This window comes from Pseudoliparis swirei, chromosome 11 (assembly GCF_029220125.1).
Source record: "Pseudoliparis swirei isolate HS2019 ecotype Mariana Trench chromosome 11, NWPU_hadal_v1, whole genome shotgun sequence".
Taxonomy (NCBI): Eukaryota; Metazoa; Chordata; class Actinopteri; order Perciformes; family Liparidae; genus Pseudoliparis; species Pseudoliparis swirei.
This window is the reverse complement of record NC_079398.1, coordinates 23409358-23470305: the sequence shown is the minus strand read 5'-3', so window position 1 is coordinate 23470305 and position 60948 is coordinate 23409358. Positions and strand designations below refer to the sequence as shown.

The 60948-nt window shown below is 48.8% G+C and overlaps 1 protein-coding gene and 1 long non-coding RNA gene across 2 annotated transcripts; one reads left to right on the top strand and one right to left on the bottom strand.

Annotated features, from left to right (window-relative positions):
* Positions 1–4510: 4510 nt before the first annotated feature.
* LOC130202025 (uncharacterized protein C14orf132) lies at positions 4511–38742 on the bottom strand. The gene is made up of 2 exons (XM_056427303.1): positions 38534–38742; positions 4511–4865 (listed from the first exon to the last, which is right to left on the bottom strand). Exons 1-2 carry the CDS (start codon positions 38558–38560, stop codon positions 4629–4631), a joined length of 264 nt encoding a protein of 87 aa, XP_056283278.1. The 5' UTR covers positions 38561–38742; the 3' UTR covers positions 4511–4628.
* On the top strand, positions 30950–31246 carry LOC130202026 (uncharacterized). Its single transcript, XR_008833278.1, has 2 exons — positions 30950–31078; positions 31211–31246. It is a non-coding gene; the product is annotated as an uncharacterized LOC130202026 (long non-coding RNA).
* Positions 38743–60948: the final 22206 nt, after the last annotated feature.

The following is a 60948-nucleotide window of genomic DNA, read 5'->3' as shown; positions in this document are numbered from 1 at the left end:
TCCCCTCTCCTCCTCCTCCTGTTTCCTCTCCTCCTGTTTCCTCTCCTCCTCCTCCTGTTCCCCTCTCCTCCTCCTCCTGTTTCCTCTCCTCCTCCTCCTGTTCCCCTCTCCTCCTCCTCCTGTTCCTCCTCCTCCTCCTGCTCCTCCTCCTCCTCCTCCTGTTCTCCCTCCTGCTCCTCCTCCTCCTCCTGTTCTCCCTCCTCCTCCTCCTCCTCCTCCTGTTCTCCCTCCTGCTCCTCCTCCTCCTCCTCCTCCTCCTCCTGTTCCCCTCTCCTCCTCCTCCTGTTTCCTCTCCTCCTCCTGTTCCCCTCTCCTCCTCCTCCTGTTTCCTCTCCTCCTCCTCCTGTTCCTCCTCTCCTCCTCCTGTTTCCTTTCCTCCTCCTCCTGTTTCCTCCTCCTCCTCCTCCTCCTCCTCTCCTCCTCCTCCTGTTCCTCCTGCTCCTCCTCTCCTCCTCCTGTTCCTCCTCCTCCTCCTCCTGTCATCCTCTCCTCCTCCTCCTGTCATCCTCTCCTCTCCTCCTCTCCTCCTCCTCCTGTCATCCTCTCCTCCTCCTCCTGTCATCCTCTCCTCCTCCTCCTGTTCCCATCTCCTCCTCCTCCTGTTTCCTCTCCTCCTCCTCCTGTTTCCCCTCCTCCTCCTCCTGCTGTCCTCCTCCTCCTCCTCCTGTTTCCTCTCCTCCTCCTCCTGTTTCCTCTCCTCCTCCTCCTGTTTCACCTCTCCTCCTCCTCCTGTTTCCTCTCCTCCTCCTCCTGTTCCCCTCTCCTCCTCCTCCTGTTTCCTCTCCTCCTCCTCCTGTTTCCTCTCCTCCTCCTCCTCCTGTTCCCCTCTCCTCCTCCTCCTGTTTCCTCTCCTCCTCCTCCTGTTCCCCTCTCCTCCTCCTCCTGTTTCCTCTCCTCCTCCTCCTCCTGTTTCCTCTCCTCCTCCTCCTGTTCCCCTCTCCTCCTCCTCCTCCTGTTTCCTCTCCTCCTCCTCCTGTTCCCCTCTCCTCCTCCTCCTGTTTCCTCTCCTCCTCCTCCTGTTCCCCTCTCCTCCTCCTCCTGTTTCCTCTCCTCCTCCTCCTGTTTCCTCTCCTCCTCCTCCTGTTTCCTCTCCTCCTCCTCCTGTTTCCTCTCCTCCTCCTGTTCCCCTCTCTCCTCCTCCTCCTGTTTCCTCTCCTCCTCCTCCTGTTTCCCTCCTCCTCCTTCCTCCTCCTCCTCCTGTTTCCTCTCCTCCTCCTCCTCCTGTTCCCCTCTCCTCCTCCTCCTGTTTCCTCTCCTCCTCCTCCTGTTTCCTCTCCTCCTCCTCCTGTTTCCTCTCCTCCTCCTCCTGTTCCCCTCTCCTCCTCCTCCTGTTTCCTCTCCTCCTCCTCCTGTTTCCTCTCCTCCTCCTGTTTCCTCTCCTCCTCCTCCTGTTCCCCTCTCCTCCTCCTCCTGTTCCCCTCTCCTCCTCCTCCTGTTTCCCTTCTCCTCCTCCTCCTGTTTCCCTCCTCCTCCTCCTCCTCCTCCTCCTCCTCCTCCTCCTCCTCCAGTCTCTTCTTGCAGACCATGTACATTAAGTCTTGGCCTCTGTGGATCGTCACAAACAATCCCCTGAAAGCCGAATGATTACGATGCATTGTCATAGATAAAAGTACAGAGGTCATCCATTTGATCCATCTTGGTTTAGGGATTGTTTGTGACCTCTCGGAGATGCCGGCTGTGGCGACGCACTGACTCTTTGTTTCCTACCACAATTGAGTCGCTTGATGGGATGAAGAGGAAAAGCACAACAAACAAGGGAAGCAATGCGACGTCCAGCTCCATCTCCCCCGCTGAGCGGCCGTGGAGAATATGAAGGAAGCGGGTCGATGTATTATGAAAGCTGCTTTTTCATCATCAACAGCGTTAATCCAGACTGTAAGGTGGTATGAAGGAAGAGCAGTCTCATGGAGTTATGTGATCTCTAAATACCTTTGACATCACTTCTCCCCAGGCTGACAGGGATTTGCAACCACTAACGTCTGTGAGGAAGCCACTCAGGAGGGACATGTTACTCATCTGTGATGCTGTGGATTTCAATAAAGTTGTAGAGTAATGATAGAAAAGTTAGATTTCTTTATCATTCGTCCAGTCATTTTGGATTGCAGTGGATCTCATACTTACTGGACTAATGTTCCATAACTTGTGCCTGTGTGAACATGACAGACGGTGCCATAAGTTCAGCATCAAGCTGATGACTCATCGTGGCTTCCACCAGAGGCAGAGAAGAGGTGGAGGTGCAACACCTCCTCTCATGGCGACGCACTGACAACGACGCCAAAGGGTTGGCATCTGTCAACAGAGGAAAACTCAAACGCATTATTCCAGAAGTTTTATTAGCAGCATCTGTCTTTACAAAAGGAGCATTGTGTGTGTGGTTTACAACATGTCTAAATACAGTATTTCTACACCAACCATTTAATAAAAGTAACCGGCTTGAAAAGTCCTTCTTTGAACATTGCAGAAGTCATAATAAGACGACATCGGTACAGTTGTACATAAGTATTGTAATACGCAGTGTGTGGACATTTGAACTTGGACAGTGTTGTGTTTACAAGACAAGTTCGTATCTATTAACCTAAAGCAAAAGGATTGATGAACTCATGAATCCCAGAAGAAATACATTTGCGCTCCTTCAATTTCTCTCTCTGTCTAAATATATAGATCAGTCAGTTTTTCAATAAAAAATACAATTATTCACCGACTTTACATCCAGAAAAACAAAATTAGTATCTTATATTATAAATAATTCTCCTATAGTAGCTTGCATTCATAAAACAAAATGTAAATAAAACAGTGTTAGCAAAGCACAATTGATTAACAAAGTAAGAAAACAACAACACTGGTTTCCAGATGTCATATTTGTGTAAATGCAGTCAAAAGTTTGCTGTGATTTTCTTTGTGCAAGCAATTAGTAAATGCTCAGAACAAAGAGCCCACGTTGCGTTGGTGGCTGCAGGTTGATTCTTGAGCTGCAGAGTAAAGTTGTTGCATCCAATTAGGACAAGGATGAGTTGCCATGGAGACAGCTGCCTCCAGAATTCCCCAGTAACACAAAGCAAATGTACGAAACAGTGACACATTGAGACAGCTTGGTATATGACGACATTTCATTTCAAAACGAGGCCTCCTCCCCCTCCTCACATTGCTATACATTTACCACAAAGTTAATTACATATCTAGTCAGTGTTAAAATACATTTAACAATCTGCCCTGTTGTTGTTGTTGTTAATTCTGGGTGATAATAAATACTTTTACAAGCTGTACTTTGAGCAAACCAACAGGTGCAGTCAGTAAAGTAAGCTACATCATATTGTGATTTAATTTGTGCTTTTAATTGTGTTCTGTTAACATCTGTGATACATTAACATGACTCAACAGACGAACGATGCAATTCAATTTCTCTAATATCTCTGGTGAATATTACCGTAAGTATTTGACAATGAGAACCTCCATTTCAAAGGGGCTGACTGAGCTCGACACCAGTTATCTAATCATAAAGTCATTCACTGCGTATAATTAAGTTAGCATTGCAGAAAGCATTTTTAGGAGACGTTAGTTGTTGGTTTCCTCTCAGTAAAAGAGTTTCGGTGCCACACACTGACGACGTGCCTCCACACCGTGTTGCTCCTCCAATGAGCCCAACGTTCAGCTCTGGGCTGCCGGCTTGAACACGACCCGCCACGAAATGTTCCACAGCCGCCTTCCGTCTCTGTTTGGCCACAGCAGCTATCTGGAGGATGTGTGAGATGGCCTCCTGCATCGACCTGGATCCTAACCCCATTCAACTCCATTCTCCTCCTTGCGTTCTAAGGAAGGTTTTTGCCTCCGGAGAAACATGGAAACAAACTTAGCCGAAAAGACAATAAACATGTTCCCTTGATTCTTGGTTGAGAGCGCCGGTCTGATGTCTCTGTTTTTAACTAAAGAGCTGTCGGAAACAAACAATACTTTTCAAACTGCGAGTTGAAGTATCCAAAAAAACACTTTGTGCTGACAAATGCAGCCACGCCTCGGTCCTCCTCTCTGATGAAGAAATATAGCAGTCTATATGTCATTGTCTAGTGCGACAACTTCCATAACCTTAGGGGCTCAAACTGATTCAAAAGCCAAGTGCAAGAGAGAGAGAGAGAGAGAGAGAGAGAGAGAGAGAGAGAGAGAGAGAGACAGAGAGAGAGAGAGAGAGACAGAGAGAGAGACAGAGAGAGAGAGAGAGACAGAGAGAGAGAGACAGAGAGAGAGAGAGAGAGAGAGAGAGACAGAGAGAGAGAGAGACAGAGAGAGAGAGAGAGAGAGAGAGACAGAGAGAGAGAGAGAGAGAGAGACAGAGAGAGAGAGACAGAGAGAGAGAGAGACAGAGAGACAGAGAGAGAGAGACAGAGAGAGAGAGAGAGAGAGAGAGAGAGAGAGAGAGACAGAGAGAGAGAGAGAGACAGAGAGAGAGAGAGACAGAGAGAGAGAGAGAGAGAGAGAGAGAGAGAGAGAGAGAGAGAGAGAGAGAGAGACAGAGAGAGAGAGAGAGAGACAGAGAGAGAGACAGAGAGAGAGAGAGAGAGAGAGAGAGACACTGCCTGTCTCCAGAGCGTTTCCCCGCTCAGGCCTCCAGAGGGCGTGTCTGTGTCGTCTGTCCCTCAGAACGTGAAGGCGTAGACGATCCCGACCACCACGATGTTCCCGATGGTGGCGATGATGGCGATCCACAGCCAGATGCCGTCGCTCGACATGGACTGCGACTCATCCTGCTGGCCGCTCTCCGAGGCGACGCAGGCAGCGGCTTGGACGCTGGCCGAGGAGTTGAAGAGCGAGTGCTCGCCGTTGTAGTCGTTGTTGGGCGAGGAGTCCATGAAGGCGCCCGTCATGACTGGGATCTACGAGGACAGGGAGTCCAGAGAAAGGTTCACATTTAGTCATCGGTTTGTTATGGTTCCAGGTTTTGTGTCTATGCAGGGAGGGGGGGTAACATTCCTCAGTTAAACATGTCACGTGGTGGCACATATTACAGTTTTTGCCTATTGCTTACACATGTTTTGCTAAATTTGGCTCATTGTGTCAAAACTCTACACACAAGCAAAGAAGACACCACACTGGGAAATAAACCATTCACATCTATGTCAAATTGAAACTCTGCTATCAAAACCTAACAATCCTTTGTCAAAATGTCACTCTGATGACAAAATGATGCCCACTTGCATCATATGAATACACTTTCAGATCAGCAGCAACACACTAGTCAACTTTATATAAAAAACTGCAGTCTTTTGTTTTCAATGTTTTTATTCAGTTCCATAGAGGGCATATTTTCACAACAACCAAAAAAATGAAATACTGAATTCAAAATCATTACATTAGTATATTTTACAGTACAGTACATTTAGTTAAATCAAAAATAAAACAAACAATACACTACTGTAAACACAGAAAAACACAATTGTGCGCAAGTGGGTTTATGGATCCTGCCGTCTGTTGGGGTCTGGCCACCGGATCTCATCAACATCACAAGCAATGTCTTCTCTCGCTAAGCATCGGGGGAAACATCCCCTTGTGTGGCGAATCCATCCCTGGATTGACCTCACCTCCATGTCTCCAGGCCTGTTCCATTGCCTGCAGAAGAGGCATACGGGCATGTGGTTGGCGGTCATATACGCCCATCTCCAAACGGAAAATAATTCCTCTATAGGATTTAGAAATGGCGAGTAAGGGGCAAGTACCATTATCAGACAAACAACAACAAACCCATCCATCCATCCTGGCTGCATCAATACAACATCTATAATATGTGATGATGTAAATGATGGGAGGGGTTTGGCATGGCATGATGGTAAGCGAAGAGAGATGGCATGGCACACACAATGATGTTTCCCCGCTGTGTGGACGTGCACCACCCTTTGGCTATATATATTTTTTATCGTCTGTTTTTTTTTTTTTGTTTTGAAACCAGCCTCGTCAATGTAAACACATTCATGCGCTGGGGCAGCATGTCCAATTCTCTCTTAAAAAATTTTGTTGTGGCTGATTGGATTGGTGTTTTTGTAAGAAAGTGTTTTCAGGTGTGTGTCTATGTCTTTTCAATGAACCAATGTGTGTTGTATTTTGAATAGAGGTGTTTTCCCAATGGTACCCTGAGATTTCATTTTTGAAGTAAGTGTCTTATGTATGAAATAGTGTGTAGTGTCTAGGAGCAAGTGTGTTGCAGAATTGCAACTAAAGTGCAAAGCAGCGCTTTTGTTTAAGGTATGGTTACACTTTGTTTAAGGTCTAGTAACAACAACTTCAAGTTATGTTACTTTGGTTTAAGCATGTGTCGATAGTGTTCAAGCAACGGACAAAAACTGTAATGATCCTAATTCTCGCACTTTGAGACGATATTAAAATGTGACGACTTTCAGGCGGACGACATCAAAGAATCAGCGTTTCTCTTCGGGATGTTGCTCCTCTCGGCCCACGGAGAGTCAGATCCAGTTCTCATGTTCCCAGGACTTTAACTGGCTCATGAACAATAAGTACAAAATAAATATCCCAATGTGGGAACACGGTAAACATGATACCTGCTAAACATCAGTGTGCTAGCATTGTATTAGCATGCTGAAGTTAGCATTTAGCAAGAAATCATCATAAAACTGCTAACATTGCAATAATGTTTTCAATGAATTTTCTTTTTCTTTTCACTCGCTCAAAAAAGAGAAACCATTTAAATATAAATACAAAGAAACACGACAATCCTAGAGAGTAAAGATCTTTCGTGATCACAGCGCGGCAGATTGTTGCTGCAGCAGGAGAACGTCTCAAAGAGAAGAGAGGCGCCATCCATGGTGACTGTGTGTGTGTGTGTGTGTGTGTGTGTGGGTGTGTGTGTGTGTGTGTGTGTGTGGGTGTGTGTGTGTGTGTGTAGCAGGCAGCAGTGCTTGATTAACGTGGAATTAATATTTCAGATGTGGCAAGTGAAAATTATTTATTGCTTGGGACATTTGGCAGCCTGTTAGCCAGTCAAGCAACGATGCTTCTGTGTCGAGTCAGAGTAGTTCACGTGTGTGTTGTGTGAGAATATGTTATGTGTGTGTGTGTTGTGTGAGAATATGTTATGTGTGTGTGTGTGTGTGAGAATATGTTATGTGTGTGTGTGAGAATATGTTATGTGTGTGTGTGTGTGTGTGTGATTAAGAGACCCGCACCACTCTCACACTGGAAAACAAGATGTTGGATAACAATGCTAAAAATACCTCGGTGGAAAATGAGCACTCGAATTCTCTCTTGCCTGCTCACTTGCCCCCCTCCACCCCCTCCTCCTCCTCCCCCACCGCCCCCCTCATAGCTTATGACGGCTGCACAGTAACTGAGATAGCAGATCACAAGTGGCCGATCACCTCCCAGAGGCTCCTGGCTCAGGCCTCTTGGCATCATAGAGCCGTCTGTACAGGTGGAATTATCTGCATAATCCTGGGTACATGTACATTATGATGGAAAATCTCAGAAAACCATAATCCTTTGGTCTATTTTACCAATGTCTGCCTGTATCGAGTTAAATAATGAGTTCATGGACATCTGGGTATTAGCAGCATTGTCTCGCTGTCCAACACAATGTTTGAAAAGTGAAAAGAAAGAAGGGAAAGTTAAAAGTTAAGACACAATTAAAGGTTCGTGAAGTTCTTTTTACATTGTTTGCTGCTAGTTCAGAGAGTTTTGGTTGTAGAGTGATCGTATACTCTGTGGAGTCGTACAATGACACGTGTTAGTGTGCTCTCACACGATGGACTGACTGAGTGCTTTGTGTTGGAATCCTGTTAGTTCAGTTCAAAATGGTGTTGATGAGCTTCAGGCCTCTTCCAGCGATGTGGGTATGCAGGATGAATATCATGCTCTATGTTTAATGTCCTTATTTAGTGTTTGATGTGCTGGCTGCCCCAGACAGCGCTCGAGCTCACGGCGTTTAACCTAAAAAGTGTTGACATTAATTAATTTAGTTTCATCGAAGTGAACGATTAATTCAATGTTCTGTCATTTAAATGTTGTCTTAGAAGGTGATTTAGAGTCTAAGGAACTCATCCGACCATTATTATTACAGTTTTTCTCGATTGCTTAAACACATTTTTTGAAAGCATGCCTCGTTTTCTCAAAACTCTAAACACAAATCCCAAAACCACTCACACAAAATGCAAAACCCTTTATATCTCCTGCAAAATGCAACTTTGCTTTCAAAACAGTGTTATGTCACCTCAAAAGGGTATTTTGTTTTCAAATGACAAACACAGCCCATTATTTGAGTAGACATTATAAGCATCGATTTACAGTTTTTTTCATTTGCTAAACGACAGCGGGCACAACTGGAGTCACATGTGCAAAACTCTAACTACAGTCTGCACAGCAGCAGTTCATGTGGACCAAACTCTAGTTTGTTTTTCATTGCTTGAACACAGTTTTCAAAACTCTAACACTTATCCCATGACTTTAACCACAACCTGCACAACACTGAGGATCGACAACACTTTGTTCAAATGCTAACACACTGCTGTCAAAACTGTGAACCACACATTCAAAACGGAATAGATTTCAGCCTTGTGCCTTTCAAACACTGCTGATTGCAATTTCAGCTGAAAGGCTAAGCAGGTGTCTTGTTTTAGACTTGTTAGTGAACACACACACATATATATATATAGATATATATTACAGTATATATAGGTAGAGCTCAGAAAGACTCATTTTGGAAATGGAACAAGGAAGACGGGTTCGTGGAGGGAGAAGGGAGGCAGGGAGAGGGCGGATGCGTGGAGGAAGACAAAGAGCTGTTATTTCAGATGAAATAAGGGCTCCACTTATAGAGCATGTCATGAACCATGGTCTCATTGAGAGAGGCAGGTTGAGGGTTGAGGCTGCAACAAAAGTGTTTGGTCACCACCCACATGACCAAATGTCTCTTTTGGAAGCCATGCGTGCCGGATGTGAGGACACGAGTCCAGAGGACTGCCAGGGATGGATAAGGCACTCCAGAAGGTTCTTCCCCAGGTGGCAAGAGAGAACATTAGATGTGATGTTGATGACAACATGTGGCCTGATGCTAGAGAGAGGCAGGATTAGCCCCTCAATTATTTGTTTGAATTATGTACTTTTAGTTTCTACCTTTTTTTTCTCATTACTGTAATTCCGTAAATTACTACAGACTATTGAAGCAAACTGCTAATTTTCATTTACCTTAATGAATTGTTATGTTCTAAAAAATTTAATGAATCATGTGAAAGAATGTCACTCTTTTCTTTGACGAAAATATTACTTTGTTTGAAGTCACTGAAATTGTTCAAACTGTAAAGATGAAAAGTTCGTATTTTCTGTATTGGTGTTTGATGCTAGTGTTTTTACTCTCAGTGTGTTCTGAGTGACAGTGTGTGTTACCTCAGTGTGTTCTGAGTGACAGTGTGTGTTACCTCAGTGTGTTCTGAGTGACAGTGTGTGTTACCTCAGTGTGTTCTGAGTGACAGTGTGTGTTACCTCAGTATGTTCTGAGTGACAGTGTGTGTTACCTCAGTGAGGGCTGTGCATGTTGTTTGGCTGCACTGAGCGTGTTTTGAACCATGTGTTAAGAGTTGTGTTGCTTGGAATGAGTTTTGCAGGTGATGTGAAGTGTTTAGCTCAGGTGACTGTTGGTAGTGCAGACTGTAGTTAGAGTTTTGCACATGTGACTCCAGTTGTGCCCGCTGTCATTTAGCAATCGGAAAAAACTGTAACACTGATGTGCTCAATGGAAAACACTACGATGAAATGGGAAAACACCAGCATGAAGGCCTCATCAGGAGCATTATGCCTTTTCATGTCCAGTGGTACTGTACGCTTTCTCCTGTTGTAAAATATTGTAAATGTATAATGTTTTAACTCAAAATATAAAACAACACACAAATATACAACAAAAATGTTTCTTTCTTTTTTCAATTTTTTTCACAGAACAAACAATAGAAAATAGACCACTACAGTCAACAAAAAAAGAAAGAAAAGTGAAAATAAAAAAGGACAACAAACATACTCCTCTGCCTCTCTGGTCTCCTCAAACTTCCATGTTTTCATCCATTCTTCTTCAAATCAGGAGGTCACCTGTGGCCCTTATATTGCCAAAGCCTTGATTCCAAATTGCACAACAGCCGTAGAAATGTAAGTTTTGTCAATTGAACAGCAGTGTGTTCTGTCTGGACACGAGGAGGTTTTGGCATTGATGAAGTGTGCAAAGTAGAGAGGATGGTGTTTAGTGTTTTGAAGAAAGTGTGGTTAACAATTGAAATCTGTGTCTAAAGCAGATAATTGTGCTTATAGTTTAGCAGAATTGGTTTAGGGAGTTGGCACATGAGTTACAGGTTGTGGTCATTGTGTTATAAGTTCCAGTTTTTGTGTGTAATCAATTGAGAAAAACTGTAAAATCACAGCATACTGCGATCTGGAAACACCACAATGTTGACAACCTTATCCTGCATTCACCGCTGCTTCTATCTTCATCTCACATTCACTCAGACAATCACTGAAGCTCTCAGCCCCGTCTGCATTCTTTATATTTAAATGTCTTATTATAAGTAATTCATTGTCCACAGGAGCTGTTTTCATAAATGGGGAAGCGTACCATACAACATGAAGTGGATACTGGGAGTGTGTTCAAACATATTCCAGTAGTAAGACTGGATCTAAAAATTTGATTTCATCCTATTTTTGGCCCAGATGGTGTTAGATGACATGTCAGTAGGATATCATCATTTTTCAATGGACTTCATCCAAGCTCACATCTCCCATGTGGATCCCGCGGAGCAAGCGGTGAAGTGTTCATGGAGAGGAGGTGGAGTAGAGACCTTGTGAGGAGCGTCCCAAAGCATCGGAGGACTCGTGCATTCCATGAAGGTCATCCCCCCCAAGCCTTACAGGGAACTCATGCTCGCTGACGTACAACAAATACTTCAGTCATACATTATTCTCCTGACCAAAGTTTCTTGGAAAGCGTCCACACATTTCATCCTCGCGGTCAACTGTCTGACCGCCGCATGCTGAACAGAGATGGGGGATTATAAAACATTTAGAAAGTGACGGGATTATGTTCAAGCCAGTGGGCGGCTGTGGCTCCGTAGTGAGCAGGGTCCTTCAATCAGAGGACCGGGGGTTCAACCCCGAGCTCTGCTCCTAGAGCAAGGCACTGAAACCAAACGCCTCCCGGATCTGTGCCTACGCTGAATGAATGTCATTTAGTCCTCATGGGCAGGTGGCACCTCTGCAGGCTCCGCCCTCATTGTTTTCACCTGTGTGATTGCAGGCTCCGCCCTCATTGTTTTCACCTGTGTGATTGCAGGCTCCGCCCTCATTGTTTTCACCTGTGTGATTGCAGGCTCCGCCCTCATTGTTTCCTCCTGTGTGATTGCAGGCCCCGCCCTCATTGTTTCCACCTGTGTGATTGTAGGCTCCGCCCTCATTGTTTTCACCTGTGTGATTGCAGGCCCCGCCCTCATTGTTTTCACCTGTGTGATTGCAGACCCCGCCCTCATTGTTCCTCCTGTGTGATTGCAGGCTCCTCCCTCATTGTTCCTCCTGTGTGATAGCAGGCCCGCCCTCATTGTTTCCACCTGTGTGATTGCAGGCCCCGCCCTCATTGTTCCTCCTGTGTGATTGCAGGCTCCGCCCTCATTGTTCCTCCTGTGTGATAGCAGGCCCGCCCTCATTGTTTCCACCTGTGTGATTGCAGGCTCCACCCTCATTGTTTCCACCTGTGTGATTGCAGGCCCCGCCCTCATTGTTCCTCCTGTGTGATTGCAGGCTCCGCCCTCATTGTTTCCACCTGTGTGATTGCAGGCCCCGCCCTCATTGTTCCTCCTGTGTGATAGCAGGCCCCGCCCTCATTGTTTCCACCTGTGTGATTGCAGGCCCCGCCCTCATTGTTCCTCCTGTGTGATTGCAGGCTCCGCCCTCATTGTTTCCACCTGTGTGATTGCAGGCCCCGCCCTCATTGTTCCTCCTGTGTGATAGCAGGCTCCGCCCTCATTGTTCCTCCTGTGTGATAGCAGGCTCCGCCCTCATTGTTTCCACCTGTGTGATTGCAGGCCCCGCCCTCATTGTTCCTCCTGTGTGATAGCAGGCCCCGCCCTCATTGTTTCCACCTGTGTGATTGCAGGCTCCGCCCTCATTGTTCCTCCTGTGTGATAGCAGGCTCCGCCCTCATTGTTTCCACCTGTGTGATTGCAGGCCCCGCCCTCATTGTTCCTCCTGTGTGATAGCAGGCTCCGCCCTCATTGTTCCACCTGTGTGATTGCAGGCTCCGCCCTCATTGTTCCTCCTGTGTGATAGCAGGCTCCGCCCTCATTGTTTTCACCTGTGTGATTGCAGGCTCCGCCCTCATTGTTCCTCCTGTGTGATAGCAGGCTCCGCCCTCATTGTTCCTCCTGTGTGATAGCAGGCTCCACCCTCATTGTTTCCACCTGTGCGATAGCAGGCTCCGCCCTCATTGTTTCCTCCTGTGTGATTGCAGGCCCCGCCCTCATTGTTTCCTCCTGTGTGATAGCAGGCTCCGCCCTCATTGTTTACACCTGTGTGATAGCAGGCTCCGCCCTCATTGTTCCTCCTGTGCTTCGCCCCCCTGTGTGTTTAGTCTCTGTCGACCTCTCGTCTGTGTCGGTTCGTCACTGAATGTTTGCCGAGTAAAGACCTTTTTCTTTTGAAGCCATTCCTTAACAACTAGTGATGGAGAGCATTGAGCAATCGGAAGATGAGAAAAGAGCCATACAAGTGTAGTCCGTTCACCACATGGGGCCTTGCATCACTTCACTGTGAAGGAAGAAGGTACCATTGGCACAAATACTGTTTTTTAAAAATCTTCAAGAAACGACTTTTTCCGGCAAAGAAATTCGTTCACATTAAAGCTTTTGAGCGAGAGCGTTTTTGTTGTCTGATCCTTTAAAACTACAATCTGAGTTCATGTTTTGTATTTGATATTGTAGTGAAATGAATGCGATTACAAATGAAAAAAGTGTCATTCAATTGTGCGTAGCATATGGAAAATGTCTATATTGCATTAACTAACACCCGATGTCCACCTCCTTGGCTCTGAGTGAGGCCCCTGTGAGGCCCCTGTGAGGCCCCATCTATGGAAGACGATGCAGTGAAGCTCAGTTTAATGTACGATTCCACCTGCTCTGCTCTCGCAGCTCTGATTTATTCGTCCCAGCTGTGGAGGCTGTTATTTCCGTCGAGCTGTGCCACACGGGTGATCACGGTAATTGTGAAATAGAATGGACTGTAATTGCCTCCTGTGGGATATCGCATCCAGTAAGTGCTCAGCGAAATGGCTTTGGAACAAACAAGCAACGCCCAGATAAATGTCTTTGTGTCGCGGGGAAACCAAAACGTATACCTCCCCACAAGAGCACTCAAGCGTCAGCTGTTGAGACTCAAAGGAACAACTTGTTTTTCTGCACTCAGAGATAATATCGAATCACAAAATCGATACTTGTGTCCTTGTGGAGAAGAACACCTTGGACCGGAGGGGCGGAGCCTCGCGATGCAGAGAGGTGGTGTGTGACATCATTCCTACAATCAGGGAAAACACAGCTGTTGATTTTCTATCGACTATGAGGGGAGTTATTGTGGGCGTTGTCTCAATATGATGTCATTTTTAGTTTTTATGGATTTTATTCTAATTTTGGTTTTGAAATCACACAGATGTGAAAACTGGATTTATTTATGGTTTTGAAATAAGCCACAGCTGTTATATAAAATAGTTTGCTGTAAATCAAATGAAGACCGATCCTGTTCAGGGAGGAGTTCATCGTAGTGCTGTCTCTCGTATCGGTCCGGGGACATCAGTGGGTTCACATGTACGATCACTGCTGCAGTGGACAGACGTACGTATGAACTACGACTGTAAGTGTTTACATCCAGTCAGGTCCATAAATATGTGGACATCGACACCATGTCCTCATGTTGTCTCTGGAACCACCCCAGTGGATTTTGATGAAACCATCATGATGTCTTAAAGAGACGTTCATCTTTAATTTGAGGGTCTTTTAATCAGGTGAACGGTGGAGAAGTTACAACACATTTTATACGTGGCCCTCCTTTAAGGACCAAAAGTAAAGGACAAACTAACAGCTTTCTTCCCTTTTTCCCCCTTGAAGGGTTGTTTGGGAGTTGTTCCTGATCCGATGTGAGGTCAAAGGTCAGGGATGTCTATATGTACAGATTGTAAAGCACTCAGACTAATTTGTGAAAATGGGCTCTACAAATAAACTGAATTGAACATCATCATCAATGTAATTGTACATTTTAATACTTGGTTGAAAGTCCTTTGCGGTCACTGACATGAAGTCTGGAACCAGAGACTCTCCAGACCTGGTTTCCTCCCTGAAGACGCTCTGAGGCCTCGGCTGTCTTCCCCTCCTGGTGCTTCTGGGACATCGTCCCTTCAGTTTGGTCTTCAGCAGGTGAAATGCAGCTCCATTGGTTCAGGTCAGGTTTTATTTACACACATCTTCATGTGCATGCATGTGTTGAGTTCAGATCTGTTTTGGTCATATATTGTAATGGCATGGCTCTCCTTGTATAATGACTTTTTTACAACCTTGTTGACGCCGTATCACCTCTGTCCTGACAATATTCATAGAAATAATGTTGCAAACAAAGCACATTTGACAATCGCACTCATGTGCAAATGAAAAAGCAATGAGACTAAGGTACACTGAGGAGCCTTGACAATATTGTATTAATCACATCACCCTCAACATGAATTGCCTGTTCCACAGCAGACATGTTGAGCTGTCATGGTGGGAACAGCAACAATGGCTCAGCTTCATGCAAGAGCCTCGACATGCGACACCGAGCCAGCCTGCACAGTAACAGGGCCTTGAAAATAAAGCAGTTAAATGGAATTCAGTTATTAATGTTATTATTATTATACCTGTGCTCTTCCAACATGTCAAAATGTTCTCTGTAAAAAATAAAAAAAAGAAGATCCATCCTGTCCAAACAAGGCCTTTGTCAGTCAGCTTAAGAGCAGAGCCCAGAGGCTCACCCAGACACAGCTACACACACACACACACACACACACACACACACACACACACACACACACACACACACACACACACACACACACACACACACACACACACACGTAATTGACTTGTTGGTCTGATGTGCTTCTCACTGCCTCAACTCACCACCCTGCTATGGTGTGTGTCCCCATTTAGATTCAACCGTCACATAAAATCTGCTGTATTAATGCACATTGGAAATTATTTACTGCATGATAATACCGACAATCTAATTTCGGTACAATCACAATAATGATTTCTAATGATATTGAGGTCTAAGACAATAACCTAAATAAAACAAGTGTTTCCAGACGGGCCAGGTCGGTAGGTAAATGTCACTGCAGGGAGAACCTCGACTATATTTGAAACCCCTGCTGTTCAGGCGGTGGTATCACCGTGCTGCTCTAAGAGAATCACTGAACACAATATCTCATGTTTAATTCATGTGTGGACGGAGTTCAGAAATCACTGCTTTTTGAAAAATTGATGCCGACTGGTTGATGCTTCTCTGGTGTTTCCTCTACTGCCCGACATAATCCCAAAGACCAAGGAGATAAGGAACATTTCATTAGAAAAAAATCAGATTAATCCCATATGTGGTAAATTAATGGTTTGAAGAAAATAAAGTATACAATAGCGGTGACTTGCGAAAAAACCAATAGATTCGGTCTGTTCCATATGAGACACGTAGCGTTGCCATCAATCTGGTGGAAGATTTACAAATGTTTTAAGGTGACTTGTTTACCCACAGTGTGAGCTCTAGTCTAAGGCCCGGTCTGTCTGCAGGATTTACAGCTGTGCTTTCATGGATTCTCCCTGTTTCAGCAGCATTCTTCAATACAACTCATAACTTTATTATTTATTGGAGGAGATATTTTAGATATGCATCCACTGGATTATGTGCAGCAGCATGTGTTCTATGGTCCAACAGTTTACACCAAAGAACACGTCATGCTAGAGCAAAGAGATGTATTGCTGTGCAATGTCACACACACTTCAACATCTGCATGCAGAGCAATGTCCATCAAAAGACCCCCAGTAGAGTGTTAGAGCTCGCATGGTAAGAAAACTGATTTTATTAATGGAATAATCAGGTTTTTGATTAGAAACTCACAACATAACTGCAGTTTTATACAATATTAATCTGTGCCATAGATAATAATATGGTAATAAGAGAGGAGAGTCTGTAGTATTTCAGCGATATACTATTTAAGTGACTTGTTTCTTAAATCCAGTCACATGTGAGGCTGAACATCTTTGTTAAATTGGTGAAATATTGTCATTATTTCCAGAATTCCAAAACATTTGAATAATATCCTGAAACAGAATATCAATGAACCAAGATGCTAATTATTATTAGACTAAAAACACACAAAATGTGGATGCAATTCAGTCAATTGTTCCATCAATTGTCCGTGTGGAGCCTGCGGTGGAGTTGCTGTTCCTCGTGGAGACTCACCTGATGACGCCAGGTGAGCTGGGAGTCTCCTGGCTACTTCACACCCTTTGGCTCCGACTTCTCCGGTTGTCTTTGGTTTATTCTCTGGATTAAAATGCACATGGGCTCTGTGTTCAGCCGTCGGCTGGCTTCAGAGGTTAGTGGGGATGGTTTGTCATCTTTAAGCTCCAGAGACAAAATCAAACATTATCACTGACGCTGTAACAAATCCGTCACAAAGACAGAAGTCAGAAGATCATCTGAGAGCTCGGAAACAACCGAGGTTTCTGGTGTTCTGCTGGTTGCAGTGTTCTTGACTTCATGGTCAGGTGGAGGAACACGTGGAGCACGTTGCTCTGCACTGAAACAACGAGGGCAGAGTTGATGCAAATAAGTCTCTCTAGAAAATATTAAACGAGACAAAAAGGCCGTTAAAAAGAGATCTCACTACGCATCTCTTGATTGCAAGCGATTTGTCCTCTAATAAAACCAGTGAGATGATTCATGTTGAAACCTGAGGGGGAGAGAGCATCTCTCTGTAGCGTCTCTGGAGCGTCTCTGGAGCGTCTCTCTGGAGCGCCTCTGAGCGTCTCTCTGGAGCGCCTCTCTGGAGCGCCTCTGGAGCGTCTCTCTGGAGCGCCTCTCTGGAGCGTCTCTGGAGCGCCTCTCTGGAGCGTCTCTGGAGCGTCTCTGGAGCGTCTCTCTGGAGCGCCTCTCTGGAGCGTCTCTGGAGCGTCTCTCTGGAGCGCCTCTCTGGAGCGCCTCTCTGGAGCCTCTCTGGAGCGCCTCTCTGGAGCGCCTCTCTGGAGCGTCTCTGAGCGCCTCTGAGCGCCTCTGGAGCCTCTGAGCCTCTCTGAGCGCCTCTGAGCTGCCTCTCTGGAGCGTCTCTCTGGAGCGCCTCTCTGGAGCGTCTCTCTGTAGCCTCTCTGGAGCGTCTCTCTGGAGCGCCTCTCTGGAGCCTCTCTGGAGCGCCTCTCTGGAGCGTCTCTGGAGCCTCTCTGGAGCGCCTCTCTGGAGCGTCTCTCTGGAGCGTCTCTGGAGCGTCTCTCTGGAGCCTCTCTGGAGCGCCTCTCTGGAGCCTCTCTGGAGCGTCTCTGGAGCCTCTGAGCGCCTCTCTGAGCCTCTCTGAGCCTCTGAGCCTCTGGAGCCTCTCTGGAGCGCCTCTCTGGAGCGTCTCTCTGGAGCCTCTCTGGAGCCTCTCTGGAGCGCCTCTCTGGAGCGCCTCTCTGGAGCGCCTCTCTGGAGCGTCTCTGGAGCCTCTCTGGAGCGCCTCTCTGGAGCGTCTCTGGAGCCTCTCTGGAGCCTCTGGAGCGCCTCTCTGATGGCGCCTCTGTGTTGATGTGCTCGATGGCGGCTCCTCACCACCGACCATACTGCCGTGTTTTGTCGCGCTCTGATTGGACAGAGCCGGCCTGGAGACCGGCGAGCGCTGACATCAACTCCTCCTCACGGCTGCTGGTCTTGCCAGGGAGAGAAGTGGGATTCTTCTTATCAGTTTATGCCTTGTTTCTTTTTTGTACGGCTGAATATGGATCATTTCTGCCTGCCCGTAGCGCCCTCTATGGGATATTGTGTGTATGTATATATATACATACATACAGTATGTATAGGTCACACAATAGTTACAAGTATCATCGCGACTTCTTATGGCATGCATGGAATATATATGAATACAGTGTTAAATGTACTGTAATCACACTCTGTGAAAGCATCTTACAAAGCCTCATTCTTTTTTGTCCTTTTTTTATTGAGCCATTTGAATACTTTACATCTTTATGTAGCTCTCTCCTTAATCTGCTGACTGGTGAGTCTCTGTTGCAGAGCTGAAGTTATCTGCATGACCCCACAAACCATTAAATATTTACATTTACATTCATAGTATTTGGCAAATGCTCTTATCCTCAGCGACTTGACTGCAGTGTCTTCCTGAACCTCCACAGGGAGATGAGGCTGGAAGGGGAAGGGATCCACCAACTGAAGCCAGATGGAAGGCATTTCTCTCACTCCATCTTGCACATACATCATGCGTTGACAACATGCACACACCCTGTTCTCTCGAGACCTCATGATGCGCTCTGAGTTTGACTCGGTTCAGTGCGTATTATTGTGAAACCGAGTCAGCAAAGGGGCAACACTCAAACCGTCTGCACTAACTTCTCTTTAATCCGGTTTGTGTGGGTGGAATAAATCACCACAATAAATGTGCTGTTTGTTTTTATTAATGAAAACCAACAACCTTTGTGACCAGCCAGTCGAACACAGTGCAGTCGTTGTTGTTGTTGTTCGTCAAACTTCAACTATTGCTGCAGAACCCTCAGAAACGTCACTCTTCCTGTCCAATAGAAATGAAGGAGAACACTTTCACTTCCCGCGGGGCCTTTAGTGCTGGATTGTTGTTGTTGTTTCACTCTTGTACCTTCAGGCCCCGCACCATGATGTCCCCCTTGTAATACATAGCAGCTGCCACAACCGAGCATCTCATGGAGAAACACGATGCTCTATCCCTTCTGTTGAAGCATATCCACTCCCATACTAAGCAGCTTGTGACTATAAATTTCTCTTCACAACAAAAAAAAGACAACTAATTGAGAATACTCAACGTTACTATGCATACGACACAGTTGAGGCAGGATGACATCACTTGTCACTGCATGTCGATTCTCATGGCGGTTCATGAAAGTCACGATGTATTCTATTAGTTTGTGTGCATGGGCACGGATCTGACCATTTCACCAGATAGTTGGGTAGAAATGTCACAAACTCGTCACTCCACAACAACAACAACAACAACAACACGATAAACACAAATGTCTCGATCAGAGATCTGGTAGAAAGTCGTGCGTCGGTCGACCGGTCCAACGTCGTCTCACCGTTTAATAACTGCCACGACGCGGTCCTTGAGCGTCCTCGTGGACCCGGCCCGGTGCTGTGGTGCCGACTCAGAGTCTGAACACATGAAAGGACTCCGCCCTGTGACGCACTAACAGGTCGTGACCTTTCTGTATTTCTGTGAGTCATGTTGACTCTTATGCTTCAGGTGTCAGACGCCAGTGTAAGTTTTTATTTACTGGTCATTGGTCTCAGCCTATCTGGTAACCTCCATTAGTCTAAATACTCTTTAACTGCACCCTGTACACACATCAGGCATTTGGGAGAATGTGTGGCATTCACCACTTGTTTGATGAACACTTGTTATATGTGGTCGTATTTGTCATGAGCAGGGAACATTGTTTTAATGTAAGTTTAAATATTATAAAGAAATTAAATAAGATCTAGGACAAACTTAATATTCTTCTTCTTACCATAAACTTGTACATTTCAGTATTTGTGGAAACAGTTGTCCCATTCTGACAGCTGCCTCAGGGTCTTTACAGGTCGCTGTCCAATATCATCACGACTGCACTTTATAGGGAAGAGATATACACACACACACACGCAAACGCACACACTCACACACACAAATGCACACACTCACACAAACGCACACACTCACACACACTCAGTGTAACATAACCTACGTTAGACTCTGGCGTTCTCTTCTCACCGTGACCTCCTCTCATGCTGTGTAATTCATGCTCGGCTTTTCTTTGGAAGCTTATTATTTAGCAGTTGTCTGCTGTTATAAACTGAAACTGGAGCTCTGCATGTTCATTTCTTATTGGCTTTGCTCTTTGGGAACAGGCAGCGCTGTAAGACACTTGTTGGGCCACATCTCCCCACAGTGCCTCTGCTCATTAGCAGGTGACATTTAGTTTGTCAAGTGAAGATAGTTTCCTGAATCTGACGAAGAACATCTGAAGCAAAACTCAGATAAAAAATAAGAGATGTTCAGGATACGAAGAAAAGAATATCCCTGCATCGTTTTTGTTGATGCCAAAATCGTCACTTGTTTTCTTCAGTGTGTAAATTCTCATCAGCGGCTGTAAAATAGAATTAGCAACGTACAGTTTGCACCGGTGTAGCTGCAACAGTACTGTACATACCGCTGCCGGTTGGCATCAGCATTTATGAATGGTTGCTGTATGTATTTTCCCCGTGGGAGGAGGAGGAGGATTATGAATTTGTCACGCGAGTGCCATGTTGGCCTCGTGTTTTAAAAGCGGCCTCAGTGCAGCCTGTGCTCCTCCCCAACGCGGCCGCCTCCGCTCAGCTGATCCCAGTTTGTGTTTGTGTTTATGCGAGGGTGTGAATGTACAGTGTGAGCAATTAATGAGGAACGCATTTGGTAGTTTATGGATGTCGTAACAAATCACATGTGCGCAACAGCAACATCATATGTGGATTATCCCTTTGCAAAGAATTTATTTTCTTTACATGCACAAACACACACATTGCCCTGCATCCATTATTTAGGGCCTTCTGTCCACAAATCACGCCTATGAATAAAAAGATGTGTGTCTCAGCCTCTGGGAGGGATGTGCGATACATCCCCGCTAGAAATGAGGAGGGTGCCAGGAGTCTGAGCATCGCACGGACGTGTGTGTGTGTGTGTGTGTGTGTGTGTGTGTGTGTGTGTGTGTAAGCGGTTGGCATCACATAAAAGCTGAAACTCAGGTGTGAAATTCATCAATTACAATATGTTCATTCTTTGATTATAATTGCAGCTTTGAACAATATACTCTGCTTCTAAATGAATCAAATGGTTCAATGTTGTTGTTTTTACACTCGAGTGAGTCAATGGTAATCCCACAAAGCATCGGCCTCAGGAGCTGTGAGCCCATATGGGCCTCAGGCTGCAACAGGGAGCAGCTCAATACTCACTCACTAAAGGCCTCAAATTAGGTTAAACCCTCATGAGGTCATGTTTTGTAAATGACTTTGGGTGGAAGAGTGAAACACAAAAGCAACCATATGCATAACTAAGATTGTTGCGTTGACTGAAACTCTGGTGAGAACATGATGTGAAGCCCATTGAGCTCCAAACACAACGAAGCGTCTGCAGAAACAGCTTCAAGCTCTCGCTGCGACTTGATTCACAACTCCCTGGAAGCACCATCACAAATTCAACATTTTAAGAAAAATCTAAGTCGGTGTACTCCTCCAGCGCTCATGCACACCAGCGTTCATTCCAAATGATTCATCATCTGGCCATTCAATGTGCATGCGCCCGAAATGAGAAGGTCGCCGTCAGATTTGTTTCATATAAAACATGTGAAGAGTTGTGGAGCATTACGCGAGGCACGTATTGTATGACAACACAAGCACAAGTACATTAGATGGTGTAAAATATCACCAGCAACATATTGTTCACGTTCTGAGGACATTGAACCTCCTCCATCTGTGGGCTGATCATCAGATGCCAACACATGAGCTCTGAGAGGAAATACAGCGAGCCCTCAGAGGAACTGCTCCGCCATCCCAGATGAAGAGGTGAAGAGAGTCGACTGTTCCCGAGCTGCTGCTTTAAACCTGAACGTCCGCCTCAGACTCCAAACTTAAGCTGTTCCTCTAACAGCAACGGTGTTTCTTTCAGAGTGAAGGTGCTTTATGTTATATAACCTCAGCTGCTTTGCACATTGAACAGGTGAGTGAGAGGAAAAGGAAAGCAGGCCTGAACATTGTCATTAGTTTCAAGGAAGCTTTCTTTGAACAACGCCCAAGGTCAGACTCAAAGGGTCGAACCCAGAGAAATGGATCAAATCCAAAGCAGGTGGTGCTGTTGGTCTTGTTACCGAGGCTTTGAAACCACTACCGGGTTTTAAAGCTGAGGGGGAAGCTGACATCAATTTTGGAAAAACTGTACGAGAACAAAACAATCTAAAAGCCCCTCTTTAAATGATGTGTTATGAATTTGTGTTCAAACCAACAATACATAGTTACAGGGAATATTTACTTAATTGCATCCAGGGATGAGACTTCTTCTGCAAAACTGAAAAGGCTGTTATGGAGACTCACTCCATGATCAAATGTTTTGTAACTTTATCCTTGGCAAGCTATTGATTAGAAAGGTGCATAATGAGCTCAATGAATGACAACAGCTGGTGATATGTCACTGGGATCCTCGGTGCTGTGATCAGCTGCTGCCATGCAGCTCTGCAGCCTCCCATCACTTCATTAAGAGAACCACGCTTCAATGTAAACATCACCGTGGAGCGACTTTCAAAATAAAAGATGAACAGGATGAGTCAAAATCCATCAAAGTGTAACACATAGCTCAGTTTGATCCCTAAACATATTAATACAGGGATAAAGCTTCCTTGAAATGATCTCAGGATGAGTTAAAAATAGATTATTTATATGAAAATACATAATTCATACGTGCTGACAATCAGGGCCACAGTTTTATTGGAAGCGTCATGCAGTAGGGGGGGGGGGGTAGGTCTATCAGGGAAATCTGTTATTACTTCATACTTGGCTGTCACAGTTCATTAAGTCTCCCTTTCTTTCTCCCCAGGACTTCTTTCAATATGCCATCACGCATTTCAGGTGCAAAAAAAGATGGGCGATGTTTGTGTCTGCAGCGCAAACATGCTGCAAGCAAAGATAGCATGAAGAAAATTGGGAAATTACTCGAGTAATGCGGCAGCTGAGCCCTGTTATCTTCATCCCTGTATCCTGTCTGTTCCCCCATTCCAACCAGCAGCTGCATGTCGGGGTTAACCCTAACCCTAACCTTAACCCTAACCCTAACCCTAGCCGGCCCATCATGCGGTTGTTCCGGCCGCCAGGTTCTTTGTTCTTGGACGACACAATGGAAGCAGAAGCAGGGTCACCCCTTGAGCAGTTGTTCTTTTTAAAGATAGGGTTGTTTGAGAGAGACAAAGAAGCTGTGTTCTTATTTCCAGCCAGAGATGAATACATTTTTCAGGCTGAAATGACAAAGGGTGCTAACAGATTGCATCAACTGCAGCTCGTCAGATAAGATGACACTTGATGTCATCAAAACATTAATACTCTCATAAAATGTGTAACATGTGTTAAGTATATGTGCTCCAGTCGGACCGATCTCTGACGTGTCTTTGAACTCGAGGTCTCAGAGATGCTCTTTTTCCTCTCAGCCAGGAGTCGGCAACCTTTTGATATGATGGGACATTTTCAAAGTTTTTAATATGTGGGGCATTTCATCATTATTCTACAGGTTCAGTTCACAGCCCTCCCCCGTCTCCTCCACACATCACACCTCCCAAACACCTCCTCCCCCTCTGTCCCCCATGCTGAGCTGCACATCCACCGAGCCCTCAATGACAATGGGCTCCTCCACCCTCCCCCCTCTCTCTGTGACGACTGACCAGGTGAGAAGACAGCTGGAGAAACTACACCAGCGCAGAGCTGAAGGTCCTGATGGCATCAGCCCCAGGGTCCTAAAGACCTGCGCCACCCAGCTGTCTGGTGTCCTGCAGCGCCTCTTCAACCTCAGCCTGAGGCTGGGGAAGTCCCGTGCTGTGGAAGACGTCGTGCCTGGTCCCTGTCCCAAAGAAGTCAGCACCATCTGGCCTCAACGACTACCGACCGTCGCCTCACCTCCCATGTGATGAGGGTGCTGGAGAGGCTGGTCTTGGCCCACCTCCGGCCGCAGGTGAAATCATCGTTGGACCCTCTGCAATTTGCTTACCAGCCTCATGTGGGAGTGGACGACGCCATCATCTACCTGCTGCAACGAGCTCAGTCGCACCTGGATGGAACCGATGTCTCTGTGAGAGTCACTTTCTTTGACTTCTCCAGTGCATTTAACACCATCCAGCCACTGCTGCTGAGTGAGAAGCTGCGGGTGGCCGGTGTGGACGCGTCCACCATCTCCTGGATCACTGACTACCTCACAGGCAGACCACAGTTTGTCAGAATGGGGCGTGTGCTGTCTGGAACGGTGGTCAGTGATGTTGGAGCCCCACAGGGAACTGTTCTGTCTCCCTTCCTCTTCACCCTGTACACCAGTGACTTCCAGTACAACACGGAGTCATGCCATCTGCAGAAGTACTCTGATGATTCTGCAGTGGTCGGGTGTATTAGGGATGGACGGGAGGAGGAGTACAGGGCAGTGGTGAGTGACTTTGTAAAGTGGGCCGATGAGAACCACCTGCGGCTGAACGTGGCCAAGACCAGAGAGATGGTGGTGGACTTCAGGAGGAAGGCGACAGCTCCTACACCTCTGAGTGTCCTGGGAGTGGACGTGGACATGGTGGAGGAGTACAAGTACCTGGGCGTCTCCATCGACAGCCGACTGAACTGGAAGGCCAACATCAACGCTGTGTACAAGAAGGGGATGAATCGACTCTTTTTCCTGAGAAAGCTTCGATCCTTCAACGTGTGCAGCAAGATGCTGGAGTTATTCTACCAGTCGGTTGTCGCCAGTGTGCTGCACTTTGCCATTGTCTGCTGGGGGAGCAGCATCGGAGCCGGTGACATCAGCCGTCTTAACAAACTGGTTAGGAAGGCTGGCTCCATCATCGGCTGCCAGCTGGAGCACCTGGAACAGGTGGTGGAGAGGAGGTCGTTGAAGAAACTGGTGTCCATATTGGACAACCCGGACCACCCTCTCCACCACCTCCTACAGGGACAGAGGAGTACTTTCTCCAGACGTCTCCTCACGCTCCGCTGCCACAAGGAGAGATACAGGAGAACATTCCTGCCGACGGCTATGAGGCTCTACAACAGTTCACCTCTTGCCAGATCACCCTAACCCTTCTTATATTTTGTGTTTTGTTTTTTTATTCTTGTGTGTTGCTGCTACTGACTCGACAAATTTCCCCTTGGGGATTAATAAAGTATATATCTATCTATCTATCTATCTATTCAGTTGAATTAAGCCAAATCTAAATGTTCATTTTTCTCTCATAATTCTGACATTGCAATGATACCACTCTACAGAATGCTGCCATCCTGATGAACAATAAGTCAAACTCAATAACAGGCCGCACAATGTCAAAGGCCGTGGACCATGCGGATGAGAGGGAACTCCCCTGCACAGGTGTTGCTAGCGGGTCATTGGCTCAGCTTCTGGGTCCCTAAGGTCACCTTCCCTTGCTCTATGCTAGCATTAACTCTGAAAACAATGTGTCTGCCTGACGTCGTCATGTTTCCAGCTGACTCATTGAAAACAATAACTGTGTGAAGAGATGATAAATATCCACGTGGCTTCATACGTTATTGTACTGAAAGACCAGAGCTGGAGCGTACTAAGACCGACTGCTTGTTTGGCCAACGCAGCGCGATCTCAGATCATGAGTTTGGCAACTTCTCTAAATCCAATAACAAGACACGAATAAATAAAATAAACTATCATCAAACCTTCTATATGTTCGTATTTGATCACACGTCAGCTTCATCTTTCAGAGACGTCCAAGGCTCGGTACCCTGCTGGGCCTCGTTCCTGTGGGTTCTTGTGGCGGGACCATCAACAGGCCGTTTGTGGACAGGCTGTTGGGCCTTCAACACGCATCGGGCCCAGAGCGAGAGCTGCGGCGTCCTGGTGGTCAGTCCATCGTTTCCAATGAGAGCGTCAGCATTTCTCATTCTAACAGGAAGAGAGTGAAGCTGGGCTGTTTGTGCAACTCCACTTTGTCCACGACCAGCTGAGTTTTGATCATAGGGAGGATGACGTCAAAATCAAACCTCCGACCAAAGTAATGTTTGTTGTGAAGGCTCCTGCCTCCAGTGTGTTCTCTCTAGATGCAGTCCATCCATCAAGGGAGAGTAAACCATGAGGGAGCCCCTGCTGTGAAAAGCAGGCGTCCATCTTCATCACTTCATCAGTACCGTCTCCCCATCAGAAGGGTTCACTTGTTACCGTTACAAATATCCATGTCTGTGAACGCTCCTGCTGGCGGAGTGAAGTCACGTATTCGTATTACAGATGCAGAAAACAAGGATTCACACCAACTGGGGATTGATTTTTAACATTGTGCAGATTTTATGTTGATTTATCTGAAGGATGATGGACTATACGTATAGGAATAAAATGTAATGGTTAAAAAATAAAGTATGAACAACACTAAAATAAAAAAGCATTGAAGCGTCAAACAGCTATTCCCGGGGAAGCTACTACCAATAGAAAACAGACCTCACAAAGACCGATTGTCCTGCCCTTCATGTATTTAAAGCATCGATTATCTTCGTGCATTCGGCTTTTTCAACCTGTTTACGACGTGGCGTGGTCATAAAAGAGGAAGGCAGCTGAGAACCGGGGCTGTCGCGAGGTTTCACGATATAAAACCAATTGCTGAAAGGCAAAGTGAACACCAGAGGGGAAATGAACTCCCAGAGATGAAAAGGATGGTCTGCCATTATGAGGAGCCTCCACTTAGAGAGCAGGAGATGTCTTCTTTATTGTGAAGAAGGCTCCGTGAGGTAACGTGATTATGTCATAGAATTCTTTATGGAATTGAGCACTAAGACGGTCTTCAAGTCAAGTCTTTTATTGTCAGATACACAGAATGACACAGGGTCAGACTGGGCACTGAAATTCTTAGGACAAGGCACCACACAACAACTACCATAGCCTAACATAATATAACATGACATACACACTGTACAAGAACTCTGAACATAATACTAACATATATACATATAATACACATAATAACTAAACTACAGACAAATGGGAGTAGCAGGTAGTGAAAGCAGGTAGTGCAATAGAAAGTGTAAATCTTGATGTAGGCCTTGTGGCGGCTCCTAATTTGCAAACTGTGTCTAATAGAAAAATAATCTCATCTGTAAAATATTCAACCTGCATTTCCATATCTGGCTTCATATCAGCGGGACAGTGGTGCACAAACAAGTCTTCTTTCCACGGTGTCAGCCAGTTATCTACGACCATACGTCTCATATATGACAGTTCATTTGGTCCACTTGTTTTCATTATGATTTTATAATCCAAGTAGCCGCTGCAAATGATATTGCAGACGATAAATACATTGAGGTTGTAACCTGCATTTATAGACCGCATGAGAGTGGAGCCGACTGCATCGGGACAATCCAGCTGAACACATCTACGAACTTTAGAATCATCTTCTCGGATTGAATTGACTTCTAGTACTTATTGTGTCGTGCTCCTGTGGCTGCAGGTCCCGGTGCTGAGGGTGCCCAGACGGCTGTGTTTGTGTGGAGGCTCTGGCGTCATCCGGTCATCGGTCCTTTCTAAGACGACTGAGATTGACAACCCTATCAGGTAGAATGACTGCGAGCCGCAGCTTCACTGAATAAGTCATTGAGTAATGAGAACTGCTGATGGCCTGTCATGAAAAGACAAATCCTCTGAGGCGAGACGACAGTATGGAAACCGGCTTCTTGCTTTCCATTCAGGTCCAGTAAAGGAAATGCATGAGCAGGGCTCTGCGTTGGCATTGCTTCATGTGCCGTTCTCTACTGACACATGGGGATCAAATGTCACAATTTCTTTGTGTGTGACGTGCACGCACGTGTATACATGTCAAAACGAGTAAAAGGCAAGGCCAGTGGGGCCCCGTGGATAGATGGGGCCGTAGGGCTTCGGCTTCCCCGTGTGGCAGATCAGCTGAAGTGTCTCTGAGACTGGCCAGATGCCAGGAAGGCTCCGGAGTCTTCAGCCAATCAAACGTGACCCCAACATCCGTTTGTAACCATGACAACCCTCATTGTCCGATATCTTAACATCCGTCATGGTAATCATTCGGACAGCGACGCCTTTCTCGAGGTGTAAAGATGTACAGCGTGTGATTAACCATCACAGGAGTTGGGCTGGGAAGAAAACAAATGTTTTCGTGAGTGAAAGTCAAAAATAAATCTTAATATCCATTTCAAAGGAGCTGAGGGAAATTATTCCTGCATTCCTCAACTCAGTTGGAAACAGACAGAAGAAATCTCCTCATTGCCCCTCGGCTTGGTATTCAAAAGCATCGCTGGGACTGCCACCTCTTCATCGATGCCACCACTTTCAGCCAGATGAAGCCTTCTCATTTCAGAGCAGTCAGGCATTTCTGCCAAGTCATTCACCAAACACAAGGCATGCCCATTGTTCTGCAGAGAGCTATTGACATGCTTCTGTGATCCCGTACCAAATTATTTGAAGCAAAAACAAGAGTGTCAAGTGCAGCAGAACAATGGCCAACGTGGTGCACATGTCTTCTCTTGAAGGGTTCTCTTCGAAGGCCAAGCTTAGTTTCTTTAGGACATTACATTTAGAAAGATATATAAGTCAAGAGTTTAATGTGTTGCCTTAAAATACACTGCAACAACAACAACAACCAGAGCATCCTCTGACCTCCTCATTCTCCATCCTCACTAACCAGGTCCTCTGAGTTAGACTTCTTTGAAGAGAACAGGAGAGAACCGCGACGGCAGCGTCCGTCTTCTTTTAGAGACACAGTGAGGCGACAGAGCGACGCTGAGATGAAGGCCAAAAGGTCATCCATGTGAGGTCAAAGTTGAAATCTCCAGGGACATTTGCCTGACTTCATTCAGTCACCATTAGGGAGCGACTCAGGGCACTGGAATACATTTCACCTCAGTTAAATCAGCCAATTAGCTTTTCCGATGCGTTCTTGAAGAGGAGGATATGGATTCCTGGAAAAGAAAACCTGGAGGAGGAGCTAGAGTCCGGAGGATGTGATGGTGCCATGGGGACTGGAAGCAGAACCTCATTCCAATCATGACTTCTTTTAAATGGTTGTCACCCTCCACCAACACGACCCCACGTTGTTACATCCGCTGCTCACGCGTCTCCAGGAACAGATACACTTCCACTTCACGGGAATCCATCACTAGGGATGAGAATTGATACGATTTTAACGATTCCGATGCCTTATCGATTCCTGCTTATCGATTCGATTCCTTATCGATTCTTTTATCGATTCTTATTGGGCAAGGGGTGAAAAAAGAGCACAAACGGGTTTATTTACATTAATTTTCTTTTATATAATTTTCTATAATGCTGCACACACCATATACAGTATGTATACATACACATTTACATTTTTTTAAATAACCAAAAACATTTATACATATTCCTCTTGAACTTAAAATAAAACTTACATAACTTAAATAAAATGTATTCTGTTTAATTTAAACATGTTCCTAGAAATTACAGTGCTCCTTCCTTTTTTTTAAAGGGTATATGAACTGAGCTGCCAAAAATGAAACTAGCAGTGGCAAATACCAAGTGTGCAACCATCAATTGTATGGATCATCAACAATTCTTGTGCAGAAAAATAAGCATATCTGCTTTCTCCGGGAGGATACGCGATCTCTCAGGACGTATTGTGTCTCCAGCTATGGAGAACACGCTCTCAGGTGGGCTGGAGGATGAACACAAAGATATGAGGAGGTGGACAAGACGTGCTGTCGCCTGTGACCCAGACGACCAGCCTCTGAACCGGTCTGACTCTGAACCTCATCAACTACATTGGATGGCAATGGAGATTATTTATATAGTGAAAGCTGGTTTACACAATGAAACAAATGGCACAAACAAAATCGCAGAATTTGCTGAGCTGACATAAAGCCACATTAAGAGGGGAGGCGAACACGACCTCTGCCTCAATGTAGGGGGCTGAAAATGGAAGATTCTATAGCTAAGCTAGCGTAGCTATATGCTACTGTAACGTCTCGGACGTTATGGACTGATGACACGGAGACCGGACGACGTTACTCCTCCTTTATTGGGCCTCCACCAACACAGACAGCGTTCTCCTCTCAGCTCAGCAGCTCGAACGTCAACAACAACGGTTCCCGTCAACCACCCTTAACTCCCCTTTTCCGACAGGTTAACCCCGCCTCCCCTCTACTCCGCCAATCACAGGCCCGCCCCCTCGACCAGCATCACGGTGCCACACTGTGATTGACAGCCACTTCACAGGGTCGCTACACTACGTTTAATAATGGATTACAAATCGATATGCTCAGTTTAATAATGGGTTAACACGATAACGCAAACGTTTGCTGATAACACACGCCCTCCGATCATTAACACCGTTACGATCAAACATTTCTCAAAACTGGACTTTCAATCCAAACGTGAAGTGATTATGGGACCAATGCCGGAGCTAAAATGTCTGCTTCAAACGAAGGACAGAAGATAACGTGATCGACTCCACACGATAAAGGCACATGGCTTCACACAGCGAGTGGTTGTGATCACTTCTGAGGAGTTTACCTTGGACAGAAAGAGATGAAGCGCCGGCGTTAGCTGAGCTGCTGCAATGACATTCCTGTCATTTAATTCCATGCTGTGTTCAAATGCTTATTCATATTTGTTGTATTTCCTCCCTTCGACGAAATAGACTTTTTACACACGTTACAAGTGGCGTAGTTGTCATTATGTCGTGTGAAATAGAGCCACACTTTAGAACGCTTCTGCCTAGTTGCCATGTTTGCTGCAGTCTGAAGAAGAAACTAAAAAAGTTGGCGCATGCGCAACGCCACAGAGGACCGTTAGCAGAACCGTTAAAGAATGTGGCTGACGATCCCAAACAATCGGTTCACTGGGAACCGGTTCTAAAACAGAACCGGTTCTCAATGCCCATCCCTATCCATCACGCTGATTCGGTGCCTGTAGAGTGTACCGCCGGCCACTAGAGGGCAGCGTCTAATTACCTGACCGGATATGCCACGCTGCCTTCCGTTAATGTCAGCGTCCATTTTAGTCTCGTCATTCATCCATTCCACCTCGAGGCGAGATGTTCATCCACTCATTCATGTGAGAACTGTTTACGTTAGTAGTTAATGTGCATATACCGTATATCGTTATTTGTATATGTGTATTACGTTATTTATTACATGCATAATTGTAATACTTTGTCAGCTCATCTTGCTGCACTGTCTGTTTCAGGGTGTCTTCATCTCTGTCATTAAACCCTTAAACTGACATTGAGGAGTGTGTTTCTTCATGAAGACACCATGGTCGTTGTTGGATGCCCTGCCCCCGGCTGCGAGTTTAAATCCGGAGACTTGTCTGAAGCACTTGTCGCTGCTCTATTGACAATTCATGGATTTAGCCACCAGCACGCAGCGCCTGTCATGGCCGCGCCGGCCCAGGCCCCAACCCCTCGAGGCCCGAGACTCGATCGGCCCAAAGTTGATGTGGGCGTGTCAATAGAGGAATGGAACGTGTTCATCCGCCGTTGGAACGTATTCCGCGCCGGTTCAGGCATAGGGGATGCCCAGGCCCCCTTCCAGCTGTTTCAGTGCGCTGGGCCTTTACTTGGAGACAGCCTGTTGAAAGCCGTCCCCGATGCCGCCTCCGGACCCCTGCCAGACCTAATCACCGTCATGCGATCCCTAGCTGTCATCCCTGTCGCTACATGTGTCCTGCGCACCGAGCTACTTCAGCTACGCCAGGAACGCGACGAGACATTCCGCGCATTCGCTGCCAGAGTGCGGGGTAAAGCAGAGACATGCGCATATAATGCGGTATGCGAGTGTGGTAGGGACGTGGACTATACCGACACATTATCCGTGATGTTCTGCTAAATGGCATCTATGACCCGGACATACGCCGCGAGACGCTTGGGACACCTGACATCCTGGTCAAACCAGTTAACGACGTTATTGCACTCGTCGAGAACAAAGAGATGGCCCGTAACGCTCTCCCGTCGTCCTCTCTGTCAGCCATGTCGTCATTCCAGCGCCTGAAGACGACTCCACAGACGAGCCCCGCCCCGGGCCCTGCGGATAGGGCTAAACGAGCCTCGTGCCCAGAATGTAAGAGCGTCTTTAACGTCTTCACGGAGGGGCCTCGGGTGGAATCCTAAGCCTCACCAGGTGTGCATCGGCTGCTACAGGGCCCGCCGACGACAGAGGCGCCAGCAGCCGTCACTCGACGGTCAACAGGCCGCCATGGAGTCGGAGCTGATCTCCCAGGTCTCATCGGTGCAAGCTGGAGCCCGCCCTGGCCTACGTCGCGGGAGCCATCGCCGACGCCGCGCCCCTACGTCGCATGGATGTGTCAACAGGCCTGCACTTATCAGACTCGAGCACCACATCTTCTCCAAGGGCGAATGGAGACGAGCCAGGCTGAGAGACCACCCCCGAGCATTAATTACCATCTCGGTGGACATGCCAGCCGGGCTGAGGGATGGCACCAGCAACGGGGCTCGGCCGATGGAGCTCGGATATCCGCCGTCGCAGACACTGGCGCGCAGTCGGACCTCTGGTCTCTGGAGGAGTTCCTGGCCTGCGGTTTCGAGCGGGACGACCTGCGACCCGTCAGCCTCAGCCTGTCGGCCGCCAACCGCTCCCCTATAGCCATTGAGGGAGCGTTCTTCGCTAGGCTCTCGACGACCTGCAGCGGGGGGCGTGTTACATCCTGCCGTTCCATGGTATATGTGAGCAGCTCAGTCCAGGCCATGTACCTCTCCTACGAGTCGTGGCTCACCCTCGACCTCTTGCCCGTGAACTTCCCGTCGGACGACGTCGCAGGGGGGCCCAAGGACAGGCGTAGCCCTGACACGGCAAACCAGCCTTTGTCCATCAACGCGACGAGGTCAACCAACGGCGGCTGCGTAGGCCAGGTGGCCCCAGGACGCCCAGTGCTCATGTCCTCAGCGACGGCCCCGGCGCGCCCCGCAGCACTGCCGTTCCCTTGTACGCCGGAGAACAACAACCGGATGAAAGGTTGGCTACTCGGGAGATATGCCTCGTCGACGTTCAACACGTGCCCCCATCGGGCACTACCAAGCATGGAGGGACCGCCCATCGAGATGCACGTGGACCCCGCAGCCACGCCTAAGGCATGCCACACCGCGGCCACCGTGCCTCTACACTGGCAGCGGAGGGTCCACGATGACCTCCTGCGGGACGAAGCCCTTGGAGTCATTGAACGCGTGCCATATGGCGAGCCAGTTACGTGGTGCCATCGTATGGTAGTCACTCGGAAGCATGACGGTTCCCCCCGCAGGACCGTGGACCTCTCCCCCCTCAACAAGTTCTGCCAACGTGAGACCTTCGCCACTGAGTCCCCGTTCCACCTCGCACGCCGTGTCCCGAAGGGCACCTGGAAGACCGTCACGGACGCCTGGAACGGCTACCACAGTGTTCCCCTGCGGGAGTCGGATCGCCACCTCACTACCTTCATCACACCCTTCGGCCGGTGGCGCTACACCAGGGCACCACAAGGTTTCCTGTCATCAGGGGATGGCTACAACCGTCGGTTTGACGCCATCCTCTCGGACTTTGAACGCAAGGAACGTTGTGTGGATGACACCATCCACTATGACACCGACCTGGAGCAACACTGGTGGAGGACCATCGACTTCCTGACGCGTATCGGCCGGTCGGGCATCGTGTTGAACCCGGACAAGCTTCAGTTCGCAGAAAGGTGCGTCGATTTCGCTGGATTCAGGGTGTCGGAATCTACCATCGAACCGCTCCCAAAATACTTGGACGCTATCCGGGACTTCCCCACCCCAGGCTCCACAATGGACATCAGGAGCTGGTTCGGCCTCGTCAACCAGGTGGCTAACTACGCCCAGTTGCGTGACACGATGGCTCCATTCAAGCCGTTCCTCAGCCCACGCTGTGTGTTCCTATGGTCCCCCGTTCTGGAGGAGGCTTTCCAGACGTCCAAGCAAGCCATAATGGAGGCCATCCGTGAGGGCGTGGAGATCTACGACATGCAGAAGCGTACCTGCCTCCGCCCTGACTGGTCCATGCGTGGCATTGGCTACTTCCTGCTCCAGCAACATTGCCACTGTGCCTCGGGCATTCCGGACTGCTGTCCAGGAGGATGGAGGATCACCCTCGCTGGGTCGCGTTTCCTATCCCCTGCGGAGCAGCGCTATGCGGCTGTGGAAGGAGAGGCCCTAGCCGTGGCCTGGGGTCTGGAACAGACGCGGTACTTTACCCAGGGGTCCGACAACCTCGTCGTGGTCACCGACCATAAGCCGTTAGTGAAAATCTTTGGCGACCGTACCCTGGATGAAATATCGAACTCGCGTCTGTTTAGACTCAAGCAGCGCACCCTCCCATGGCGCTTCGACATCGTGCACCTGCCTGGCAAGAGCAACTATGCCGCTTATGCTACGTCAAGGCATCCTTCCCCCTCGGGCTCGGCGAACAGCCTCTCACTGGGGCTGCAGAGCTGGCCTGACGCCGTGGAGTCAGCCCTCATGGCCTCCATCCGCGACGACGCACAGGAGCTCGGAGCCGTCTCTTGGCCCCTCCTCGCACGGGAGACAGCGGCTGACGAATGCCTCAGCCACCTCCTCCAACTCATCGAGCAGGAGGGTGGGATTGACGTTAACGACCCTGCTCTGGCGAGTCTGTCATCGGTCTGTGAGTCCGTCTACGCGCAGGACGGCGTCCTGCTCTACCGGGACCGCGTCGTGGTTCCCCCATCCCTCCGTGAGAGAGTCCTTCGGCATCTCCATGCAGCTCATCAGGGGACCTCTGCGATGGGGCAGCATGCCCGAGCTATAGTTTACTGGCCCGGGATGTCCGGGGACATTCAAGCCACCAGGGACGGGTGTGCAGACTGCAACCGCAATGCTCCGTCACAGGCGGCTACACCCCCCCTGCCCTCCTCACCCCCGTCCACGCCATTCGAGGCGGTGTTTGCTGACTTCTTCGACTATGGGGGCCGCCACTACCTAGTTGTCGGGGATCGGCTCTCGGGCTGGGTAGAGGTCCTGAGCTCTACGGCGGGTACTGCCCTGGCGGGCTCAGCTGGCCTGGTCCAACACCTCCGTTCGTTCTTCGCCACCTTGGCGTGCGGAGGAGCCCTCGAGCGACGGTGGTCCGGAATTCAAGGCGAGCCACACTGAGGACTTCCTCCGCTTATGGCACGTCAGACACCGTGTGTCTTCTGTTAGCTTTCCGCAGTCTAACGGGAGGGCAGAAGTGGCGGTTAAGACTGCTAAGCGCCTCCTGATGTCCAACACCGGCCCGTCGGGCAGCCTTGATCAGGACCGCTTCCTGCGTGCTATGCTGCAGTTGCGCAACACGCCTGACCCCGACTGCAACCTCTCGCCGGCGCAGATCATCTTCGGCCGCCCCCTTCGTGGCTCGCTCTCCTTCGTGAACCGCCTCGAGAAGCTCTCGAACCCGCATATCCGCCTGCTATGGCGCGAGGCATGGGCGGCTAAGGAGGACGCCCTTCGGACCCGTATGTCCCGTACCACCGAGTCTCTGGGGACTCACTCAAGACCGCTCCGCCATTGGCACTCGGCGAAGAGTATTCCTCCAGAACCAGCAAGGCCCGAGCCCCCACAAATGGGACAGGTCAGGGATTGTGGTGGAGTCACTGAGCCACGACCAGTATCGGGTCAGGGTTGACGGTTCGGGACGTTTGACACTGCGCAACCGCCGGTTCCTCCGTGCCTACACGCCGGCCACACCCCACGCCCATCAGCAGTCGGCCGCGCCGCCGCCGCCCACTGCCCAGGAACATCGGCCCCACCCATCCACCGGGCTGGGCTGCGCCCAGGGGGTTGCTCAGCCGCCGGCCGACGGGCCCCGCGACTGGGCTGTGGGCACTTCCCCACCGGCGCCTGTTGATGAGGCGACCGCTGACCTCACCGTTCCTGCGGGTGCCGTCCTGGGCGCACCGCTCCCGGTGCCGCAGTCGCCGCCGACGCTGCCCCAGCCTACTCGGCCGGGCCGCGCGAGGAGGCCGCCTCCACGTTACGAGCCCGAGTCCGGCAGCTGGATACGGGATTTAGACCGTTAATCTATTCCGGCCTATAGCTTTCCGGTCTGGGGGGGATGTAGAGTGTACCGCCGGCCACTAGAGGGCAGCGTCTAATTACCTGACCGGATATGCCACGCTGCCTTCGTTATTTGTATATGTGTATTACGTTATTTATTACATGCATAATTGTAATACTTTGTCAGCTCATCTTGCTGCACTGTCTGTTTCAGGGTGTCTTCATCTCTGTCATTAAACCCTTAAACTGACATTGAGGAGTGTGTTTCTTCAGTGCCAAGTGCACTGTTCTTGCATTTAGTGAAGCATAATCTGCACAGGTAGACACACACCCCCGTGTATGTAAACTTATTCACGCAGATCAAGGTGCTCAGTCTGTGCCTGTTTCACGACACATTCTGTTATTCTTATAACTGCTGAAGTCATTTTTTGTTCAAACAAAGTAGGGTATGAGTGTGTCGTTTTTGTTGGGTCACTATCTGCTCTGAACACTTTCACAACTTAATGTGATGGACGAAATATGAATGAATCACACTTGTTGCATTGCTCTTCCTTTAGTTTCCCTCTAACTGAACACATCATTGTTCTCCAAGACATGTGATGGACTTGTCTTTCTTCGTCATGCCTCTCATTGCGTGTACACTCCGGTGTTCAGCGCTGCCCAATAGCTTGACTGAGAACATGAACGGTCAGCTCGCTGCCCTCCACCTGACGCGTTGTTCAGCTGCTGTGCAGAACACTGGCTCCAGCTGAGCGGTTCAGAACACTGTGGAACAACCGATCCCAGCTGTGCATGTGAGTGAGTGACTGCCCACATGGAGGCTGGCCGTACTGTGCTGCTGGCTCACCTGGCTCACCTGGCTCCTGGCCACGTGTCCAAGAACACAGGAGCACATCGTTTCACCACCGTAACATTGAATATGTATTATTCACTATAAGTTTTCACAATAATAGTGACTCATCATACCAGATTTTAAGAGATGTGAGAGAAGTTGGCCCCACAGAACAGCCGTTAACCCCCTGACCCCTCTCAATGGAACACCCTGACCCCTCTCAATGGAACCCTCTGACCCCTCTCAATGGAACCCTCTGACCCCTCTCAATGGAACCCCCTGACCCCTCTCAATGGAACACCCTGACCCCTCTCAATGGAACCCTCTGACCCCTCTCAATGGAACACCCTGACCCCTCTCAATGGAACCCTCTGACCCCTCTCAATGGAACCCTCTGAACCCTCTCAATGGAACACCCTGACCCCTCTCAATGGAACCCCCTGACCCCTCTCAATGGAACACCCTGACCCCTCTCAATGGAACCCCCTGACCCCTCTCAATGGAACCCCCTGACCCCTCTCAATGGCAGCTGGAGAGGCAGCAGACCGACCACAGGCAGCCAGACGAGGAGCTTCAGAGGGAAACACGAGGGTCACGTGACACGGAGGAGAGGATCAAGAGGAGCTTCAGAGGGAAACACGAGGGTCACGTGACACGGAGGACACGGGGCATAAGAGGAGCTTCAGAGGGAAACACGAGGGTCACGTGACACGGAGGACATGGAGGATCAAGAGGAGCGTCAGAGGGAAACACGAGGGTCACGTGACACGGAGGACATGGAGGATCAAGAGGAACTTCAGAGGGAAACACGAGGGTCACGTGACACGGAGGACACGGGGCATAAGAGGAGCTTCAGAGGGAAACACGAGGGTCACGTGACACGGAGGACACGGAGGATCAAGAGGAGCGTCAGAGGGAAACACGAGGGTCACGTGACACGGAGGACATGGAGGATCAAGAGGAACTTCAGAGGGAAACACGAGGGTCACGTGACACGGAGGACATGGAGGATCAAGAGGAACTTCAGAGGGAAACACGAGGGTCACGTGACACGGAGGACACGGAGGATCAAGAGGAGCGTCAGAGGGAAACACGACACAGGTCCAGAACAGATGCTCAACAACACATCGTCTATGAAGCCAAAACCAATTGATATCAAACTGGATTCATATGCAAATCACCCATTGTATACCATAAGGTATTGGTCCAATCAAACTAATGCAAATAAAATACAACATTGGAATCAAATGATAAGTAACTTATAACGTATACGTTTTAACCATGTTGTTTTGGTCACGAGATCCTGCTTTGGATTCTGACACAACAGAACAGCATGTCCATGTCGGACAGACATCACCTTGTTAATTAATAATATTATTATTATTATTATTATTAAATCACCTTGTTAACTCCAACAAGCTAAAGCCAGACGTACTTATACAGGATGACTCAACTGTTGCCATAAAGACCTCGGAATGATGCAGGAGGAGAACAAGACAACACGAAGTCCCGTCATCGAGCCAAAGCAGCGACACGTCAGTTTATTAGAGTTATGACGTCACGCAGATGTCAAATCGTCGAATGCCACATTAACTTGTTGACCGGCCACGCCCATGACATAAATGGACAAATGCAATAACAAGTTGTGACGCGCACGTTGGCGGAAGATGGATCTCACCTGCGCAGCCATGAACGACAGGTCCATCGCGCCGCTCGGGGGGAGATGCGCACACGCGTCGGTTCTTCTCTTATTCCTCCGCTGAGCATATGCCTCCTTTTGCTTCTCACTGGCTCTCTCCAAGTGAGCGCACCTCACGCGAGACACATGTCGCAGAGCAAGAGTCACAACAAAGGGGAGGAGGAGGAGGAAATGAAGAGATGCGGACAACGGAGAAGCTGAGCAGACGGAGCAATGAAGAGATGTGGCTCCAGGAGGGGGGAGGGAGGCAGTGTCTCGCTCTCGCTCTCGCTCTCGCTCTCGCTCTCGCTCTCAGCCGCACTCAAAAAAACGATTCAAGCCCTTCTTAGAGGTGACACATTTAAATATTGTTTGATACATTTAAATGAATCAATTACAAAACGAAGATATTTATATTGAATGGGTGTTACACAAAATGTATGAACACTTTCATTTATTAGATTTATTTAGGTTACACTCACAAAAACGATTCAAGCCCTTCTTCGAGGTGACACATTTAAATATTGTTTGATACATTTAAATAAATCAATTACAAAAATAGATGTTTATATTTAATGGGTGTAACACAAAATGTATGAATACTTTCATTTATTAGATTTATTTAGGTTACACTCACAAAAACGATTCAAGCCCTTCTTCGAGGTGACACATTTAAATATTGTTTGATACATTTCAATAAATCAATTACAAAAATAGATGTTTATATTGAATGGGTGTAACACAAAATGTATGAATACTTTCATTTATTAGATTTATTTAGGTTAGATGGTGTGCATATCAACTCAAAATAAATGTGTTTCATTGAGGACTACCCTTTGCGCATGCGCCAGCTGAAAATCAGTTGTTTACATGAGGTGAAGACATGTTCAGGGCTGTACGGTGGTGTAGTAGCTAGCACTGTCGCCTCAAAGCCAGAGCGCCGTGGGTTCAATTCCCAGTCGGGGTGTTCCTTCTGTGTGGAGTTTGCATATTTTGTTAGTTAGTTAGTTTATATTTTGAGTTGGACAAACATAAATGAATTTAATTGAATGAATATCGTTATTTTATTTTAGATGTATTTGATACAAATGAGTTGGACTAACTTAATTACATTGTATTGCACTGATGTGCTAAATTTGAGTTGGAGTTGCATAACATTTTTGGATGGAAAACCTGCCAACAATTTAATTGAGTTCATCAAATGAGTCATTTCTTTGAGTGCGGTGGCGTGTCTTGGTTTTTGTTTGGGGGGTTTCTTTGCTTGTGAATGACTAAGAAATCACTAGAAAAATCCCAAACTTGGACAATAGACTTCTTCTGCCAGTGTAAAATATGTTGTTGTGGTGTATAAAGGCCTCTGGATATCAGGTGACTTTATTGATGACACTAACTGAGAGAAGGGCTTATCCCCCAACATCAGGCCCTGACCTAAACATTGTGTAGCATGCAGAAATAAACCAGGAACCCAACAGGTGTGTGTGTGTGTGTGTGATCAACGTTAAATTGAATCTGTAGATGATCAGAGGTCAATGCTGATCATATAAACTTGAGCGTTCTTTCTCCAGAGGCTTGAACACCCTTGGGCCTGTGACGATGACACCTTCTTCAAATAGACAACCTGGACTCATCATGACAGAACGAAGCCACCAATAATGGACCCAGCCTTCAGTTTCCGCTGCACGGTTCCTGCCTGGCCAGCTAATGTTCATGTTCTTCTCGAGGAGATGTGGGAGGCCCTGCAGTCAATGTTGGCTGTTCCAGTTCCCGGTGTTCCGTCGCCGGTTCCAGTCCCTGATGTTCCGGTTCCAGTCCCCGGTGTTCCGTCGACTGTTCCAGCCCCCGATGTTCCGGCTCTAGACCCCGAGGTTCCAGTCCCCGGAGTTCCATCACCGGTTCCAGTCTACGATGTTCCGGTTCCAGTCCCCGGTGTTCCGTCACCGGCTCCTGTCCCCGGTGTTCTGCCGCCGCCTCCAGCCCCCGATGTTCCTGTCCCCGGAGTTCCATCACCGGTTCCAGTCCACGATGTTCCGCTTCCAGTCCCCGGTGTTCCGTCGACTGTTCCAGCCCCCGACGTTCCGGCTCTAGACCCCGAGGTTCCAGTCCCCGGTGTTCCGTCACCGGCTCCTGTCCCCGGTGTTCCGCCGCCGGCTCCAGCCCCCGATGTTCCAGTCCCCGGAGTTCCATCACCGGTTCCAGTCTACGTTGTTCTGGTTCTAGTCCCCGGTGTTCCGTCGCCGGTTCCAGCCCCCGATGTTCCGGTTCCAGTCCCAGGTGTTCCGTCACCGGCTCCTGTCCCCGGTGTTCCGCTGCTGGCTCCAGCCCCCGATGTTCCAGTCCCCGGTATTCCGCCTCCGTTCCGCCCGGCCCCGGTTCTCCCCATCCCGCCTCCGTCCCGGTCAGTCACAGTTCCCCGTGTTCCGTCCCGTCCAGCCCCGGTTCCCCATATCTCGTCGCTTGGTCCTGGTCCCACAGAGCCCCCATCCCCAGACCCCGGTACCCCTGGGACTTCCTCTCCTGAGCCCGGTCCCCTAGCTCCCCGCTCTTGTCCTCCGGCCCGCCCTCCAGAGCGCGCCCCTCGGCCTGGTTATCGTCCTGCGGCTCGCCCCCCGGACTGCTTCTGCAGCCTTGGACCCTCCTCCGGCTCCCCTCCACCCACCCTTGTGGAACGCTTGGCCGTCTGGAATTCGTCCCTTGAGGGGGGGGTACTGTCATGATCTGGAGTTTGTGTCTAGTTTTGTGTCTTGTTTTGAAGTCCTTGTGTCGTCTGTCTCCCTGTGATTGTCTGCCCTGGTCCTGATTGGTTCCTCCTGTGTGATTGCTGGCCCCGCCCTCATTGTGTTCACCTGTGTCTCGTTCCCCATTGTCCAATCACCTCCTCCTGCCTGTGTATGTAAACCCTGTTCGTCTCATTCCTAGTGTGGCTTTGTACTGTTTGGTCCGCGTTTTTGTCGTTCCTGTCTGGTCTGGTCTGTGATTTTTGTAATTAAATAGTTTGTGCAGTAATGTCGGCGTTTGGGTCCTCTCTCGCTGCGACAACCTGGACTCATCATGACAGATATACATGTGGCAACAGTTGAAGTGATTGTCCCTGAAGGGGGTGCTGATGGACCCTGGCTCCTCCACCCGGAGCTGGATGCTGTGTTTTTGATGCCATCACCTCCGTCCACATGTCGGCTCTTCGCTGAGCAGGCGGACACACATGGAGTCCGGTGCGGGGGGTTTCCCTCCAGTCCAGCTTCTGAGAGGAAGTCTTACGGATTCTATATCCACTTCTGCATTGCAGTGGATTTGTGTCTAATAGAGCATAAATAATCCCTCCTGCTCATTAACGTTATTAAAGAGACGGCACACACATAACTGATTACAATGTCTAGTTTCTCGTAGATCGGTACATTTATGTGGATTTTTATGGGTGATGTTTTAGGTGGCTTGCCATTTTTAAATGAAAACACGATGTAAATGACTTCCGGGGTTATTACTGTAATTCCTGGGAGTGACAGTTCAGTTACATGCTTTGTTTTTAATCACTTAGCATCAATTAGCCCTCAGGTCCAATGTTGTTCAACCAAGATCTTATTAAAATGGTGTTCCCACCATTTAAAATCAGGCATCGCACAACCTCAACAAACGTGCTGCTGCGCTGCAGCTCCTCACAGAGATTAAAGTCCAAGAGGGACGGGTCGAGGCTTTCAGGAACAAGGATGCGTCTCCTCTTCACCAGCAGGATCCACACGTGTGGGTGGGAGGCGAGAGGCATCCCTCATGATCATAGGTCCGTTGACTGTATCTCTCAGCGCCGAAAGCAGAACGCTGTGTGAAATTAAATGAAAGTAAACTGAACCTCTTGGAAAGCAAAGTGTGTTGTGCTGTTTCTTGTAACAACAGAGAGGCATGTGCATTTCCCATATTTAAAACACAAGACGAGTACGGCTGCTGAGGGCTGGAACCATTCAGGTTTCAGCAGACAAGGAATTCAAATGTTGTATTCTCCATGATATGATGTCAATCTGAGGGTTGTGAGATGGTGGATGCAGCGACTCAGTGACTCAGTGGTCCAGAGAGCAGCGCTCTGCATATTCACTACTGATGCTGTGCATTAGTAGTTGCAGAAATATCTCAGAATTGATTTCACTGGCAAAATTAGTCATATAAATGAAATTGATTCAATGATCCAAGACTGGTGTAATGCATGCTGGAGTTACAGTTGTGTTTTCTTCAAATCATAACTTGAACACTGATTATTGAGCCCAACTTGTAGACGACTTAAAGGGCTCCACGTGGTGTCACCATGGTAACAACTTGACCTGTGCCTTGAATGCAACAGCATTCAGTTTAATCTGATGTCTCTGCTTCTCCGTCTCTTTTATTTGGTGATGGACCTGCCGCTGGGCATGCACTGACCCCGATCCACAGTCGTATAAGTGGGGTAAAAATAGATTATTAAGAAGCCTCAAACTGGGTCTAGTCATGTTACACTGTTCCCGGTCGATGGCGATGCGTTGGCATGACGTCATGCCACCTGCCGGCTGCTCAGCCGTTATGAATACCTGTGTGACTGATGGGCTCCGTCACACAGGCCGGCCCAGGATGTGTTTCGCTTTGTGTGATTTGATGTATTCATGTATACCCTGTGTGCATGTGGACTTGTGGATTCATGGAAGATTAATCTTGGAGGACTTGTTGTCATGTTGGCAACCTATGAATAGCATGACTGCAGTTGAACATCGACGCGTAATCAATAAAAAAGAAACGTATCAAGCATCAAATGAGGGGATTGAGTCAAACCCACATGTACTGAGACCCCCCCCCCCCCCCCCTCACAGAAGGAGAACATGCTTCTCCCACACGTATGACACAAACACAACATGCGACACACAGACGCTGTTCATGTGCTGAATGCACTCACCGTGCAGGAAGTCTTCTAATGCATGGCCAACAAGGCAGGGGATTCATAGTTAGTCCTCAGCTGAATGCATCAACATCCATGGTGTGTTTGACCGGGAGTGAAGCACGGATGCTGGTGCCAAACCTCCTTCCTCTCAGCATTTCTCACCTGAGTCGCCTCAGAGTTCATATTCCAGACTTTAAGAAACGAGAGCTTATATTAAAAACAATAGTTTTACTTGTATGTGAGTCTTTTATCATCAGCCTTTTCTCGGTGTGTTTAACTCAGCCAAGTCTGTTTGATCAACCAAACGAACCGATCGCACACCTCCTCCGCTCCAGGGCCCTGGTCCTCTGACAGGCCGTCCTCCAGCGGTCAGAGGTGGTCACACACGCCGTGCTCTCATGCCGTAGCAACCACAAGCCACGGCATACTGCTGCTGTATCGGTGTCATGCGTGTGGATGTGACCTAAAGCTACCATGTAGAATTGCATTCAACCGTTTTTGTTTTTTCATAGAAATGTTACAATAATTTCTATATGTTCCGAAAATAACACAGAAGCAAATATTGCTTTAGTTCTTTCCTCAATACTTTACAACTTCCCTACAACTACTACTGCCGATGTGACTTCAAAGCAGTCAACACAGAGCAGTCGGACACTGTGGGTTTTGGTATGGATGTGATATTTGTTGACACAAATCAAGCACACCGTGGATGAGGTCTTTACGTTGGTACGCGCCGCACAGTGAACCGTCCCCTCCTGCCTCCGGAGGCTGTCGAGTTCCAAGAGAACAAACGTTGTGCCCTTTTCCCACACAAAGGGAAAGGAGCTCCCTGTGCCGCTGCTGCCTTGCTTTAAGGCTGCCGGGCAACTTCTCAGGCAGGGGGAGATGAGCAGTCACATCCCAAGAGACGCCCGTCTCCACCTGGTGAGAGCCAGAGAGGTCATCCTTCAACCTTCAACATCTGGGACCAGAATGTCTTTACCTGTGGATGTCCCATTACACAATACCCTTTGGAAATTGAACATTTAATGACATATACATATATGTATATATCAGTTGCTGGAGCCCCTCTTATGTTTTTTAGGGGCCGAATCGACCAAATCACTCAAAACATTCACACTTGCATTACAATGAAATCCATACCAATGTTGATGTTTGACCATGTAATTCAAAGTGTCCACTAAGGAAGGACTAGTGCACATGCTGCTGTACAGCACTCACTGTAGTGATGGTGCAGCAGGTCATTGTGGTGCATGTGTGTGCGTTCACTTGAGATGGAGCCGACATCCAGACAGTGGTTTGACCTCTGACCCTAAGCCACCCTTCAGCTCTCCTTGCATCAGTCAGAAACAGCATCAAAGTGCAGCATGCACCACGGCCCATGACAGCTGGAATGGGCCACGCACACAGAGGACTTATGAGTTGTGGATATCATATTTATCCCAGAGGAGCTGATCTGAAAGTGTTTGGAGAATCCATGAAATTAAATAATGTTCTCTTACTAAAAACGTTCATCCGTACAGCTCGGTTCCTGATCCGTCCGTCTGTTCCTGTATTCTGTCACATTCTGAGCAGCGTTCCTGGCATCCCCTTGAAGCTGATGATCCTATCTCTCATCCCAGATTCAGCCTTTCTGGCCCAACAGGAGCCGAGTGATAACCGTGGGCAGAGACAGACTCGGCGGGTGTGAGTTGTTGTAAAGCCCCGGGCTGACAGCGGACCAATCGGTGCACATTAAAGTGCGACCGCGTGCTTGAACCGTCAACACGACCTCATCACGAAGGACCCGAAGAGGCCGAGCCGCTCCGCAGTCCAACGTGTGCGGCCCCTGTGGTAGTGACGAACAGGCCGATGGGCATTTATACCATAAACAAAGAGGGCATCTGAAGTAACAGCCCCGAGCAAATGGACCCTCCCACCCTGTGGAGCCTCCGCTCACATGTGCTGAGCCTTCTGTCACAGCTCAGGTAGAAGAGCCCTGGTGGCTCAGTGGAGAGAGGAGGCCATCCACGTGTCCTCCTCTGCTTCCCCTCTTCTCTTTTATTACAACAGGAACCACAGGAACTCGTCTCACTACCTGCATCCCGCGTTAACTCCCAATACATAATCAATCACCATCCCTCTGTTCATCCCTTCACGTTTAAACCCCTCGATATTCAGTAAGAACCCTTCCCATGTACGAATAGACTCATCGGACCACTTGATGCTGCTGGATTGGAAACAATAAAGTGGGGATCAATAAAGTGGGACTGACCATGAATAACCCTAACCCTCAATATTGATCATCAGTGCTAGCACACAATATGCACAGCACAACTATCAACACATCCTGAGACCAATGGTTTCTTTATTTTGATCTTTTTAGTGCTATTCCGATAATATCAGCTTTTTTCCCTCCGCTGGAGCAATATTTACTCCATGAAGTATCTGCTTCCATTTGAGGCTCATGACTTCTTCACCTGCGGGATGTGACCCAGCAGACTGATGGATTTAATCATTTCTTTAGGACCTGGCTCTCTCATCCTAAATGGAAATGACTCCTCTTCATCTTCTTCCACGATCACCTGAATACCTGGTTTGTTGGTCTGGGGTCTTCATCGCGGCTCGAGGCTCACCCTTTTTTTTTTTTTTTTTTTTCATTGAAGCATCAGGAAGCGCTGTGCCAACGGCTGCTTGTTTCAGTAGTGGCGTTTTGCTTTTATTTTATTGTCTTTTTTTTGCACTTTTCCTCTCTTTCTTTTTCTTTTCTTTCACGTTTGTCTTAGTTACGGTCGGACACTGGACCATAACTACTTTTTTCGATACTTCTACTGTGGCTTTTGTTCACTTTGTCGTGAGTATCGGTGAGCCGCAGCAAAACAATGACTGGGACCGTCGTCTACTGCGTGCTCAGCTGATCGCGCTGTGCAGGCCGAAGCTTCTGCCTGGAGACAGACCTGTGATCCCGCTGGAGCTACGGAGAAGGGCTCGCGGTTGCAGAGCGGGTGTCAAGCGGAGGGCTAAAACGAGGAGATACAAACCCTCGGTACCGTCGATCATAACGGGGAACGTGAGGTCTTTGGCGAATAAGACGGATGAGCTCGGCGCTGGTAATGACCGAGAGGGTCTTCCGTGAGAGCAGTCTCTTGTGTTTCACTGAGACGTGGCTGCACGCGGACTATCCGGATCACAGCGCCTCTTTGCCCGGCTTCAGGACTGTTCGGCTGACAGAGACGCTACACAGAGCGGTAAGAAGAGGGGTGGCCGGATCGCTGTTTATGTGAATGAACGGTGGTGCCACCCGGACCATGTGTGCGTGAAGGAGCGCTTCTGTAGCCCGAACATTGAACTGTTGGCCGTGGGGATGCGCCCGTACTATTTGCCGAGAGAGTTCACGTCCGCCATTGTGGTTGTCGTGTACGTGCCGCCATCAGCTGACGCTGAGGAAGCTGTGGACACCATCCACTCCACTGTGTCTGCTCTGCTGAATCATCAGCCTGGAGCATTCATGGCTATCACTGGTGACTTTAACCACACCACATTGGAAAAAGCTCTGCCAACCTTCCATCAATACATAGACTGCCCAACAAGGAACAATAAAACTCTGGACTTGCTGTATGCTAATACTAAGGACGCATACAGCGCCACTGCCCTTCCCCCCCTCGGCAGGTCTGATCATGACCTGGTCCGGCTGACACCCAGGTATGTTCCTCTGGTGAAGAGGCTGCCGGTGACCACCAGGACTGTGAGGAGGTGGTCTCTGGAGGCTAACGACGCCCTACAGGACTGCTTCGAGTCAACGGACTGGGATGTGCTGTGTGGACCGCACGGGGAGGACATCAACAGTATGACCGACTGCATCACGGAATACATCAAGTTCTGTGAACACACCACCATCCCATCACGGACTGTGCGCTGCTTCCCCACAACAAGCCCTGATCACCAGGGACCTGAAGGCGCAACATAACATGAAGAAAGCTGCTTTCAGGTCTGGAGACAGGGATGAGCTGAGGAAAGCCCAGCGCAACCTGAAGGTGAAGCTCAGGGAGGGCAAGGACTCCTACAGGAGGAAGCTGGAGGCCAAACTCCAGCTGAACAACACAAGGGAGGTGTGGTCTGGCATGAAGCAGATAACTGGCTTCAAGGTGGGAGGGAGACAGCCAGGGGGCTCCCTGGAGAGGGCCAACGAGCTGAACTGTTTTTCAATAGGTTCAGTTCACAGCCCTCCCCCGTCTCCTCCACACATCACACCTCCCAAACACCTCCCCCTCTGTCCCCCCTGCTGAGCTGCACATCCACCGAGCCCTCAATAACAATGGGCTCCTCCACCCTCCACTCTCTGTGACGACTGACCAGGTGAGAAGACAGCTGGAGAAACTACACCAGCGCAGAGCTGAAGGTCCTGATGGCATCAGCCCCAGGGTCCTAAAGACCTGCGCCACCCAGCTGTCTGGTGTCCTGCAGCGCCTCTTCAACCTCAGCCTGAGGCTGGGGAAGTCCCGTGCTGTGGAAGACGCCGTGCCTGGTCCCTGTCCCAAAGAAGTCAGCACCATCTGGCCTCAACGACTACCGACCGTCGCCTCACCTCCCATGTGATGAAGGTGCTGGAGAGGCTGGTCTTGGCCCACCTCCGCCGCAGGTGAAATCATCGTTGGACCCTCTGCAATTTGCTTACCAGCCTCATGTGGGAGTGGACGACGCCATCATCTACCTGCTGCAACGAGCTCAGTCGCACCTGGATGGAACCGATGTCTCTGTGAGAGTCACTTTCTTTGACTTCTCCAGTGCATTTAACACCATCCAGCCACTGCTGCTGAGTGAGAAGCTGCGGGTGGCCGGTGTGGACGCGCCCACCATCTCCTGGATCACTGACTACCTCACAGGCAGACCACAGTTTGTCAGAATGGGCCGTGTGCTGTCTGGAACGGTGGTCAGTGATGTTGAGCCCCACAGGAACTGTTCTGTCTCCTTCCTCTTCACCCTGTACACCAGTGACTTCCAGTACAACACGGAGTCATGCCATCTGCAGAAGTACTCTGATGATTCTGCAGTGGTCGGGTGTATTAGGGATGGACGGGAGGAGGAGTACAGGGCAGTGGTGAGTGACTTTGTAAAGTGGGCCGATGAGAACCACCTGCGGCTGAACGTGGCCAAGACCAGAGAGATGGTGGTGGACTTCAGGAGGAAGGCGACAGCTCCTACACCTCTGAGTGTCCTGGGAGTGGACGTGGACATGGTGGAGGAGTACAAGTACCTGGGCGTCTCCATCGACAGCCGACTGAACTGGAAGGCCAACATCAACGCTGTACAAGAAGGGGATGAGTCGTCTCTTTTTCCTGAGAAAGCTTCGATCCTTCAACGTGTGCAGCAAGATGCTGGAGTTATTCTACCAGTCGGTTGTCGCCAGTGTGCTGCACTTTGCCATTGTCTGCTGGGGAGCAGCATCGAGCCGGTGACACCAGCCGTCTTAACAAACTGGTTAGGAAGGCTGGCTCCATCATCGGCTGCCAGCTGGAGCACCTGGAACAGGTGGTGGAGAGGAGGTCGTTGAAGAAACTGGTGTCCATATTGGACAACCCGGACCACCCTCTCCACCACCTCCTACAGGGACAGAGGAGTACTTTCTCCAGACGTCTCCTCACGCTCCGCTGCCACAAGGAGAGATACAGGAGAACATTCCTGCCGACGGCTATGAGGCTCTACAACAGTTCACCTCTTGCCAGATCACCCTAACCCTTCTTATATTTTGTGTTTTTTTTATTTTTATTCTTGTGTGTTGCTGCTACTGACTCGACAAATTTCCCCTTGGGGATTAATAAAGTATATATCTATCTATCTATCTATCTCTCTAAATAAATGGACTTTCAAACGTCGTCTTGTCATTTCCCTTCTCTTCCTGGCACTGATTGATTGTGTGATGATATTTGAAGTGAAGTGTTTGCAGTCGGCTCGGGGGTCGGTCGCTGTTGACTGTTGGACTCGTCAAGGCAAACCGTCTGTTAGGATCTGGAGTTTGTGTCTTGTTGTGTGTCTTGTTTTGAAGTCCTTGTGTCACCTGTCTCCCTGTGATTGTCTGCCCTGGTCCTGATTGGTTCCTCCTGTGTGATTGCTGGCCCCGCCCTCATTGTGTCTACCTGTGTCTCGTTCCCCGTTGTCCAATCACCTCCGCCTGCCTGTGGATGTGAACCTGTTCTCTCGTTCTGTGTGGCTTCGTCCCGTTTGGTCTGCGTTTTGTCGTCCTGTCTGGTTTGTGGAATTAAATATTGGTTGTGCAGTTATGAAGGCATTTGGGTCTTCTCTCTCGCTGCGACGTCCGTGACACTTCATGACACTTCATGACACCTCATGACACCTCATGACACTTCATGACACCTCATGACACTTCATGACACCGCATGACACCTCATGACACTTCATGACACCTCATGACACCTCATGACACCTCATGACACTTCATGACACCGCATGACACCTCATGACACTTCATGACACTTCATGACACTTCATGACACTTCATGACACTTCATGACACCGCATGACACCTCATGACACTTCATGACACCTCATGACACCTCATGACACTTCATGACACTTCATGACACCGCATGACACCTCATGACACTTCATGACACCTCATGACACTTCATGACACCTCATGACACTTCATGACACCTCATGACACTTCATGACACTTCATGACACCTCATGACACTTCATGACACTTCATGACACCGCATGACACCTCATGACACTTCATGACACTTCATGACACCTCATGACACCTCATGACACCTCATGACACCTCATGACACCTCATGACACCTCATGACACTTCATGACACTTCATGACACCTCATGACACTTCATGACACCTCATGACACCTCATGACACCTCATGACACCTCATGACACTTCATGACACCTCATGACACCTCATGACACTTCATGACACCTCATGACACCTCATGACACCTCATGACACTTCCTGACACCTCATGACACTTCATGACGCCGTCCTGGTCTTTACGCTCTTTGCTCAGCCTGTGAATGTTCGTCGTGACTCAGACGTCGTGGAGCTGGAACGTCTCCCATGGGAACTTGTCATTGGATGATTGTGGCATGTCCGCCTCCCCTCTCTCTTTGACTGGTGTATCTCCTATGAAATATCCAGTGAAGGCGTGGAAGGGGGCCGGGGACCCCGTAACAGAGGCCACTACGCTGTGGTTTAGTAAAATCATAAAGATGATACCGTTGTGTGGTCATGACTTCTTAGAGCCATCAGCGCTTTCCTCCCCATGCAGGTCCAATTGACCGAGGACACGATTGGCATTTAAAACAATACGAGTTGGACGTGTAACAACTTCACATCTGGTACGAAACACAGAAGACGACGTCGGTCGGGGTCAAGAGGTCGCCGCTCCTCTTCTCCATGTTCCTGCCATCAGATCAAGAGGAAAGCAGAACTTCCTGGTGTTGGATGTGTTTGAACATTGTCTCTGTCTTCATGGGTCTTTGGTTCTGGCTCCTGCCCTCGTGTGTTTCCCCGCCGCCGTGACGGTCCACAGCGGCTCTCCATCGCTCTCCTGCTCCTGAGCGGCCATCTTTCCTTCTTGTGGATATCCTCCCTGGTTTCCTGTTTTCCTTTCCTTTGCCTTTTGTTCCTTCCTTTCCTGCTTTCCTCGTGAAACATGTTGGCATTTGGACCGCGTTGCTCCGTGTCCTGGTTTTTGGTTCTGTGCCTTCTCCCTGGTCCTGTTTGCTGTCTGGACCAATGAGCTGTGTCTGGAGGCGGATGCCCACACATCCAGCTGTGCTGCAGCATCTGGTCGACATGGCTCATTGTTCCAGAGCAGGAGACTATTCATCCTCCTCTGAGAGGTAGGGATTTTAAAAAACACTAGCTCGTAAACAAATAATAACATAGTATAATAGGTAAAACAAAGGTACTTACATTTCTCAGTTCAAACTAACTTGCTTAGGCCTTATAGCGTTTTTAATGTATAGCTTTAAAAAATAAGAATAAAACGTTAAGCAGGTGGTTAAGAACTCCACACAAGAGTTAACACCTTTCTCTCAGAATAATCTAATAATAGATATCATTTAGAATACAAAGGGACCGGATTATTCTGACCAGCTGTTCCCCAGCAGAAGCTCTCACAGGCGTGAAGACCACAGCTGGACGGCACTGGAGGACAGACAAGTGGTGGGAGCAGAGATGTTGGAGACATTTCTCAGGAATGTTTCTTGCAACTGTAACATAGTCAATCTGGTCTGCATTAAATCCAGCTAAAATGGAATTTACGCCACCTGCTGTGGTTAAGGTGCACTTGCAGTTCATAACAAGACGCAAGAGATTGTGGGGGATCCCCAGAGTGACTCGGGACTCCCCAAGAGGTAACGTCTGTCTGATCGGGTCTGTGGGCTATATCGGGGTAATAGATAGGAATAGTGAATGTAAAGTAAGCTGGCTTTATTTGTTTGTTTAGTAATTGTCTTAGATTGTATTCGTCATGTTTTCATTAGGTTATGTATTAGTTTTATATGTTTTGTCGCCAGTCATAAATGTTAATAGTAGCTAACCTAGCTAACAGGAACGTGGCTCCGTCTCTAGAGCGGAGCACGTTGCCCACAGACGACGTCCTCTGTCCCTTTGTGTGAATGCAGGTATGTTACAGTGTGTTGTTCTTATGAGTGTGTTATTAATGAGTGAGTTGTTATTATTACTCTGTTATTTAATTGTTATAAATATGAATAATTAGTTAGTTAAGAAAGACAGTTTCTGTTCCTTTTCATTTATTTTATGGTCATGTAAATCCACTATACGATCACTGTTTTGTATATTATTTAATGTGACTGTATTTAAATGGGAAACAAGAGCGACTCGGGATTCCACAAGAGAGCGGAGCACGTTGCCCACAGAAACTGACGACGTCCTCTGTCCCTTTGTGTGAATGCAGAATAAACCGTTGCTCCCAGCCTGCCCAGCTCCAGGGAGATTCATTGACCAGGAGACATCTCACAGGGGTCACACAACCAAGCCATGAACATGTGTGTCTCGCGTCTTGGGGACGCGTGTGTGTCGCTCAGACACTCGTTCTCTGAGGGCAGCAGCTCCTCCGCCGCCTGTTGCCGGTGGTGTGACCATGTTCCTCTCCGCTGAGTCCGTCACGGCGCGGTTATGGGCGACCTTTGTGACCTGTAGGAAAGCACTCTCACAACACACCCAGGTCAAAGCTCTTACTGAAGCACACGTTGCATTCAACAGGGTGATTCATAGCTCTGATCAAATCCGGTACAGTAATGTTGTGTGATGCTTTTTAATTGGAGGTCCATTTTGGTATTAATTTCTTTTATTTCTCTGCAAGCGGCTCAAGGTGGTTTAATAAAAGCGAGATGTTTAGAGGTCAAAGCACTGTGTCCGGTACTTAATGGTTTCATTTAACACACACCTCTGGAAATAGATCATACTGCGTATCATCATTTCCAAAATACATGTAATAATATGTGAAACCTTTAATGCCTTTCATCAATGGAGTGAAATGATTTGCTAGATTAAGACATTGAGAAAATCTACAAGCAAATCTAACAGTTTCCACAGTAAAGATGAGGCGACAGTAAAACTCCACAAAGGCACTAAATGCATGACATATAAAAAGAGAAAAAAGGATAAAAACATCACTACACAGAAGTAGAGGGATGTCACTCAGACAACTTGGAGAAACAATGAAGACAGTAAAGCCCGGTCTGTTGAATGCATGCATAGATAAATAATCATTTCTTCCCACAAAGATACTGTAAATGCACTCCGTCTCATCGACACCGTAAAGAATGCATTCAATGTTACTCGTGTTCTTTATCATGATATCATGCTGCTTTCTAAAAATGTGTTAAACTACGACTGCAGTGCTGAACGGATAACAAGTACACAGTGTGTTCCACCAGAGCCTCTGTTGTGTTGGCCGTCACTCACCTTGTCTTCGTTTCAGACTCCTCCCTCCTTGTGTGCCGCCCTCCTGTGTGATTGCAGGCTCCGCCCTCATTGTTCCTCCTGTGTGATTGCAGGCTCCGCCCTCATTGTTTCCTCCTGTGTGATTGCAGGCTCCGCCCTCATTGTTCCTCCTGTGTGATAGCAGGCTCCGCCCTCATTGTTCCTCCTGTGTGATTGCAGGCTCCGCCCTCATTGTTCCTCCTGTGTGATTGCAGGCTCCGCCCTCATTGTTCCTCCTGTGTGATTGCAGGCTCCGCCCTCATTGTTTCCTCCTGTGTGATTGCAGGCTCCGCCCTCATTGTTCCTCCTGTGTGATAGCAGGCTCCGCCCTCATTGTTCCTCCTGTGTGATAGCAGGCTCCGCCCTCATTGTTTCCTCCTGTGTGATTGCAGGCCCCACCCTCATTGTTCCTCCTGTGTGATTGCAGGCTCCGCCCTCATTGTTCCACCTGTGTGATTGCAGGCTCCGCCCTCATTGTTCCTCCTGTGTGATTGCAGGCTCCGCCCTCATTGTTCCTCCTGTGTGATTGCAGGCTCCGCCCTCATTGTTCCTCCTGTGTGATTGCAGGCTCCGCCCTCATTGTTCCTCCTGTGTGATTGCAGGCTCCGCCCTCATTGTTCCTCCTGTGTGATTGCAGGCTCCGCCCTCATTGTTTCCTCCTGTGTGATTGCAGGCTCCACCCTCATTGTTCCTCCTGTGTGATTGCAGGCTCCGCCCTCATTGTTCCTCCTATGTGATAGCAGGCTCCGCCCTCATTGTTTCCTCCTGTGTGATTGCAGGCTCCGCCCTCATTGTTTCCTCCTGTGTGATTGCAGGCTCCGCCCTCATTGTTCCTCCTGTGTGATTGCAGGCTCCGCCCTCATTGTTCCTCCTGTGTGATTGCAGGCTCCGCCCTCATTGTTTCCTCCTGTGTGATTGCAGGCTCCGCCCTCATTGTTTCCTCCTGTGTGATTGCAGGCTCCGCCCTCATTGTTTCCTCCTGTGTGATTGCAGGCTCCGCCCTCATTGTTTCCTCCTGTGTGATTGCAGGCTCCGCCCTCATTGTTTCCTCCTGTGTGATTGCAGGCTCCGCCCTCATTGTTTCCTCCTGTGTGATTGCAGGCTCCGCCCTCATTGTTTCCTCCTGTGTGATTGCAGGCTCCGCCCTCATTGTTCCTCCTGTGTGATTGCAGGCCCCGCCCTCATTGTTCCTCCTGTGATAGCAGGCTCCGCCCTCATTGTTCCTCCTGTGTGATAGCAGGCTCCGCCCTCATTGTTCCTCCTGTGTGATTGCAGGCTCCGCCCTCATTGTTCCGCCTGTGTGATAGCAGGCTCCGCCCTCATTGTTTCCTCCTGTGTGATTGCAGGCTCCGCCCTCATTGTTTCCTCCTGTGTGATTGCAGGCTCCGCCCTCATTGTTCCTCTTGTGTGATTGCAGGCCCCGCCCTCATTGTTCCTCCTGTGTGATAGCAGGCCCCGCCCTCATTGTTTCCTCCTGTGTGATAGCAGGCTCCGCCCTCATTGTTCCTCTTGTGTGATTGCAGGCCCCGCCCTCATTGTTCCTCCTGTGTGATAGCAGGCCCCGCCCTCATTGTTCCTCCTGTGTGATTGCAGGCTCCACCCTCATTGTTTCCTCCTGTGTGATAGCAGGCCCCGCCCTCATTGTTCCTCCTGTGTGATTGCAGGCTCTGCCCTCATTGTTCCTCTTGTCTGATTGCAGGCCCCGCCCTCATTGTTCCTCCTGTGTGATAGCAGGCCCCGCCCTCATTGTTTCCTCCTGTGTGATTGCAGGCTCCACCCTCATTGTTTCCTCCTGTGTGATAGCAGGCCCCGCCCTCATTGTTCCTCCTGTATGATAGCAGGCTCCGCCCTCATTGTTCCTCCTGTGTGATTGCAGGCTCCGCCCTCATTGTTTCCTCCTGTGTATTTAGTCCGTGTCGACCTCTCGTCTGTCGGTTCGTCTCTAAATCTTTGCCAGTAAAGAGCTTTTGTTTCTCGACTGACTCCCTCGTCTCTACGGTCTGCAGTCGAGTCCTACTTCCTACTTCCTGTGGCGCCCCGCCAGGTCGTCACGGTGTCGATAGAGACTCTGATGTTCCTCTCGCTACGAGGCTTTGTCCCAAGCCAGACGGCCAGTTTACAGCAGTCACACTTCTTCTCTGTGACTGCAGCACGGCGGTCCATCGGCAGCCCACCACGAGGTCCGCGAGCGCGTCTTTGTCCATGTTTCCTGAGGAGCAGACGTTCCTCAGAGCGACAGGTATCCAGAGCACCCTGCTGTCACCGCCTCACCGGAGCGTTCCCTCCTCAGGCTTCCCGTGTTCACAGTGCTGCCTGCATGGAGCATGAGAGGAGGCAGGAGTTACGGCTTCGTGCCACCAGGCCTCTACATCTGGAGAAGTGACGGGTTCTGACGTGCCCACTCCCCAGGTGGTGCCCTTGAAAGTGTGTGGGTCAACTCCATCGGGTCTCGCTTTGTTTTTATCAGCGTGCATCATGATGGTGTCATAACTCCTATTGGGTAGCTGGAACATGTGTTCCGATGCCGTCGGGCTCCCGTTAGCGCTGCGTGTTCAACAGCCTGTGGGCGCCTCGGTTCACTGACGGCTCTGACCCTCCTCCTCCAGCCGGTTCCCCCGTCGGGCACCTTCACCTCTTCACACGGTGGTTTTCGTCGCTCTGTGTTCCGGCTTCTCTCTCGGCTGCCGGCCGTGTCGGCTCTGTGGTCCTGTGCCATGTGGAACATACCAAAGAACTGGAGTCATTTAATTTGAGTATTTTAATTTACAAGCTTGCACTTTTACTTACATTTACTTACACGGCACATCATTCACAGTTATTTGGAGCAATTTTCTGGAAACCTGATGTATGCAAGTCCAATATTCGCTGCCTTTTAGTTATTTTTCTCTCGCTCTTGACGACTGAAGGAAATATCTGGCTTTTCCGAAGGTGCCTTCTGCAGCAGCTGGTGGCTGTCTGCTGGTGGTGTGGTGGCAGCTGCTGTGTGCAGCGTGTTCCCAGCTTCTCGCTGCAGCTGCCCTCATGTCCAAAAACCATGAGCGCGGTCGTTTTGAACCAAACAGTAAAGCTGTTGACCTGACGGCTCGACAATGAGCTCAAACTCACATTGTCAAGTTCTATTCATGGATTTTCGTCAAGATATTTCCTCTAAAATGTGGTGGAGTAGAAGTATTGATGCATTTCACCATTTGTAGAAGATTTTTAGATGATTTTTGGTGTGAACACATGCCGTCTCCTTGTTGCACCTAGAGTCAGATAAAACTTTAAACCCTGATTCATATTTCTTTATGATCGCATGTAAACAATATGGTTTATTAGTGGACATAAAAGGCCCTCCAAGGTCCAATGCTTCATACTAGCAGGCGAGGAAAGAGTGTAGGGGTCAGTGTGTATAAGAGCATTTCCCTCCGATGAGGATTGTGGCAGAAGTTGTGCTGTTTAGCATTTAATTAAGGATCCTTCAACCGCAACATTGACACATATTTCAGCACCCAACTAAGTCTGCTTTCATAATGTGCGGCTGGTGGGTCCTCCGTGCTGCCTCCCTCTGATATATCACATCCATCATCCAGTTCCTGTGTGTTGTTCTCGGCCACAGCAGCGACCCGGCTGAGTGATGCCGTCTAGCGCAGCAGCAGAGGCAGTAATGAGCTTGTATATCGGGCTGTAATCTCTTCTACATGTAAATGTATTCTGGAACTCTAATTTATTCATTCGAAATGTAACTTCATCAATTTGTCACTCATCTCGCTTACAACGCCGGCCACGCCGCTGTGAGGAGAGCGGGCGGCGGGGTCGTCCGGCTCCAGGAGAGGATGCTCGATATTGAATTCCTTCAAGCGGGGGAACGTGGGAGAGGAGAGGAGCTTCATGTCCTCTTCTAGAGGGGAATGTGAAGCTGGCTCGTCCACGCCTGGAACGGCTTCATATTTAATATGACAAACATGAGGCCGGTGTGAGCGGCGGCGCAGACGAGGCTGCGTGCTTCTTCCCCGTCGACCTGCTTCTGGATGCACTTCTCGTGTCGCTGCATCGAGGCGTGAAACGCGTCACCGGATGAACGTAGCCAAGCACTCAGTGTGTGTGTGTGTGTGTCCAGGATCCTGAAGAAGGTTTCCACACCAGGTGGAGGAGGAACACGTTCATGCAGAGTAGCACACGGCCATCTCTCTCTGGGTTGTCGTCGACAGCATCCAATGAAAAGTGCTGACGCCGACATTCCTCTGGGCAGAATGATTCCATGTCCGTGGGCAGCGGAGGCCGTTTGTGACCCGGCCACGCCCCGCATGCGGCAGCTGGAGCCTCGAGCTGTCCGGCCAAACTCGTCTGACAACGGGCAGAATAGCCAAAACACTTCCCATCCCCCCTGTGGCTGTCAGGTCACTCTGTAAACACTCCTCCGTCACAGCCCTCTGCACTCAGCTGTGATGTCATCGTCTCTGATGGAATCAGAAGACACCAAGAGGACGTCTCTGAGCCGCTGCGCCGCTGGAGGAGCGATCCTTCCTTCTGACACCCAGAGAGTCATTCCAATCCGCTTCAGAGACGAGGAGAACGTCACGACGGTCCAGACCGGTTTGAAAGCCGTTCTGTACAGGAACCAGTGGTCCACTTGTCTTTGCCCAGCAGCTCCTTGTTTAGCTTTTATCTCTCCTCTTGAAAGTGTAAGCGGTTTTCCAAAATTGCATGTCTGGTAAAGTAATAATTCACCAACGACATTCTCTCGTTCTCTCCTTTCCAACGGGAGGATTTATCCTCTGATCACAGGTAAAACACAAGATCCATGCGACTGGATCACAGCGGAGTCCTTCTGGGTCGGCACAGGTCAGAACCCAGAACCACTCTGCTCTCCCCAAACAAGTCCGGCTCTCCCAGCACCCACATCCCGAGACGGGGTCCTGGCCTCGGATCTGCTCGTCCCCCTCCTTTAAGAGAGGGACGAGGGCCCCCTCTCTGGTTGTAACAACATGATGTGTTGGCTGAGGCGGAGTGGCTGACCTTGGAGAGGCCGACTGGACCCTCGTGGACCCTCATGGACCCTCCAGCTGCTGCGTGATGTTTATTCCGAGGTGTGACAGAGCTGGACAGGACCGTCCAATTCCATAATTCAGATTACTGTGATGACGTCTTTCTGCCTCGTCTTGGCTGATGTTGCCCCATGAAGTATCAGCCATAACAAAAACCTCGTACTACTTGCCCACATTTGCCTGTGAACATGTCAGCATATCGAGTCCCCAAGTGTTTTGTCTGGGAGATCAAATATCTAGTGACAAGCACTAAAGTAAAAATGTTAAAATGGCCATCTCCTTTGCTTATGTAGATAACATATAAGCATCGGTATTAAATTGAGACTGTTTAATGAACAGTTAAACACTCCTTTTAGTAACAGTTGCGTCCCGTGAAAAGTAACTTATAGTTACTCGTATGAGTCGAGCTGCCAGGTCTCCCATATATGCACCGTGGCGTCTTCCATCTGGTGTCGGGCTGGAGGCCCGGTGGGTCTGACCTCTGTTCAGGGAGCCTGAGAGGCACCGGGTCTGAGCTGGGAAGCAGCTCATGTGACCCGAACCCTGTCTCTGCTGTCCAGGATGAAGCCCACCTCTAGTCAAACACAATAGAGCCCACCTCTAGTCAAACACAAGAGAGCCCACCTCTAGTCAAACACAATAGAGCCCACCTCTAGTCAAACACAATAGAGCCTGTGGCGGGTGGAGATTTCACCCTGTTCTAATGGTAGGGGAAACACTGGAGTTGATAAGCGTGTCTTCTTGTCTGATCAATACGCAACTGTGAGGTGCGCGAATGGACCGAGCGGCCAGCTGCTGATCACTCACTCAACAGCCCGACCTGCTTGAACAGACGGAGCACCGAAGACCCATTTTGACCCAGGAAAAACCCTGAATTATAATTAGCCAACCAAAATCGTGTGAAAATTAGGTAGTAATAAATACAGTGAATAAAATGGTACAAATATATGTTAATAATAATTTGTGGCCCTTTGCACCTGTTGTGGTTTAAATGTGGCCCTCTTGGCCTCCGAAGTTGAGTACCCCTGCAATAGAGCCCACCTCTAGTCAAACACAATAGAGCCCACCTCTAGTCAAACACAAGAGAGCCCACCTCTAGTCAAACACAATAGAGCCCACCTCTAGTCAAACACAATAGAGCCCACCTCTAGTCAAACACAATAGAGCCCACCTCTAGTCAAACACAAGAGAGCCCACCTCTAGTCAAACACAATAGAACACAAGAGAGCCCACCTCTAGTCAAACACAATAGAGCCCACCTCTAGTCAAACACAATAGAGCCCACCTCTAGTCAAACCCAATAGAGCCCACCTCTAGTCTAACACAATAGAGCCCACCTCTAGTCAAACACAATAGAGCCCACCTCTAGTCAAACCCAATAGAGCCCACCTCTAGTCAAACACAAGAGAGCCCACCTCTAGTCAAACACAATAGAGCCCACCTCTAGTCAAACACAATAGAGCCCACCTCTAGTTAAACACAATAGAGCCCACCTCTAGTCAAACACAAGAGAGCCCACCTCTAGACAAACACAATAGAGCCCACCTCTAGTCAAACACAATAGAGCCCACCTCTAGTCAAACACAATAGAGCCCACCTCTAGTCAAACACAAGAGAGCCCACCTCTAGTCAAACCCAATAGAGCCCACCTCTAGTCAAACACAATAGAGCCCACCTCTAGTCAAACACAATAGAGCCCACCTCTAGTCAAACACAAGAGAGCCCACCTCTAGTCAAACACAAGAGAGCCCACCTCTAGTCAAACACAAGAGAGCCCACCTCTAGTCAAACACAATAGAGCCCACCTCTAGTCAAACACAAGAGAGCCCACCTCTAGTCAAACACAATAGAGCCCACCTCTAGTCAAACACAAGAGAGCCCACCTCTAGTCAAACACAATAGAGCCCACCTCTAGTCAAACACAAGAGAGCCCACCTCTAGCCAAACACAATAGAGCCCACCTCTAGTCAAACACAATAGAACACAAGAGAGCCCACCTCTAGTCAAACACAATAGAGCCCACCTCTAGTCAAACCCAATAGAGCCCACCTCTAGTCTAACACAATAGAGCCCACCTCTAGTCTAACACAATAGAGCCCACCTCTAGTCAAACACAATAGAGCCCACCTCTAGTCAAACCCAATAGAGCCCACCTCTAGTCAAACACAAGAGAGCCCACCTCTAGTCAAACACAATAGAGCCCACCTCTAGTCAAACACAAGAGAGCCCACCTCTAGTCAAACACAATAGAGCCCACCTCTAGTCAAACACAAGAGAGCCCACCTCTAGCCAAACACAATAGAGCCCACCTCTAGTCAAACACAATAGAACACAAGAGAGCCCACCTCTAGTCAAACACAATAGAGCCCACCTCTAGTCAAACCCAATAGAGCCCACCTCTAGTCTAACACAATAGAGCCCACCTCTAGTCTAACACAATAGAGCCCACCTCTAGTCAAACACAATAGAGCCCACCTCTAGTCAAACCCAATAGAGCCCACCTCTAGTCAAACACAAGAGAGCCCACCTC

What these genes read in the sequence shown, in the direction of transcription:
- LOC130202025 (XM_056427303.1), bottom strand. Translation starts at nt 38,560, where the DNA reads ATGGACCTGTCGTTCATGGCTGCGCAG. An exon ending in TGTCGTTCATGGCTGCGCAG is followed by an intron (nt 4,866 to 38,533) that starts GTGAGATCCATC and finishes CTGTCCTCGTAG; the next exon opens with ATCCCAGTCATGACGGGCGC.